Source organism: Mobula birostris, chromosome 3 (assembly GCF_030028105.1).
Source record: "Mobula birostris isolate sMobBir1 chromosome 3, sMobBir1.hap1, whole genome shotgun sequence".
Taxonomy (NCBI): Eukaryota; Metazoa; Chordata; class Chondrichthyes; order Myliobatiformes; family Myliobatidae; genus Mobula; species Mobula birostris.
In genome coordinates, this window is record NC_092372.1 from 159,261,879 (window position 1) to 159,333,967 (window position 72,089).

Sequence of the window (72,089 nt, forward strand, 5' to 3'; positions counted from 1 at the left end):
CTTTAGGAAATTCTGGGCCAAGTACTGTGGTTATAAATTATTAATTGGCAATATGAAATGTCTGAAATCTAACTAAGATAAGCTCACTGCTTTTACCTTTGTTTCTCTACACAGTCCAACTCTACGTTTTGAATTACGGTAATAAAACCCATATTTTCTGTGTTTTTATATAAATTTAAATTTGACCATTGCTCAGATGTTTCTTGAAACCATTAGCTATTTAAACATAAATTACTTCCAAAGAAATTAAAGAGGGAAAAAAACTGGTTTGTTCAGTTGCAAGCTGAAATTTCAGCCACTTTGGTAATTAACTGCATTTTTCAAATAAGGACATTAAATATCAATCTAAGCAATAAACAACTGCTCTGACCAAAAAGCACAATAAAATTCTCTGTATTTACAATGTTTATTTTGAAATAAACGTTAGGAGTTGAGTTATGCTTTTGCTGAGGACTGCTGGAATTTGAGTCACTAGAGGTCATAGAGATGGGTTAAAGTTTTCTTTTCTGATAGCTACCAGGGCACCAGTAGAAACTAAATATTCCATGTATAAAAAGTGAAGTGATGATGATAATAAACATAGTGAAACAGTGCTAAGTGTGCATAAAGGCTATATTAGACATTGCTCATTGAACTGACTCTGGTCTTAGTACTGCTTTCCACAATGGTGAAAATGTAAACAAAGTTGACAAGAAGATGAACAACACTGAGAGCATGCAACTTTCAGGAAGGATCGAGCAGTCTGGAGTTTTTTTTATCCTTTGGAAAGAAGACTGAAAGGGAGCAAGGTTGAGGACACTAAAATTATTACTATATGTGGTAGAATGGATTTAGGTTGGAGTGGGTTTGCTTCCAATATTAGATGAGTCTGCATCAAGAGTCCATAAATATGAGAGTCATATTAAATCAAATGAAGATGTCAAAGCTATTTCTCTAGGCAAGGAGTGGTGACAAATTGGGACTTAGTGCCATATGGGGAAGATGAAGCAAACAGTTGCATTACTATAAAAGGAGGGTTGATTCATGCCTACATGAAGGAGAGGAATTACAGAGAAACTGCAACGTAATTGAAAGTGGTAATTTGAATAGAAGGAGACTCATGTCACATATAAACCCTAGTTGTTCCATAAAACCTAGTATGGAAAACTTTGGACAATTTGGTTGCATTCGAAGCTATTAACTTAGCCAGGAAACTATGTAAACAATTCATAATTGCTGGAGAATGATGCTAATACTCTCAAATGCAGAGAACATGACGTTAAAGGAAAAATGTAGGTCAAGAAGGGAAATGTGATACAGTGACACAAGATGTCTCTACAATACACTTCAATCTTTGAAATAAAGGTCAAGATATTTGGATGTACTCTGTCATTTCATTTCAGTGCTATACACCTTAAAACACTTTTTTCACAAACTGAAACAACAGGAATTCTGCAGATGCTGGAAATTCAAGCAACACACATCAAAGTTGCTGGTGAACGCAGCAGGCCAGGCAGCATCTCTAGGAAGAGGTGCAGTCGATGTTTCAGGCTGAGACCCTTCGTCAGGACTAACTGAAGGAAGACTGAGTAAGGGATTTGAAAGTTGGAGGGGGAGGGGGAGATCCAAAATGATAGGAGAAGACAGGAGGGGGAGGGATGGAGCCAAGAGCTGGACAGGTGATTGGCAAAAGGGATATGAGAGGATCATGGGACAGGAGGTCCGGGAAGAAAGACAAGGAGTTGGGGGGGGACCCAGAGAATGGAGAAGGGGTATATTCAGAGGGACAGAGGGAGAAAAAGGAGAGTGAGAAAGTATGTGTGTATAAAAATAAGTAACAGATGGGGTACGAGGGGGAGGTGGGGCATTAGCGGAAGTTAGAGAAGTCGATGTTCATGCCATCAGGTTGGAGGCTACCCAGACGGAATATAAGGTGTTGTTCCTCCAACCTGAGTGTGGCTTCATCTTTACAGTAGAGGAGGCCGTGGATAGACATGTCAGAATGGGAATGGGATGTGGAATGAAAATGTGTGGCCACTGGGAGATCCTGCTTTCTCTGGCGGACAGAGTGTAGATGTTCAGCAAAGCGGTCTCCCAGTCTGCGTCAGGTCTCGCCAATGTATAAAAGCCCACATCGGGAGCACCGGACGCAGTATATCACCCCAGCCGACTCACAGGTGAAGTGTTGCCTCACCTGGAAGGACTGTTTGGGGCCCTGAATGGTGGTAAGGGAGAAAGTGTAAGGGCATGTGTAGCACTTGTTCTGCTTACACGGATAAGTGCCAGGAGGGAGATCAGTGGGGAGGGATGGGGGGATGAATGGACAAGGGAGTTGCGTAGGGAGCGATCCCTGCGGAATGCGGGGGCGGGGGGGAGGGAAAGATGTGCTTAGTGGTGGGATCCCGTTGGAGGTGGCGGAAGTTATGGAGAATAATATGTTGGACCCGGAGGCTGGTGGGGTGGTAGGTGAGGACCAGGGGAACCCTATTCCTAGTGGGATGGCGGGAGGATGGAGTGAGAGCAGATGTATGTGAAATGGGGGAGATGCATTTAAGAGCAGAGTTGATAGTGGAGGAAGGGAAGCCCCTTTCTTTAAAAAAGGAAGACATCTCCCTCGTCCTAGAATGAAAGACCTCATCCTGAGAGCAGATGCGGCAGAGACGGAGGAATTGCGAGAAGGAGATGGCGTTTTTTCAAGAGACAGGGTGAGAAGAGGAATAGTCCAGATAGCTGTGAGAGTCAGTAGGCTCATAGTAGACATCAGTGGATAAGCTGTCTCCAGAGACAGAGACAGAAAGATCAAGAAGAGGGAGGGAGGTGTTGGAAATGGACCAGGTAAACTTGAGGGCAGGGTGAAAGTTGGAGGCAAAGTTAATAAAGTCAACGAGCTCTGCATGCGTGCAGGAAGCAGCGCCAATGCAGTCGTCGATGTAGCCAAGGAAAAGTGGGGGACAGATACCAGAATAGGAACGGAACATAGATTGTTCCACAAAGCCAACAAATAGGCAGGCATAGCTAGGACCCATACGGGTGCCCATATCTACACCTTTAGTTTGGAGGAAGTGGGAGGAGCCAAAGGAGAAATTATTAAGAGTAAGGACTAATTCCGCTAGATGGAGCAGAGTGGTGGTAGAGGGGAACTGATTAGGTCTGGAATCCAAAAAGAAGCGTAGAGCTTTGAGACCTTCCTGATGGGGGATGGAAGTATATAGGGACTGGACATCCATGGTGAAAATAAAGCGGTGGGGGCCAGGGAACTTAAAATCATCGAAAAATTTAAGAGCGTGAGAAGTGTCACGAACATAGGTCGGAAGGAATTGAACAAGGGGTGATACAACCGTGTCGAGGTTTGCAGAAACGAGTTCGGTGGGGCAGGAGCAAGCTGAGACAATAAGTCGGCCAGGACAGGCAGGTTTGTAGATCTTGGGTAGGAGGTAGAAACGGGAAGTGCGGGGTGTGGGAACTATAAGGTTGGTAGCAGTGGATGGGGGATCCCCTGAGCGGGTAAAGTCGGTGATGGTGTGGGAGACAATGGCCTGGTGCTCCTTAGTGGGGTCACGATCGAGGGGTAAATAAGAAGAGGTATCCGCGAGTTGTCGCTGTGCCTCGGCAAGGTAGAGGTCAGTACGCCAGACTACAACAGCACCCCCCTTATCGGCGGGGTTAATAATATTAGGATTAGTGCGGAGGAAGTGGAGAGCAGAGCGTTCCGAAGGAGTGAGGTTGGAATGGGGACAAGGTGCGGTGAAGTCAAGACGGTTGATGTCCCGTCGGCAGTTAGCGATAAAGAGGTCCAGAGCAGGCAGAAGACCAGAGCGGGGTGTCCATGAAGAAGAGGAGGGTTGAAGACGGGAGAAGGGGTCATCGGTGGGGGTGGAAGAGTCCTTGCCGAAGAAGTAGGCTCGGAGATGGAGATGGCGGAAGAAAAGTTCCGCATCATGGCGAACACGGAACTCGCTGAGGTGTGGGCGAAGGAGGACAAAGGTGAGGCCCTTACTGAGGACAGAGCATTCTGCCTCCGACAGTTGAAGGTCGGAGGGGATGGTAAAGACCTGGCATGGATGAGAGCTGGGATCAGAGGGGGGAGGGGGGAGGCTGGGGGTGTCAATGGAGAGGGGAGGGTGGGGGTGAGAGGAAGATGGAGCCTCTGAGGGCCCAGGAGCTGACGGTGGGATCTGATGACGGGATTGCAGAGTATTGGTGGGGGAAGGGGAGACGGGAGTCACAATGGCAGCGCATAAAGACCCGGCCCGGAATTCAAGGCTGGAATCTTGAGAGCTGGGATCAGAGACGGGAGGCGGGAGGCTGGGGCTGTCAGTGGAGAGGGGAGGGTTGGGGTGAGAGGAAGATGGAGCCTCTGAGGGCCCAGGAGTTGACGGTGGGATCTGAGGGAGATGGAGTTGCAGAGTGGTGGTGGAGGAAGGGGAGACGGGAGTCACAATAGCAGCACATAAAGACCCGGCCTGGAGTTTCACAAACTGAACTTGTTTTCGACAATTTCCACAATGAATCCTGCCTTCCCAAAAAATTATCCAGGAATTTATCAGATGTGACCATTTTTGCAGAAGGCCTGGATAAACACGTTTTCACACAGCTATCCCACTCAGTTAAGTCCCATTACTTCTATCCTCTTATTTGGGGCAAACAAGATACAGCACTTTCATCCAGTGATCTCATTTCCGTTAGACCTAGTCCCTCCAACCCTTGCTGTCAACTTCTCAATCTGAAATAAAAGTGAAAATGCTGAATCTTTCTTTTGCAAGACGTCAAGTCACTTTTTATTGTCATTTCGACCATAACTGCTGATACAGTACACAGTAAAAATGAGACAATGTTTTTAGGACCATAGTGCTACATGAAACAATACAAAAACTACACGGAACTACGTAAAACAACACAAGAACTATACTAGTCTACAGACCTACCCAGGACTGCATAAAGTGCCCAAAACAGTGCAAGCATTACAATAAATAATAAACAAGACAATAGGCACAGTAGAGGGCAGTAGGTTGGTGCCAGTCCAGTCTCTGGGTATTGAGGAGACTGATGGCTTGGGGGAAGAAACTGTTACATAGTCTGGTAGTGAGAGTCCAAATGCTTCGGTGCCTTTTTCCAGATGGCAGGAGGGAGAAGAGTTTGTATGAGAGGTGCGTGGGGTCCTTCATAATGCTGTTTGCTTTACCGATGCAACGTGTTGTGTAAAATGTCTGTGATGGCGGGAAGAGAGACCCCGATGATCTTCTCAGCTGACCTCACTATCCGCTGAAGGGTCTTGCGAACCGAGATGGTGCAATTTCCGAACCAGGCAGTGATGCAGCTGCTCAGGATGCTCTCCTCACGTAAATCACAGGATAACGTTACAGTTCCAACATGAAAACACAGAACAACACGCTATTAGCCTGTTTTGTAGCCATTTACTTTCCTTTGCACCCCCCTCCACTGCCTGCCATGTTAGAAAACAAGGTAAATTTCATCAGGTCCCTTTCATCTGCTTTGAGATTCAGCAACATCATCAGGGCTTTCCAAGGAAGGTGGAACAGAATTTCACCTTTCTCCAATGTGGGCATTAAGATTAAATTAATCTACGTGTGAGATAAAGGTGCAGGCTCTTCACCCAAACAGCCCATGCTCTCAGCATTCTAAATAGCTTTGGGGGTTTTAAACAAAGAGAATATTGTTAGAAGTGTGACTTCAGGACCACTCCTTATGTTGCAGGGTCTGCAGAGACCCCCAGAAACATAGAAACATGCCAAACTTTCCTGGCAACAGTAAATGGTTTAAGTTTTCTTCCTCGGGGTTTCTTTGAGTCAGTCAAGTCTTTCACCACCTGTTCCCTGTCAGAAAACTCTCATCAAGCCTGGTGCATAGCCACAGCCTTCTTAGAATTGGAGCTCAGCCTTTGCTTGCCATCTGATTTATTGAAAGAAGAGCCCATGTGGGAGCAGGCCTGTGTTTGAGTCATCAGAGAACATAAAATAGAAGTCTGGACTGGGTAGTTCTGCTTTGTGCATTGCTTATGTTTATTATTGGGTCAATTTGTTAATATTTTCATTGTTTGCTCACTGTAAGGCTTTATTCCAGTTTTTTCTTTGAAAAGGCTATGTTAAAAAAAAACACAATAGGTTGGTTTAACAGATTTTCTGGAAATCCTGTTAACAGATTATTTACAAACTGTTGAGTTAAGTCATGGAGTCATATAACACACAAACAGGCCCATCAGCCCAACGACTCCATGCCAAGCAAGAGGTACTCCAATTTGCTTGTATTTGACCCATTATCCTCTGAACATTTTCCATCCATCTTTTTGTTTTCCTTTTTTTTTGTTTTCTTCTACTTTTCCAGAGGTCTCAGTCATTAAAATCCAGGCATTGTAACCACTTTCATTCTGGTCTATATAACTGGCACCAAGTATGCTACAAGTGGCCCAACTAGAGCTTTATAAAAGTTCAACATAAGTGTTAAATTTGTGCCTCTTGTCATAGTTGCTGCCAGGCCTAATGCATTTTTTCCTGCATTTTTCTGTTTTTATTTCAGATCTCAGCATCTGCAGAATTTTTTTTATTCAGAATAAGTTTCCTCTATTTGTCGAGCCCAAGATTCCACACTTAAGAGAGCCAACCACTCTTAACTCTGTTCATTGACATCTCCATGAACCTCTCCCAAACTCCCGCCAAGTTTCTCTGTCCATGAACACCCCACTTAGAACTAAGCTATTAAGTCTGTATGACCTCTCTCCATTCTTTTTATAAAAATGCATTACCTCTCTATTAAGTGTCTCACTGCTCTGTTGCAGTTGAATGGCATCATCTGCTCTTTTTAATGGAGTCAGAACCAGAGATGCATACAGCGAGGAAACAGACTCTTCACCTCATCGTCACCACGCTGCCTCTTGTGCTACCAATACTAATCATAATTAGCCACATCATTTCTGTTTCATCCTGTTGGCTCTGCTCCCTCTTCACATCCTATTTACCAGATGCACGTCGTCATTGGCCTACATGGTTCACATTTGCCTCATTTTGCCTTCTCAACCTATTCATGTTTCACCTTACCTAGTGTGCTGGCTCAACATGGCCACCTCTTTACATTGCCTGGCTCACTTTTAGTTGCCCCCTCCTCACGGACCATCTCTGCTCCTCATTGACTCTATGCATTCCGCTAGGCCACTATACCCTTTCAGGTGGACATGGGCTCCAGTCACTACTTCCTTTCAGGTTTACTCAAGCTCACCATGCCCAGCTTGGCAGATGCACCCCGAGTCTTTCTGCCATCTGTGTCTTTCTCTCCACAGATAAAGTGTCAATCCTTCCTAAATTCTACGATGTGGTACCTAATATGTGGGTGGTAAGCTAAGTTTTCATCACACCTGGCCTTCAGTGTGTGGAACTCGGTCCTTCCTTTACAAGCCAAGGGGTTTGAACTTTTGGCAAAGGGATTCCCTGTACACTGGTTCCACCCCGTGAGTGGTGGATGCCTCCTGAGTGCAGTCATTGCACTACAAATAGCTTCTGGTTCCTTTGTAAATTTAACACCACCTTTATGAGAAGCTTGTTGCAGGTGAGAAAGATCAATAAAAATTTTGGGCCAATGACATAGCCATGCTTAACTCCCGTCTTCACTGACTGAAATTCTGTTTTAGAGTCATGGGTTTACACAGCGTAGAAACAAGCCCTTTGCCCTAGCTTGCCCATACTGATTAGATTGTCTACTTGAACTAATCCCATTTCCATGTGTTTGACCCGTATCCCTTTAATCATTTCATGTACCTGTCTAAGTGCCTTTAAACACTTTGATTGTATTTGTTTCTACCATTTTTCAAGTAACTGGTTCCACATACTCAGCGTCATTTGTGTGAAAAAGTTGCTCCTCAGATCCCTTTTAAATCTCTTGCCTCTCACCTCATATTTATGCCTTCTAGTTTTAGACTTCCTACCCTGGGAAGGAGGCTAACCATTTTCATCTATACCCCTCATGATTTTATGTACTGTAATGTTGTGGGCTTTGACCTATCCCTATGTACTTCAAGTGCTCGTCTAGACACGTCTTGAATGATGCCAGTGATTGTACTTCTACCATTCCCTCAGGCAGTACATTCCAGATATTCATCACTCTCTGGATGAAAATAGTCCCACCCCACCCCAATAGATTCCCACTAAATCTCTTATCTTCTACTCAATTTCTGATCTCTTGTATTATCTACCTCTAGTATGGGAAAAGGTTTCTGAAGTCTATCTACACGTTTGTATCAAAGCTACTCACAATTTTAAACATCTCAATTATGTTTCTTCTTAACCTTCACTTCTTCAGGGAATATGAACCCAGCCTCTCCAGTCTCTCTTCACTATCTGCAATGTTTTGTTCCAGGCAAAATCCTGGTGAAACTCCTTTGATTCCTTTCCAGTACTATCACATTTTTCACATAGTGTGGTGAACAGAGCTACATGCAGTACTCCAGCGAGATCTGACCAATGTGCTGACCGAGGAGAGGCTCTAAGTTTGGCTTAGGTAGATCATGGAGCTAATTCTATTGGATTTTAAGTTAGTAGTGTGATCACTTGGATCGAGTATGGTGCTCTCCTAATTGGCTGTCTATACGTGGGTCTTCAGGTGGCTGTAGAGGGCGATCCAGGATCTACATTTCTGGTGATGGGCTTCCAGACTGCCCCCTTTGCCACTTGCTGATCAGCATGGGACTTAATCCGGGATGTTAGAGTGGATTCCCTTAATAGAGAAGGCATGTGACTGACTTTGTTTAACGAGGGGAGGCTGGTGCACAAGCAGTCACTACTCGGTCCTTGACAGATTGAGGTCAAGATCAGGTGGTGTGGAGTTTCATAGTAGCCTACAGTGTGAACAATGTCTGGGGCCACACTCCAAAACCAAGCTCATTCTAAGTCGGTCGTCAAGCTGCAGTAAGCAGATCTTGGTTGTGTTTACTTGTGAGGTTAACTTCCAAGCCATTGTTGACTCATTTGCGAAAACAAATGAGGATGGGCCTCACAATTTACACCCGCAAGATTATCAATCTCTACCTATGCACAACCCTATCCTCCGATAATAAAGGTTGATGGCAATGCCCGGGAAAGTGTGGATGAACTCCCTTTTCTCTTCATAAAGGCAGGCATTAATGATGAAATTCATCATTACTTTCAATGCCAAACAAGAGAAAATCTGCAGATGCTGGAAATCCAGGCAACACATAAAAGTACTGGGGGAACTCAGCTGGCCAGCAGCATCTATGGAAAAGAGTAAACAGTCAACGTTTTGGGCTGAGACCCTTCATCAGAACTGGAGGAAAAAGATGAGAAATCAGAGTAAGAAGGTGGGGGGAGGGGAGGAAGAAATACAAGGTAGTAGGTGAGAGGTGAAACTGGAGGGGGAAGGGTGAAGTAAAGAGCTGGGAAATCAATTGGCAAAAGAGAGAAAGAGCAGGAGAAGGGGGAATCTGATAGGAGAGGACAGAAGGCCATGGAACAAAGAGGAGGAGGAGGAGCACTGAGGGAGGTGATCAGCAGGTAAGGAGATAAGGTGAGAGAGGGAAATGGGAATGGGGAATGATGAGGGAGAGAAGGAGCCATTACTGGTGTGGTGATATCACGTGCGAAGATGTGCCAGTACATGATTGGAGAGCGCACTGAGCACGCGCGGGATTGACAGAACGTTCCAGCACGTGGCTGGGTTAAGACGTAAATACATTATTACTGTAAATAAAAGTTCTCTAATTCTTCTAGAATATGATTCTTTACTGTTAACCCATGGTAAGTTTAAACAGAAGGAACATAACATGGTGTCAGAAGTGATTCTGGAAGAATAATATGGGAGAATTGAGAATCAAAGATAATAGAAAAAAAAGAGAAGGAGAAAAATGGTTTAAATGTAAACAGTAAAATGGAAGGTTTACAACTCCCACCAGAATTTCAGCTGACGGGCAATGTAGCTGAGAATTGGAGGATATTCAAGGAACAGTTTGGATTATACTTATCAGCGATCGATTATGAAGAAAAATCGGAAAAAACCAAAGCTGCGCTTTTGCTCCATGTAATCGGGAATAACGCAGTAGAGGTATATAATAATTTTGTCTTTGAAGATGGAGATAATTTCAATTTAATGTTGATAATGGACAGATTTGAAGTATTTTGTATACCTAAGCATAATTTAACGTATGAGCGATATAAATTCTTCACATGTGTGCAGACAGCCGCTGAAACAATTGATCAGTATGTTACTGAGTTAAGAAAGCATAGTAGAACATGCGAGCTTGGATTGCTCATGGACTCCCTCATTAAAGATAGACTTGTTTGTGGCATTCGAGATCATGCTCTGAGAGATAGGCTGTTGAGAGAACAAGATTTAAATTTTGAAAAGGCTTTGGTGCTTTGCAAAGCTTCTGAGACCGTGACATTGCAGGCTGAAGAGCTTTTTGTCAAAATCTGCAATGTAATACAATGTCCCACACATATAAAATGCTGGTGGAATGCAGCAGGCCAGGCCGCATCTATAGGAAGAGGTACAGTCGACGTTTCGGGCCGGGACCCTTCGTTAGGACGTCCTGACGAAGGGTCCCGGCCCAAAACGTCGACTGTACCTCTTCCTATAGATGCGGCCTGTCCTGCTGCGTTCCACCAGCATTTTTTGTGTGTGTTGCTTGAATTTCCAGCATCTTCAGATTTCCTCATGTCGATGTAATACAATGTAATAACTGCAACGTAATGCACGAATACATCAAGAAATATAACAATACGTCGATGAAACCGGCAGAGAGCAAAACGGCATTGGAAAAAAAAAGTCATGGCTCCATCGCTTTCAACGTGTTGTTACAACCTACATTGATGGAGGAAAAGGTCATTTGAGGATCAAAGCTTCTGGTTCACAGGGCATCTGTGATCCTTATCCTTCTGCATGCTTCTGTGATCTGGACAATTTACAGAAGGCATGTCATGGCACAGGAAAGATACTGCCATGTCTGCCTGATCAAAATCCATTCAATTTACTGAAAGGGTAAATGAACTAACTAACTAATTGATTAAGGCCATAAGACATAGGAGCAGAATTAGGCCATCTGGCTCATCGATTCTGCTCCGCCATTCAATCATGGCTGATCCTTTTTTTTTATCTCCTCCTCAACCCCAGTTCCCAGCCGTCTTCCTGTAACCTTTGATGCCATGTCCAGTCAAGAACCTATCAATCTCTGCCTTAAGTATACCCAGTAACCTGGCCTCCACAGTTGCATGTAGTAACAAATTCCACAAATTCACCACCCTTTGGCAAAAGAAATTTCTCTGCATTGCTGTTTTGAAAGGGCACCCTTCTATCCTGAGGCTGTGCCCTCTTGTCCTAGACCCTCCCACCATGGGAAACATCCTTTCCACATCTACTCTGGCTAGGCCTTTCAACATTTGAAAGGTTTCAATGAGATCCCCTCATCTTTCTGAATTCCAGTGAATACAGACCCAGAGCCATCGTATGATAGCCCTCTTATTCCTGGAATCATCCTTGTGAACCTCCTCTGGACCCTCTCAAACTCCGGCACGTCTTTTCTAAAATGAGGAGCCCAAAAGTGTTCACAATACTCAAGGTGAGGCCTCAATAGTGTCTTATAAAGCCTCAGCATCATATGTTTGCTCTTGTATTCTAGACCTCTTGAAACGAATGCTAACATAGCATTTGCCTTCCTCACCACTGACACAACCTGCAAGTTAACCTTCAGGGTTTTCTGCACAAGGACTCCAAGTTCCTCTGCATCTCAGATTTATAGATTTTCTCCCCATTTAGAAAATAGTCCGCACTTTTATTTCTACTACCAAAGTGCATGACCATGCATTTTCCAACATTGTATTTCATTTGTCACTTTCTTGCCCATTCTCCTAATCTGTCTATGTCTTTCTGCATCCTACCTGTTTCCTCAACACTACCTGCCCCTCCACCATTCTTCATATCATCTGCAAACTTGGCAACAGAGCCTTCTGTTCCATCATCTAAATCATTTACATACAGCATAAAAAGAAGTGGTCCCAAGACCAACCCCTGGGGAGCACCACTAGTCACTGGCAGCAAACCAGAAAAGAATCCTTTTGTTCCAATTCACTGCCTCCTACCAATCAGCCAATGCTCTAACCATGTTAGTAACTTTCCTGTAGTACCATGGGCTCTTAACTTAGTAAGAGGCCTTATATGCGGCACTTGTCAAAGGCCTTCTGGAAGTCCAGATATACAACATCCACTGCATCCCCTTTATCTACTCTACTTGTAATCTCTTCCAAGAATTCCAACGCGTTTGTCAGGCAGGATTTTCCCTGAAGGAAACCATGCTGACTTTATACTTTAACTAGCTGGCTAACATCAGTGTTCTCTTCAGGCCCAACATTCCCAACACAGAGGCTCCAATTATATAAAGGTAGGTTACCACTTTCCCATGCATGAACCCAAACTCTCAAAACAGACTTTGTTAAGTACACCTGACACCTGCTCAGCTGTGGAATGATGGTGCCAGATGGGGTGGTCTGAGTACCTCAGAAACTGCTGATCTCCTAGGAGTTTCACTCACAATAATCTCTGGAGTTTACAGAGAATAGTGCGAAAAACAAAAAAAACATCCTGTGAGTGGCAATTCGGTGGACAAAAATGGCTGGTTAATGAGAGGTGTTAGAGGAGAATGGCCATGCTGGTTCAAGCTGGCAGGTAGGTGAAAGCAATTCAAATAACCACACATTACAAGAGTGATATGCAAAACAGCATCTCTGAATGCACGACATGTTGAACCTAGAAGTCGATAGGCTATAGCAGCAGAAGACCATGAACATAAACTCAGAGGCCACCTTATTAGACACAGGAGGTAATAATACTCTCTCATGGGAATTAATACCAGATGGACAGAGGGAAACAGTCAAGAGGTGCTTAAATCATCCTTAACTATGCATATTGTCCCCCAAGATTGCAGGGTATCACCAGTCCATAAGTGCTCAGAGTGAAGGACATTTTGGAATGGTATTGAGAACCTCATGTCCAAGAATCAGGAGCACAGATGACCAATGAATAGAAGCCATAAAAGATTGTAAATGGAGTAGTTGGAAACCCACAGTCACACTCTAACCTCAAACCTTACTCTACTTTCAAGACTTCAGCCATTTCATTTGCATGCATTGCAACAGACTTCTCTCTTTGCAATGTCAGTTTGGAAACAGTAAGCTCATATATAATCCACTTTCACTTGACCCATTCATTCTACAATCTTGTCCACATTATAATATCCAGATTACTCACACACACTGCTTTATCTGATGTGTTCCCAATAATCCAATCACAGAAACATCCCAAACCCTCCAATGGAGGCCTTGATCCTCTAATGACCAAACTGACATCCCATCCCAAACAATTGCGGATCCAGGAATAACCAAACCAACCCACTTCTCGCAATGTCTTGATTAGGCTACCAACCACAACAATCCCTTCCAATTTTCTCCATCCCAGACGGGGCTTTGGCCCCAATGATGCTTAGCTGTTTGTGCACTCCTCAACGTGTTGTGTGCCTATTGTGGTACACTCTAATTTGCAACTCCTTGTTCTTTGGGAGGTAAGAATTATTTTAGATTTTGACACAAATCAATTATAGGATTTTCCTTTAAATATCTGTTTATGAACTTACAGAAAAGCCTATTATATCACAATTGCTCCCTAATGGTCACTCTGACTAAACAGGAAAACTGTGGTTTTAAACTAAACCACACATTCTTTGCAAAGAGCATGCCAGCAGAGAAAGTAGATAGGTCACTATCTCTTGATCAGATATACTTGGCCCATGAAATCCTTGATATGGTTTCAAAAATTCTGTATTACTATACTAATATTTTGTTAATGCAGCTCAATTCCTGTGCTTGTTGATGGTAATCACATTCAAACAGTCAGTCAGATTCTATCTGGGATACATCCAAGTGAGTTAGAATAGAATTTAAACAGACTGGGATTTTCAATGAAGTCTTTCTGGCTCTAACTATTGAACAGATAGATATATGAGACTGTCTTCCATCAGTATTGCTGGAACGACAAATAAATATCTCAAAAAGCCTTTAATTTCCTGTCAGATATCTGCAGCAGTATCTGGATTAAAGGCAAATATGTGGGATACCAACAACAAAAAAAATTTCCAGCCAGTTTTGTCAGGTTGGTATGTCCATCCACCCTATTGCAGACTGTTTTGTTGCGCTGAAAGAAATTGGGCGACTGTACTGAAGCCATGCTCTACTAAATATGATGTTGGAAAGGCAATAAAGAACAACTTGACCTTTTTCCACAATGCAGGATAGCTTTCAGAAATTTCTTTCTGCAACCAAATGTCTTGATATGAATTTGTAGCATGATCAGTTCTTTCTCCATCCTTCCTATTGGATTTATTACCCAATACGTAATTTGGATCGAGAGAAGATCCTGAAATATCTCTGGCATGTCTTTATGCAATTCATCCACAGTATACTTGAAGATCATCAGCTGGCATTCTTTCTATCTCTTCCAACTCAGAGAGGCTTGGAAATTGAAGAAGATCTCGATGGACAATGATGTACTTAAATAAGGCTAACTTATTGAGACATGTGGGGATTTGACTTTGATAAGATCCACATAATTTCCTTGCTATTGAAGACTGATTTAATTAAACTTTACAAATTATTCTGACAAGTAAGTCCTGTCCTGTCCAATATTCTTGAGTTGATTATTAAATGAAGCATTCAAGTCTTCAAAGAATTTTATCACAGTATCAAAAAGCACATAGAATTGTCTCAGGCAATTTCCTTTTGAGAGTCATCTGACTTCTATGTGAAACAGCAAATGTTCAAATTGTTCATCATTCTCAATACAAAGCTCTCAAAAAAGTCGAGAATTGAGAACATGGGACTTTATTTTACTTACTACCGTAATAACAGTACTTAATGATTTGTTCAGCCAATCATTTAGATTTTTTTGCAACAGGATGCTGTTTGTGAATTACACAGTGAAGAGTAAATATGATAGGTACAACTATTTACAAGAAAGTAATAACCCCATGGTGGCATTCTGTTATTGATGGTGCCCCATTGTTTGCACAAACAAGAATGTTGGTGAGTGGAATGTCTTTCTCTTTGAAAAATTGCTGAACAGCCTGAAATATTGCCTTACCCTTCATATCTGGTTTTAGTTTGCTTGCAACAACTCTTGAACCATGTTTTCAACTTTTATGAAGTAACCATAACCACGAAGCAAAGATTTGTTGCCTGCAAAGGTTGACTCATCCAACTGCAGAGGAAATGCTGTTGTCCATAAGACCAAAACAACATAAGATATAGGAGCAGAAGTAGGCCATTCAGCCCATCAAGTCTACTCCACCATTCAATCATGGCTGATCCAATTCTTTCAGTCATCCCCACTCCCATGCCTTCTCCCCATTCCCTTTGATGCTCTGGCTAATCAAGAACCTATCTATCGCTGCCTTAAATGCATCCAATGACTTGGCCTCCACAGCCGCTCGTGGCAACAAATTCCACAGATTTACCAGACTCTGACAAAAGTAATTTCTCCACGTCTCTGTTCTAAATGGACGTCCTTCAATCCTGAAATTGTACCCTCTTGTCCTGGACTCCCCTACCATGGGAAATAACTAAGTACATCCTATTGGCAACATACTTGTCCTAAACATGTTTCCAATGTGACTTTTACATTCTCGAATATTTCATCTATTCCTCTTTGAACAGAGATGTTGGAGCAGAATCACTTCAATTATTTGGTCTGGTGATTTATCCAAGACCATATTCAGAACATCCCATACCGCTAGCAGAATCAGTTCCTCTCTAATTGTATAGGGCTTTCTAGATTTAGCAATGACTAATGAAATGTTGTACAAAGCATGCAAATCAACACTGTTTTGTTGTGAAGTGCTGGCAAACATGTTTTGAAGTGTTTCTGATTCTGGAATTGTACTAGCTACAGCCCATATTTCTCATGATATGCAAAATACAGAAGTGTCACATTGCTTTTCAACAACCACAACACACTTTGAGCAAAGTCTAAGTCTTAGCTGCAAAGTGTTGTAAGTGGACAGATTTGAATTTGTAAAGGACTTCCAAAACTCTGGTTGTTCCAAAGCATATCCCTTGCAATACCGCCTCTTCATTTAACACTGGAGTTCTCACCATATTCATTGCAAACCATTACTTGCAACAGATCCCGAATCTGGTTAAAAGCAAAGTCACAATCATACTTTCCAAGGGGCAACCTGATTATATTCTCAAATAATTTATCAGACTTTAAAGTAGCGCTAAATCAAGAGGATGTCCTGTAACTCCTTACCAGCTCAAGTCAGCAGTGATGACTGGAGTGCTTTCTCCTCCTGTCCAACCTGAAAAGCCCCCGGATGAATTCCCAGTGTGCAGCCTGAAATTATGTCCAGGATCATAGTGAACACTCAGTGTTCAAAGAGAACAGTGGGTTAACAAGAGATGAACATAGAACATAGAACATAGAATAGAACAGCACAGTACAGGCCCTGTGGCCCACAATGTTGTGCCGACCCTCAAACCCTGCCTCCCATATAAGCCCCCACCTTAGATTCCTCCATATACCTGTCTAGTAGTCTCTTAAACTTCACTAGTGTATCTGCCTCCACCACTGACTCAGGCAGTGCATTCCACGCACCAACCACTCTCTGAGTAAAAAAACCTTCCTCTAATATCCCCCTTGAACTTCCCACCCCTTACCTTAAAGATGAGGTGATTACATGATCATTGTAATTAAACATGAGGCACTGAGGATCAAATGCTTATCGTAAATAATGTATTTCTTAAACTAAGGCTGTAATCTGTCAGCTAACCCCTTTGCTACCAAGCGCCCCTCCCCACCCCCTTTATCTTTATCCTTAGAAGCTCCCACCATCCCAGGGAGGCAATATTGCCCACTTTGGGAACTACTACTCTAGACTCTTGTGGCACACTTTCAATAAACCACACCATTTCGTTACCATTTCAGGCCATGATTCTTCTTAATCCCAATTATATGTACTGCCTCTCCAAGCCATTTCTCTTTTTCCCTTTTACCCTTGTCTCCCACCTCTCAATCTCATTTGAGATCTTATCTAAGAACCTTTGTAGGTATAATAGTGTTTTGATCTTTAATCTCTCTTTTTCAGAAAGTTGCCTGGTGTCATCCATTGCTTGCTCATGGCATGCAGGTTTGATGCGTCCGAAATCTTTGACCCATTACTAGATGTACAGACTTAGGCATGTGTGCTCAAATATCTGGATCACTATACAATTTAAGTACTTACTTGTGGCACACTTCAGAAGTTTTTTTTACTTTTCTCAATAGGTGGATAAAATCTCAGTGATTATGAAGTTGTTTACATTAAAATGTCACAAAGTTGTGGATTCAGATATGTATTTCCCTGCCAGACTCGACCTCACTGACACTTGTACATGGCAGATCTGGAAAGCCTAACATGAGAACAAGCTGAATATGGTTAATTTTTCTTTGATGTGGTTGGCAGCAAAAGATTCTGCCTGTGGTCAACATGGTTTTGCAATGCATACCTGCCGACATTTCAACACAATTTCTCAGAAACATTTCTCCTTGCAGACTTTTGTTAATAATCCTTAAGAAACTACTGACTGGAAAGTGTAATAACCAATTTTATGGACTTCCCGTCATGAAGAGCAAAGCACAAGCCTGAGGCACAAGAAACGTCAGGTTTGTTAGCAGCTTCCAGCTGTTAAAAGATGACTTGATAATCAAGGGAAGCAAAAATAATTCAGAGGATTGGGGGAAGGGAAAGTGCAATGAAAGAAGAAAGGAGAAAGCAAGATTGAGACTACTGTGGAAGAGTTTTTATGGGTGATCCATTCATGCCAGAACTGTAATCTTTGAGTGGAATGGGATGATGGAACTGCGGGTATGTTTTAGTGGGTTGAGGGAGGATAAAGTCATACACTGGGATGGAGAGAAAAAGTGGATGAAATAATAAAGAAAGTGGGGAATGGGGAAAAATGAGATGTGACAAAGGGGTGGGGATAAAGACAGGGTTAGGGTAACAAAGAGAAAGAAAGCAGCAAGAAGTAGAACAGGAGAGGAAGAGAAGATATGGGACTAGGTGAAAATAGGAGAAGAAGGTGTAATCTCTAGAACACTTATGTGATGTAATGTCTTTCTGAGGCCGTTCAACTTCACATGAACTCATGTTGACGGCCACGATTTTTCTTCTTTTTTCTTTGTTCTTCCTTGGCATCTTCTTCTGTGTTTTTTTCTCCCTCTTGTTTGATATCTTATTGTATCAACTTGTATTTTTCCTCATCTGAGTAATTTGTCCCCCTTACTAATATCCAGTCTTAATCCACATTTACTGATTGACATCTTTTCACATCCTCTACCGTGCCAAACTTAAATCCTCGTTTGATAAGACTGTTCTTAGAAATTTTTAGCAGACCACTAAGGAATTCAATATTACTTTTTTATCTATATGAACTGCATTGAAAGGGAACAAATTAATTTTTGCAGCTTCATTTATTTTCTCTCCTTACTTAATCTCCCAACAATCAGTTGGACTTCGCCAACAGAACAATATATTTTGGTCTAGAAATAGAACAACATATTTTGGTCTGTGCTCAAAATACTTGACATCTTTGTTTTACTATGGTTGATTTCATTGGTATTAATTTATTGACTGTTACCTGGTTCTTAGGTGAAAACCATTGAATTGAAACCTTTTGGCCTGGCTATGTGTTACTCCACTTGTCCTGCTCAAGCAAATTTTCCTCCTTCCATGTTCAAGTTTATGTTTATTGACATTTAACTGTATACATGTATACTGTCAAACCAAACAACATTCCTCCAGACCAAGGTGTAAAACATTGAGCATATAACTCATACACAATACAAAAAGTAATGTCATTGCAAATAAATTAAAAAATAACAAGGTGCATTAATGATACAATTCAAAAAGGAAGCCTTATAACACGACTGGCACTTCATATCAGATGAGACCTGGGTTATGGCAGGGAATTCAGTAGCCTCGCAGCCTGAAGAAAGGAGCTGCCTTCCATCCTAGCAATCACTGTCCTAATGCTACAGTGCCTCTTGCCTGATGGTAAGGTGTGAAAGAGATTGTTGGATGAACGGGAGGGATCATTGGCAATGCTAAGGCCCCGCATATGCAACGTTTTGGATAAATATCTCTCATGGGTGGAAGCGAGACCCCGATGATCCTGCCAGCAACCCTCACAATCCTCCGCAGGGATTTATGGTCAGACGTCTTGCAATTCCTGGACCAGTCAGTGATGCAGCCGGTCAGGCCACTCTCAAAGGTGCTCCCATATAAATTAGTTAGAATCGGGGCTCGGGATGAGGGAGTCTTGCTTGCCTCAATCCCTCTGGGAAGTGGAGATGTTGCTGTGTTTTTTGACCTTGAGGTGGTGTTGAGGGACCAGGTAAGATTGCCTGTTACGTACACTCTCAGAAACTTGGTGCTCCTAACTCTCTCCATGGAGAAGCCATTTATGTTCAGTGAGGAGTGGTCAGCCTGCACCTCCCTAAAGTCCACAATCAGCTATTTAGTCTTGTCCACATTGAGACTCAAGTTGTTGTGCTCACACCATTCTACCAGCTGCCCTACCTCCTTTCTGTACACATCTCGTTGTTGTTGTGGATGAGGCAAACCACTGATGTATCATCAGTGAACTTGTTGATTCAAATTTAATTGGATCTAGCCGTGCAGTCATGCATCGGGAAGGTGAACAGCAGTAGGCTGAGCATGCAACCCTGATGTTGCTGCCAACACGGACTGACTATCATTTTTCTGTCAGGAAATCCAAGATCCAATTACAGAGAGAAGTGTTCAGACCCAAAGAGGATACCAGCTTCAAAGGGATAATCATATTAAATGCTGATTTAAATTTGACATACAGCCTCCTGGCATATTAGGGACCATTTTCCAGGTGTGGCACGTTGGAGCAGAATACAGAGGCTACGGCCTCATCGCCAAATGGCTGACTTGAACGATAAGCAAGTTGGTGATGGTCCAATGTAGCGGGAATATGGGATTTAATGCTGGTCAAAGCAATTCATTATTGTTGAGGCCCTCGCCACTGGATGGTAGTCGTTAAGGCAGGTTATTTGGGCACTGGGACTGCCTTGAGGCTTGATGGGACTGTGTTCTGGACAGATGTTGAAGATGTCCGTTAGAACCTGTTAGCCGGCTTCACAGTACTTCAGCACCCAACCAGTTACGTTATCAGGCCCCGCAGCTTTACATGGGTTGATCCTGGCCAGGGTCTTTCTCACATCAGCTGTGGCCAGACAGAGTGCCTGCTCCTCGGGGGAAGGGGGCCTTCCTCTTTGGCACGTTATTCTGTGCGTCAAACCGTGCATAAAGGGCAATCAGGAAGAGTGGTGCCACAATCACTGTGCAGGGTAGACTTGTAGTCTGTCATGGCCTGAACGACCTGCCACACGGGCATCATGTCTCTGGTGTCACAGAAATGGCTGTATATTCTCTGTGAATAATTCTATTTTGTCTTCCTGGTGGCATGGGAAAGTGCAACACAGCTCTTGCTGACAATTACGTTTCATTCCCTACAACCAATTTCTGAAAATGTACTCTGGCCTTACCTTAAATGTCTCCCCTTTCTTTTAATGTTTGTGCTACTTCTTGATGCTTTTAATTTCTATTTCAAATCTCATTATGTCTCTCTTCTAATTCACTGTTCACATGCTCTCTTGAAAAGTTCAGTTCTGTGTAAACACCAGGCGGATCTCATAATCCCATCTTTCCTTGGCCTCAGTTACTGATGATGTTCTGTGTACTACCCCATAAAGCATTTTATCATATTCCATTTACATATTTTCTGTGTTAAGCCCTGGAATAAACTCTTCTTCAAGTCACTTACAATTGCACTTTCAATTTCTAACTGCCTTGTCCTTGTTTCTCAATTTAACATGAGCCTTTTGCGACCATCACTTTACTCAGCCAGATCTTTCCTCCACCCGTAGTCACAGAATTACATCTTTCATCCTGTTTGTTACCCTAACTGTTGACTACCCTCGTTCCCCCAAGTCCAAGACACACACACACACACACACACAGAGCTATCTTGTTGAGTGGGGTTAACCTCCAGTTGAGACCTGCGCAAACTAGACAATTCATAAATATGGTCTGTATGACAGACTTCTGCTTGATATTGTTGGCTGCTTGATACTTGTGTCAAGCTGGTGGACTCCTCCTGGGGAAAGCATTGAGTCAACATACACATCTAGAGTTTTCAGACCCCTTAGGCTGAACTCATAAATTATTAATCTGATGCAGTTTGGCTACCAGAATAAAGGTAAGGAAAACATTCAACTTGTTTTAGTTGTATTAATTTAAATGTTTTAATTAAGTAAGTATATTCATGGGTGTGTGCATGCTTGCATGTGCACGTGTGCGTGTGTGCATACGATCCTGAAGTGTGGGATCTCACCAACTATTTTGTCGGTGCTGCTGATAGGCCATGTGGTGGTCTTGGCTCTATGGAGGACTGCACTAAAGACCATGGTAGAAGAAACAATGTAGTCTCAGGGCAGCTGAAAGTCTGCATATTGTTTCATTATCTCTGTACCCTTGACACTCAACAGCATTGCCATTGTGGAGTTCCTCACCCTCAACATCTGAAAGACCTGTGATTCGGCTGCAATTTTTTTTGTAAGATTTTTCTTTTAAAATGAATTCCAGTTCTTAAGCTGCCATGTTGAGATATGAACTGCTCTGCACAGGATTATTAGACTAGTCATCTGGAGTGCATATCTAGTATCATAAGCATAGCTTGCCCTTATCCATTTCTGGAATTTTTACCATTTTTCCATTGAAATAATCTAAATATACAGTTATCGTGCAGCTTTCTCTAAAGTGTTTACATTTGCAAGACAGTCAGGCTGGATGGAATGACTGAGCTTGACAAACTGGAAGAAATGAAGAGCGTTGTGACATTCCAGTAACCACTTATGTTCATTGCAGCAGTGACAATTATGCATTACTTTATTTGTTAGGGTTTCAAGATCCCCAGCAGTGCTGGCAAAGTCAACATTTATTTTTCCTTTCTTCCTCTCTTACTTCCTTTGAACTGAGTAGTTGGACTGACGGCCTCCACATGTGCATGAAAGATCACCAGCTGCAATGGCTTAAACTCTAGGTCAAGGAGTTAGAGTGGCAAACTGGGATAAATGTGGTGCTTCATAAGGTGGTATACAATGTCTTGAGCACCAAGGCAACCCTGAGCCCACCTTAACAGAGATCCCTCCACTTTCTCAGCAACTTAAAACTAACTTTTTTCTGGTTTTGATAAGAAACCCAGCAAAAACCGTGGTTGAGACACATCACTTCCCAAACTACCCGCTTGCCAGTTCCATCAAGCACCACCTGTCAACTTGTGGAAGATTCTGCAGTTCTCAGACTGGCCTCTTCAATCACCACAGAGTGAATGAAACAAATGGAATTAAGTTATCCTCAATCCCAGGAATTTGTGGGAAGAAGAAAAACTCAAATTATTTATGGTGTTATAGTTACAATCAAAAAGGTGATCAAGAAAGTATCTGTACTAGAAGAGAACATGCACATCGTATGTAATATTGTATGAACTTTTACAGATGTTATAATATAGATAGATAGATAAATAGGTACTTTATTGATCCCAAAGGAAACAAATTTGCATATGGAAAGTGAGAGGTAGGGGGGTGGAGAGAGAGAGCTCTAAGAATGAGCTCTCTCTCTCTCTCTCTCTCTCCCCCCCCCCCACCTCTCTCTTTCAACCAAGTCTTTCTAGTTAATTGTGAACTTGTAGCATTTACCTTCTTGAAAATCATGAGTTTTGGAAGTAGCCTTGTTTCTTGACTGTTGGGGATGTACTTATTCAGGCAATTGAAAGCATTCCATCCCAGTCCTGACCTATGTATTGTGGATTGGGAACAGAGAGTCAAGTAGTTACTCTCTGGAGGATAACCAGCCTTTGACCTGCTCCTTTAGCCAGAGAATGTATAAGGCTGGTTTACTTGAATTATTAACAGTGATGATTGACAGGATGTTTAATACCTATGCCAGATATTTAGACCTCTTGTTAAAGGTGAAAAGTTTTAGAATCAGACTGGCAAAATACTTCTGAAAGAGGTCTTTAAAGGCTTCGCAAGCCTGGACTTCCAGGTAACCCTTCAGTAACAAATCTATCTGCTTTCAATAGATATTCCTGTTGCTCCTGATCTCCATGTAGAGTGAGGAAATATCTGTTTTGTTGGTCCCTTTGCCCTAATGGCTCTCATAAAGAGGAGATGCAAGAGATTGGAGATGCTGGAATCTGGAGCAGCACACAAAACGCTGCAAGACCTCAATGTGTCCGGCACCATCTATAGAGGGAAATGGTTCAGGACAAAATCCTTCATCTGGAGTGGAAAGTCTCTGTCGCTCCCCTGTAAGCATACTTATTTGGAGCTTTTGACCAGGTGAACCAAGTTTTGTTTGAACTACTGGCTGCTCTGAGTCAGTTGGATAAGCATCTGTTATCAGTGAGGCAGGATTAACATGAAGCTAAAATTATAGTGCTGATCCAGCACTCAATAAATTGTGTGTGGAGCAGATGCTAATTACCACAGGGATCTGTAGCTCCAACCCTTAATATCTGTTGTTCTAGATTTTCAGTATTCTCTGTGATTTATTAAAAATTTCTATAATCTCAACGCTGAAAATTGCCTTGTCTTCCTGGCTTTTGGATAGTTTAGATATGAAGATTTTCTTAGGTAGAGATACAGAGATCAACAATTGAGATATTAAAAAGAATATGCATATAATATTTACAAAGGATGGTTTCAGCCTTGTTTTGGAATTATTTAGTTTTGTTTTTGAGTGGTATTTTGACAGAGGTGAACCTCTCATAGCTTGTCCTTTTAAAGCAGGAAGAAACAGTAAAAGATGTTGGGAGCTCACTGAATATATTTTGAACCAGCTTTCTTTTTGTCCTGTGACATTAGACTCACTCAAGTTTACCTGTAGTTTTAAACACTAATAATAATATAAAATCCCATCATAAAACTACAGGGGGCCCTGGAGCACCATAATAGAGTTCTTCACTGGGAGGTAGCCCTGCAAGTTTTGCTTCAGGTAATTCAGAGAGCTGTGAACTATCAATATTAGGCAGCATCATGTTTATAATCAAAACCTCAGACTGCAGTTATGTTTGATTTCAGAATTTCTGTTGTTGGAGTGCTTCTCAGGATCCAGAAGAACTTCTTCAGTGCTTGGGCCAACTGAAATAGAATCAGTAAAGAAGAAACATAAAATCACAAAATATTGCAATGCTACTTTTCAAAGTTGAAAGTAAATTTACTATCAAAGTATGTATATGTTACCATATACTACCCTGAGATTTATGTTTTTGCAAGTGTTCACAAAAGAACAAAGGAATGCAACAAAACCAATAAAAAACACATATCGACAAAGACTGACAGAGAAAGTGCAAAAGAAGACAGTCTGTGAAGTTACAAATATAACAGCACTACTATCAGACCATAAGACGTAGGAGCAGAATCAAGCCTCTCGCTATTCCACATTGGCTGATTTATTATCCCTCTCAATCTTAATCTCCAGCCTTCTCCCTGCAACCTTTGACAACCTGAATAATCAAGAACCTATCAAACTCCACTTTAAATATACTTTTTGTCTTGGCCTCTATTAGTTTTGTATCTTCAAAACATTAAACTAATTGAGAGGAAGACACGAGAGTCCAATATGTGGGTCTAACTTCAAGTTCACTATAGCAGTAGCATGATGACATTTGCAATTCAAGTATTTATACATATAACCTGTTATGAATTACTGAAATGAACAAGAATGCTTAATCAAACAATGTATTTACAAGATTACTCAAATATTACTGAAATACTAAATGCACTACTGCCTGTACAGCTGTCCATGGGAATGGTTTCGCAGATCCACCACCTTCTGGTTAAAGAAATTCCTTCTCATCTCTGTTCTAAATGGGCATCCCTCTACTCTGACGCTATGCCCTCTCCTCCTAGACTCACCCACTATAGGAAACATCCTCTCCACATAAATAAATAAGTAAATAAATAATACTGAGAACCTAAGTTGTAGATGCCTTGAAACTGCGTTGATACATTGTGGAGCCAGTTCAGTGTTCAAGTGAGTGAAATTATCCTCAATGATTCAAGAGGCTGGTGGTTGAAAGGTAATAACTGTTTATAAACCTGGTGGTGTGGGACTTTAAGGTGAACTGCTCTTGTTTTTATGGCATTCACATCCCTTGCTTAATGTTGATGCTACAGTTCTGTAAGAATACGTAATGAAGAATCAAGTGACCTGTTGCAATAAAGTTAAAGAAAAGATGAAAGAAAGAACATGAGAAGAGATGTACAAAAGAAAGAATGATGGATTTAGGTGGTTCAGATGCTGGAGAAGGGAATGTGAAATGGGCTTGCCTAGGGAAAGGACAAAAAGGGAAGTAGAAATGAAGTGAAACATGGAGAGGAATATTGAAGAAGAGTGGAAACAAATGAGAGAGAGAGGAGCTGACATAACCTTATCTACTTTCTACTTTCTATAGCCCTAAATTTTGAAGTATTTCCTTTTCTACTTCATGAAATTATTTGGAGTATCTGCACTGTTGTGTTATTGCTGACATAGGCAAATAACAGAGATAAAACTATCAACAGAACATTCTTTATTGAAGTCAGTAACTCGCAGCTAACTAACTGCAGTACAACATATCAAGATAATACCACCTAATATATCCAGTTCTCAAAAGTACCTTCACACTGACATACACTTGAAGATTGCATCACTTTCTCAGCTTCTTAGGATCATAAGACATTGGATCAGAATTAGGCCATTCAGCCTATTGTGCCTGATTTATTATCCCATTTTCAACCCCATTTTTCTGCCTTCTCACATATCTTTTGAAGCACTAATTAATCAAGAACTTAGCAACTTCCCCTTTATATATACACAATAACTTGGCCTGCATAGCCATCTGTGGCAATGAAGTCTACAGACTCACCACCCTCCGGCTAAAGAAATTTCTCCTCATCTCTATTCTAAATGATGTACCTCTAATTTGTGGCTTTGCTCTAGGATTCTAGAAACCTCAACCATAGGAAACATCCTCTTCTCATCCAGTCTATCTGGGCCTTTCAATATTCAGAAGGTTTCAATGAGACCCCCTCGTTCTTCTAAACTCCAGTAAGTACAGGCCCAGTGTCATCAAATGCTCCTTATATGTTAACCCTTTCATTCCTGAGAATATTCACATGAACCTCCACTGTATCCTCTCCAACACCAGCACATACTTTCTTAAATAAGGGGCCCAAAACTGCTTACAATACTCCAAGTGCTGTCTGACCAATGCCTTATAAGGCCTCAGCATCACAACCTTGCTTCTCCATTTCTGTCCTCTCAAAATGAATGCTAAAATTGCATTTGCCTTCATTACCATCGACTCAGTCTGCAAGTTAACCTTTAGGGAATCCTGCATGAGGACTCCCAAGTCCTTCTGCAAATCTGAGTTTTGAATTTTCTCCCCATTTGGAAAATAGTCTATGCCTTTATTATTTCTACCAAAGTGCATGACCATACACTTTCCTACAATAAATTCCATCTGCTACTTCCTGCCCTTTCTCCCAATTTTTTTTTTCAGCAGACAACCTGTTTCTTCAACACTACCTGCTCCTCCACCTATCTTCATATTGTCCACAAACTTGGCCACAAAGCAATCAATTCCTTCATCCAAATCATTGACATATAAAGTGAAAAGAAACGGATCCAATATCAAACCCTGCTGCATACCACTAGTCGCTGGCAGCCTACCATAAACGGCTCCATTTATTCTCAATATTTGGCTCCTGCCAGTTAGCTAGTCTTCTATCCATGCTAGTCTCTTCCCTGTAAGACTTCGGACTCTTATCAGCTTCATGTTTATCACTTTATCAAAGGACTTCTGAAAATCCAAATAAATAACATCCATTGACTCTCATCCTTTGTCTATCCTGCCTGCTATTTTCTGAAAGGATTCCAACAGGTTTGTCAGGGAAGATTTCCCCTTATGGACAACAAAGTTCATAGTTCAAAGTAAATTTATTATCAAAGTACATATATGTTGCCATATACAAACCTGAGATTCATTTTCCTGCAGGCATACTCAGTGAATCCAATAGCCATAATAAAATCAATAAAGATTGCTGCCTGCAGGGTGAAAAAGAAACAACCGATGTGCAAAGTACAACAAACAGTGCAAATACAAAAGAGAAAATTGTTAATAATAATAATAAATAAATAACTAAGCAAACAATAAATATTGAGAACATCAGACGAAGAGTTCTTAAAAGTGAGTCGATAGGGTGTGGGAACAGTTCAGAGACGGGGCGAGTGAGGTTGAACGAAGTTATCCCCACTGGTTCTAGATCCTGATGGTTGAGGGGTAATAACTGTTCCTGAACCTAGTGTGAGTCCTGAAGCTCCTGTACCTTCTTCCTGATAGAAGCAGTGAGAAGAGAACATGACCTGGATGGTGGCGGTCCCTGATGATGGATGCTATTTTCCTGTGACGGTACTCCATGTAGATGTGCACAATGGTGGGGAGGGCTTTCCCCATGATGGACTGGGACATATCCACTATATTTTGTAGGATTTTCCATTCAAGGGCATTTGTGTTCTCATACCAGGCTGTGATGCAGCCAGTCAATATATACTCCTCACCATATATCTATAGAAGTTTGCCGACGTATTAGATGTCATGCTGAATCTTTGCAAACTTCTAAAGAAGTAGAGGCACTGCCGTGCTTTCTTCATAATTGCACTTCATAAATGCTGAGCCCAGGACTGGTTCTCTGAAATGATAACATTGAGGAATTTCAAGCTGCTGATCCTCTCCACCTTTGATCCCCTGATGAGGACTGGCTCATGGAGCTCTGGTTTCCTCCTCCTGAAGCAATAATCAGCTCCTTGGCCTTGTTGGCATTGAGTAAGAGGATGCTGTTGTGGCACCACTCAGGCAGATTTTCAATCTCCCTCCTGTATGCTGATTTGTCACCACCTTTGATTTGGCCATGACAGTAGTGTCATCAAAAAACCTGAAATGGCATTGGGGCTATACTTAGCCACATGTTCATAAGTGAAAAGTGAGTTGAGCAGGGGGCTAAGCACAAAGCCTCTTGCTGCACCTGGGCCGATGGAGATTATGGAGAAAATGTGGTTGCCAATCTGAACTGACTGCGTTCTGAAAGTGAGGAAATCAAGGATCCAATTTCACAAGGAGGTATTGAAGCCAAGGTCTTGCAGCTTATTGATTAGTTTTGAGGGGAGGATAGTATTGAATGCTGAGCTGACGTATGCACCTTTGCTGTCCGGATGGTCCAGGGTTGAGTGGAAAGCCAATGAGATATCATCCGTTGTGGATCTGTTGTGCCGATACGCATCCAAGTCACTTCTCAGGTAGGAAATGATGTGTTTCATCACCAGCCTCTGAAATCACTTCATCACGGTGGATGTAAGTACTACTGGATTATAGTCATTGAGGTAGGTTACCAAGTTCCTACTGCTGACCTTGGCCTATTTTGTCATGTGCCTCCAAGTAGCACAAAACGCCATCAAGGTCTTGGGTTCAGGTGTAAGATATCCTTTTTGTACACTTCATATCTTCCCCAGAAGAGATCCCAATGATCCAGAAACCTAAAACCCTGTCCCCTGCACCAATTCTTCAGACACACATTCACCTGCCAAATCATCCTGTTCTTATCCTCACTGGCATGTGGCGTGGCAGCAATCCAGAGATTACTAGCCTAGAAGTGTTGCTTTTCAGTTTTCTATCTAACTCCCTTTATTCTCTCTTCAGAACCTCCTTCCTTTTCCTAACTATCTCATTGATACCAATACTCCATGTACCACAGCTTCGGACTACTCACTCTCCCCCTTTAGAATGCTGTGGACCAGATCTGAGACATCAGTGACCCCGGCATCTGTGAAGCAGCATACTGTCTTAGTGTCTCTTTCACATCCACAGAGTCTGCAGCCAGCTCCTCTAATTATGGAATCCCCTATCACTACCGCTCTCTTTTTCTCCCCTTTCCCTTCTGAGTCACAGAGACAGACTCAATGCCAGATTTCATGTTGCTGCAGCTTCTCCCTGGTAGGTAGTCCGCCCTTCCCCAACCGTATCCCGAGCGGTATACATATTATTGGAGACAAGGGCACAAATTCAGACTTTCTCTGTTTACATTAGAAATTACATTGGGAATTGAAGGATCTTGCAATTTAACCTTTGTACAGTTCCTTTCAGTGAGCAGTAAACAGCCTGGTCCCTGCAGCATGGAAATCATAGTCAAAATGCCTTATACAAATTCTTTTCATCCATAGCCTGTAGACATAACAAATAAGTGACATTATATCATAGCCACAATCATAAAGCACTTAATATAAAATTGACAAATTAGTATTCTCTTCTTTTGTGACAAACATGTATATTTTTGCACAATTAAAACACATTTAATTTAGGTGATCTGATATGAACTTATACATTTATCGTAGGGCTGATGCACTTAATGTATTGACAGCACATTTTACTTTGCTTTTCAAATTAGGTTGTAATAAGGTGAAGGGATTTTGCAGGTAGAGCACATTGTGCTGATGTGTTTACAGAGCACTTTTGGCACTATCAGTTAGGGATAAATGTCAATGCAAATATCTTCTAAATAAGCTACATTTAAAGAGGATTAGCTCTGCATTCAACATAGCAGGCAGCTTCTTTTTTCAGAAATGAGAGACGCACTAATTTTTAGACAATTATGTCCAGTTTTCAACATACACGCTCTAAGTATGTTACTTAGTATTTGCCATTGATGCATATTGAATGAAACAGAATAAATTCATTTTTGTTTGACAACTTAGAGTTATCAGGGGTACAGCGAGCTGTTGCGGTGTCAGTAAATGTGACGGCCTTTTTCACTCTCTGCACTTGGCTGAGACTTCAGGCTCCAAAAATTCTCCTCATGTGAGAAAATCTGTATCTGCCACAGACAGAATGCAAGTAGGAGTTGGCACAATGTTGACTTGTAATAGAATAAGCTGTGAAGAAGATAACAGGAGTAGCTGCCTTTTACTGAAACAGCTGAACCTTTATAATGTCTTGCACTGAGACTTCTTATAAAACTGGTAGGTTTATCTCAGGTTTTATAGAGAGCAAGGATATGAACTCTCCTCACAAGTAACACTCAGCAAGGTCTTTTATATTCTCTAATACAGAACTCTTAAATGGCCAGAATTTGTTTGTCTATTTCTGTGATGATTTCATATTTATGAAACGGAATACTAATCAAGCAAGTTACTCCAAGTTTCATTTAGCAAATATTTTCTAGAGCTCTTCATATGGGTTTCTCTCTTATACTACCCTAGAGGTTTTCTGCAAGGCAGTTCAAATCTTTCATTAGCAGCTGAACTCAAATGCTTATTAACCCTTAACAGCTCAAAATGAGTGCTTGCAGTCATAAATTACAGTGTACTTACTGTCATACTGAATAATGGGAATACATTTTACTCCTTTCAAAATAAATTGCTTGACATTTGTGTAGTATCCATTGAAAAAGATTAATAAATGGGAAGGAATGTAAAATTCTTTGCACTCAACCCAGCAATGCAGCATATATGGGGAAACATGGAGAGACACTACAAGCTGAATTTAATATGTGTAACTGGTCATAGAGACAGAGAGTTGTACAACACAGTGTTAAGCCCTTTGGTTCAACACGGCTATGCAACCCTTTTTGTCCATCTGCACTGATTCCAATTGTCCACATTAGGTCTAAATCCATCTATGCTTGCCTATTTAAGTGCCTGTCTAAATGTCACTTAGACAAAGCAATTCAAGCATCGAAGGATTCATACCCAATATATTGATAGCTTATGATGCTGCCACATCCAAATACCAACCAGAAGCCGCATGAAAAAAAAATCCCGCAAACCCCCTTTATAACTTACTCCTCTCACTTTAAAATTATGCCCTTTTGTCTTTGATACCCCTGTGTTGGGAAAAAGTTTCTATCTGTGCCTCTCGTAATTAATTTTATAGACTATCCTATTAACCCATAGTTAAGAAACTCTTAAGAAACTGGCCCAAACTACTCTTCTCTTACCCCATAACTGCGGAAGACTCTGTTGGCCAGGGTTGATCATGGATGTTGTGTTGTAGCTGTCTACGTTCAGTCAACATGAAAGTCAGTATATAAACAGAGAAATATGATATGGAGAGCAAGCTGTTGCCTATGCAGCATGCTTCCCCTCTCCACGTAGCTCATGAATCCAAAGAGACTGATACATAACTAAGCATCTTCAATCCATGCAACATTTGGTAAATCTTCCCTTTATTCTCTCCAGCACAAACAATTCCTTTCTATAGTGGAGCCAACAGAATGGCACACAATGCTCCAAGTGTGACCTAACTAGTGTTCCATAAGGTTGCAACATTACCTCCCAACTTTTGTATTCTATGTCCAAAATATGAAGGGAAATGTACCATTTGCTTTCTTTGCCACTCTATCTAGTATGTTGCCACTTTTTGTGAATCAGGCACTTGTGCCCAAATGTTCATGAGCATTACTTAGTGCAAGAAACACAGACAAAATGCCGGATGAGCTCAGCAGGCCAGGCAACATCTATGGAAAAAAGCCCAGTCGATGTTTTGGGCCAATACCCTTTGGCAGGACTCGGTGCTTTACTTAGTACTTTATCATTTATTGCATACGTCCCATCTTTCACTTATCAAGATAAAATTCCATGTGCCAATGCCCTGCCCAAATTTCCATCTGATTAATACCCTAACAACCTTAGACAATCTCCTTCACTGGTCAAACACTACCAATTTTCATGCCAGCCACAGACTTACTTACCATATCCCCTCATATCCCCTACATTCAAATTCATGCCGTGTGTGTATATATATATATATTCTAAACAGCAAAGGTCCCAGCATTGATCCCTGCTGTGCACTGCAGACTTCCACTCAGAAAAGCATCCTTTTCACCTCCATCATCTGCCTCTTATCTATACTCTAATTTATGCATGTGTGTATGTGCAATATATACATATCATACAATTACATTTCCCAATTTTGAAAAGACAAATAATTGATAAATACACACTACTTACAGATTTAACTCAATCACAAGTTTTCAAGTCTATTTGATCTTCCAAAGATTTTATGTAGTTAGCATTTGTATCCACTGCTTGACATAAGGAAGGTATCACCCATTGACTTGACTATGATTGTATCGGGCTCACTGTTTGCAAAGCTCTAACTCAAAAGGAGATTTTAACCCCTATCCGATATAGGTATTTATGGGTACCCTCACTATAGGGTGGTTACACTGTATCAACCTGCTTTTTAAAGACTACTTTACTTCCCTGTCTTGTCTCTGCAGCAAGGCCTAGCTAACAATACCCAGTGTTTGACTAGTGGGTTCCACCACCCTACTTCCAGCTAACAAAGTAATTTAAATACAGACAACAGGAATTCTGCAGATGCTGGAAATTCAAGCAACACACATCAAAGTTGCTGGTGAACGCAGCAGGCCAAGCAGCATCTGTAGAAAGAGTCCTGACGAAGGGTCAGGAGTCCTGACGAAGGGTCTCGGCCTGAAACATCGACTGCACCTCTTTCTACAGATGCTGCTTGGCCTGCTGCGTTCACCAGCTAATTTAAATACAGCTTATTTTATTTTTAATCATATACATTTAATTAGGAACAAATATATTTTAACACACATTTAACACTCATAAAGGATTTCCGATTTATAAAAGATTTCTGAATTACAAAAGATTTAGCAACTACGAAGGATTTGCTACCACAAGTACAAGTCTTATGAACTATAAGAACGTACCAATGAGCTGCTGACGAATGAATTGTCTGTTATAGAATCCGAACATTAAGGAATGAATTCTATTTGTTCTTTGTGTCACCTTGTCTTTCAGTCATTATCCTTGTCATTCCTATCAAACTCCAACACTTTGTAAAAGTTATACTGTTTTGCTACTAGTTGACATTATCTGCATGTGATGTTTATCAAATATCATTGCTGGGACAAAGTAATTCACATATATGGTCTGAAATCTTCTAGGGACAGAGATGCCATGCCCCCACGTTGTGTGAACTGACTCTGAGTACACAAAAATCACAACTAGAGATGAACAACTATGTGACCATGTCTGATGTGCTAAGTGACAAAATCAGTCTGGTCTGCAAGCTTCTTTGAACTCAGTCACAAAGGTGCAAATAACTTTACCAGTGTTGATCAGTTTGATAACCCTATTGTGTTACTTTGATTGAACATGGGTCTGCAAAACCTCACCGTTTACTTGTTTGCATCAAGAAGTTGAGCAAGGAATATTGGTTAGAAGTTTAACCGTCAAAAACAACCCTGACCCTTTGGAAAGGTTATGCGGCTGTGTAAGAAAGCTGAGGTTGGCAATAAGCCTCTTGTGCCCTATATAGTGAATATCCATCACACAGTAATGAAGATTCTTCACAAAAGTTCAAATTTCATAATCGTTCAATGATACATAAATATAGTCAAACAAAACAGAGTTCCTCCAGAGCCAAAGTGCAAACATATTGGCAGCAACACACAGCACATTGCATAAATAACACATATGGTTATGATTGCCGCAAAACATACAGTCACAAAGAAAAAATTACATAGCCCAAGTCCTTGGGTGGCATAGCCTGCAGATTGTTGTTCTGGTCCAGCTTGTCCTTCCATCTAGCCAACACTGGAGAGCAACGCCGACTGAACACTGGAGGGCAGCACTGGTGGGAGGGGCCAGACCCCAGCCCAGCACAGGCGTCTTTGATCTCTCTCACACCGCCTCTGGCATCTCCTCTCCAGGATGGCTGCAGCAGACAACCCCACAGCATGAATGCCTAGTCTTTGCTACAACCAAGGCAATGCAGCTCCCTCACCATCAATTTCTTTCCAATGAACGAGTGAATCAGACTTGTTTGACCTCACTAATGTCCAACAGGGACTTGCAATCACAATAAAAACTTCCAAGATAATTACTTGCGCTGCATGCTACCTTGGCACAATGGTGTGCAACAAGTTCGGGCAACAACGCAACAGTGGTACGCTCCATCACTATTGAGCAACTCACCGATGGGATAATCCTGCCGTACTTGATGTTCTAGGCAACCAGCAATCCAACGGTGTCTTGTTATTGTAAAAATGATATAAAGTTCGAACAATTACACCTTTGATTGGACCTGGAGTAGCCGCTGTGTCCAAGTGTGCTGCCATCCTACCCAAAGCAAGGCAGGAATCCCATTGAACCCTGATGTGCATGACAGCAAACTCATTTGAATCTGATCTTCTAGTTATGCTGCTTCGATGTTCTTCACTGGAACAATTTCTGGAATTCAATAACCACATAGCTCTTTGATATTCCCTTTTATATTTGTTGCAGGAATTCTAGTTATAGCTCATCACTTTGTGCCATATACTTCAAATGTCACTCCATCACCTATTCTGCACTTTACATCTTTGCCAGCTATTGCTAATGCACAAACAGTGTATCACATAAAGTAGCATCTACGGAAAGAGAAATCAAGTTAATGTTTCAGGTTGAAATATCGTAGTCAGAACTGGGATGTTAACATTTTTGATGAAGAGTCTGTGATCACGAACATTAACACAGTAAATGACCAATGCTAATACTGTACTAAGTGAAAAACAGCAAACAACAGATCACCTTCCATCTTCCCTTTAAATGAAGAACTTAGAGTCGGGGTGTAAAGTACTGAATGGCAAAAACATTATATAATACAACCAAGTGTAAAACAACTTGGTTTTCAGTCCTTGAATAAATTTTAGGATATATTAAACAACTATTGAGTAAAGATAGTAAAGCTATAGGGCAAGAGCACACCTTCTATGCATGTGTCAGAAACCAACAGTCTCATATTTTCCTGCAAAGTCTGCTCCTTCAAATAACATTCTTACACTCTCTATAAAGTAGGACTCCATGCAATTTCTGGCTAGAGAATGAATATTTAATAAGCTCCTTTTTTGGCTTTCAGGAGAGCTGACTCATGCGTAACAGTGGCGTAGTGGCTAGTACAACACTTTACCAGTTTCATTTCCTGCTGCTACATGTGAGGAGTTTATACATTCTTCCCATGACCGTGTGGGTTTCCTCCCACAGTCCAAAAACCTACTGGTTGGTAAGTTAGTTGGTCATTGTAAATTGTCCCATGATTAGGCTAGAATTAAATTGGGGGATTGCTCAGAGATGTCAGTCGAAGGGCCAGAAAGACCTATTCCCATGCTGTATCTCAGTAAGTAAATAAACTTATTCAATGATTTGCAAGAACTAATGAGTATATGAAGCAATGGGGGCAACCATGGTAAAAAGACAAGGGTTTCACATACATAAGGAAACCTGCAGGTAATTCTGCAAGGGATGCATCAAAGGAAATCTGCCATCTTTGGTTCAAAGAGCAATTCCTCAGAACATTAAATTAAAGCATTTAGCTAAGGATTCTCTAAGAATTTTGACATTTAAAAAAAAACTGGCACATAGCTAAAACTAGTTACAATATCTTGGATGTTGCAAAAAAACAATTCATCTCCAAGCACCTTGGCTTTCATAGAATACATTCTTTCAACATTTTGGAAAAATGTTGTTTAAAGTTTGATTATGAATGTATTAATAATCTTACATCTTTCATTAAAAATTAGTCATGTTTATTTAGATCATCCAAACAAATGAACTAAATCTAACCAAGCACTTTACAAAAATAGCCACAGCTCCTGAAAAATACCTGATAGCTCATTGCCTGATCTGATATTAGGAGGAAGCCATTTAAAAACAAAGAACTAGTAAGTTGTCCTGATCAAATCTATAGACATACCAAGCATTCCATCCCTTTTACTGTGGAACATAAATGGACGATCACCCAAAGAGGCAATTTAGAAGTCACTGAAGACTGCTCATCCTGCTTAAATACCAAAGTACAAACCCTGTTACAGCAATGTCTTGGTGATGACAAATCTCATTAACAAAGCAAAGGTCCAGATGCCTGATCCAAACCTGAGATGCTCTGCAACATAATTGGTGAAGCACTATTTTAAAGCCACAATAGATTGCAGATGTTTGAGGTAAGGCTTTCCACTCCAGGACATCTGAGATGTCCTTCTTTCCCAGAATTATTTTATTTGCTTCATTTTATACCTTCAATCTTACGTGCCTATCTTGGCCATTATCCTACTGCTCAACGTGACCAACATGCTTTTTTTTTTAAACCAGGGTAGCCTCTGAGTAGCAGCACTGCTATTGTATCTTCCAAGGAGGAAACACTTCACAGACCATTTTACTTGGTTACATGGTTAACCTAAGGATCTCCATCATTTCATAATCAAGGCCAAGCTAGAGATCAGAGAATCAACCAAGAAAGAAATTACAGCTCAAAGGTGGGGAAAGGAAGTGAAGGCTTTGAGTTGGGAGGAGCAAAAAAAGAGTTGGTATTTCCCAATTTAACAAGATATTCAACTGGAATTGTTCCACTTCAAGTGGACCTGTTCCACTTGCGCACCACCAATGTAAATTAGGTCGTGCGGTCCGCTACTCCTTCTGAAGTCAACAACCAATTCCTTCGTCTTGCTGACGTTGAGCGTAAAGGAGTTGGGGGCTTGCTGTTCTGGTAAACAACAGATGGTGCAATCCTGGTCATATTACGATCAAGGAACGTGTTTGTAGCCCGGATATTGAACTTTTTGCTGTTGGACTCTGGCCATATTATTTGCCAAGGGAAATCTCGCATGCAATTGTGGTTGTTGTGTACATCCCTCCCTCTGCCAACCCGACGTCAGCGTGTAACATCATTTACACCGTCATAGCCAGACTACAAACCCAGTGCCCGAGTGCCCTCATTACCATCTCGGGTGACTTCAACAATGTTACCATGGCTTGAACACTGCCTAACTTCACGCAGTATGTGAGCTGTACAACCAGAGGGGAGAGGACTCTGGATTTGATGTACGCTAACGTTAAGGATGCATACAGCTCCTCTCCCCTCCCCCCATTGGGAAGGTCAGATCACAACCTGGTGCATCTAAAACCCTGCTACGTGCCTCTGGTGAAGAGTAAACCTGCAACCTCGAGGACAGTGAGGAAATAGTCGGAGGAGGCTTATGAGGCGCTCCAGGGTTGTTTTGAGGTGACAGACTGGCAGGCACTCTGTGAGCCACATGGAGAGGATATTGATGGGCTCACAGAATGCATCACTGATTATATCAACTTCCGTGTGGACTGCAATGTTCCGACAAGAACTGTCCTTTGTTATTCAAATAACAAGCCATGGGTAACAAAGGACATTAAGGACATCCTGAACGCTAAAAAGAGGGAGTTTAGAGATGGAAATAGGGAGGAACTGAGGGCAATACAGAGGGACCTGAAAGCCAGGATCAGGGAGGCTAAAGACAGGTACAGGAGGAAGCTTGAGTGGAAACTCCAGCAGAACAACATGAGAGAGGTCTGGAGGGGGATGAGGACCATCACTGGGTTTCGGCAAACTAGCAACAGAGCAGCTGAAGGCAGTGTGGACAGGGCCAACGAACTTAACCTGTTCTTTAACATAATTGACATTGTGGCCCCTGCCCATCCCCCACATGAGTCATCTGTTGTCGGCCCCCAACCAACACATATTCCACTCTCCCCTCCTACCCCTCCCTGCTCTCATGACTATACCCCTTTCCCACATGAAACCACCATGGTGGGCTTCACAGCTGAACAGGTGAGAAGACAGCTGAAACGTCTCAATCCAAGCAAGGCTGCAGGACCGGATGGTGTCAGTACCAGGGTACTCAAAGCCTGTGCCCCTCAGCTATGTGGAGTACTTTGCTTTGACTTCAACCTGAGCCTGGGGCTCCGGAGGGTTCCTGTGCTGTGGAGGACGTCCTGCCTTGTCCCTGTACCGAAGACGCCACGCCCCAGCGGCCTCAATGACTACAGACCGGTGGCATTGACCTCCCACATCATGAAGACCCTGGAGAGACTTGTTCTGGAACTGCTCCGGCCTATGGTCAGGCTACACGTAGATCCCCTCCAGTTCGCCTACCAGCCCCGACTAGGAGTTGAGGATGCCATCGTCTACCTGCTGAACCGTGTCTACGCCCACCTGGACAAGCCAGTGAGCACTGTGAGGGTCATGTTTTTTGACTTCTCCAGTACATTCAACCCATCCGCCCTGCTCTGCTGGAGGAGAAGCTGACAGCAATGCAGGTGTATGCTTTCCCGGTGTCATGGATTCTTGATTACCTGACTGGCAGACCACAGTACGTGTGCTTGCAACACAGTGTGTCCGATAGAGTGATCAGCAGCACTGGGGCTCCACAGGGAACTATCTTGTCTCCCTTTCTCTTCACCATTTACACCTCGGACTTCAACTACTGCACAGAGTTTTGCCATCTTCCTGATGACTCTGCCATAGTTGGATGCATCAGCAAGGGAGATGAGGCTGAGTACAGGGCTACGGTAGGAATCTTTGTCACATGGTGTGAGCAGAATTATCTGTAGCTTAATGTGAAAAAGACTAAGGAGCTGGTGGTAGACCTGAGGAGAGCTAAGGTACCAGTGACCCCTGTTTCCATCCAGGGGGTCAGTGTGAACATGGTGGAGGATTACAAACACCTGGGGATACGAATTGACAATAAACTGGACTGATCAAAGAAGGCTGAGGCTGTCTACAAGAAGGGTCAGAGCTGTCTCTATTTCCTGAGGAAGCTGAGGTCCTTTAACATCTGCCAGACGATGCTGAGGATGTTCTATGAGTCTGTGGTGGCCAGTGCTATCATGTTTGCTGTTGTGTGCTGGGGTAGCAGGCTGAGCGTAGCAGACACCAACAGATTCACCAAACTCATTTGTAAGGCCAGTGATGTTGTGGGGATGGAACTGGACTCTCTCATGGTGGTGTCTGAAAAGAGGATGCTGTCCAAGTTGCATGCCATCTTGGACAATGTCTCCCATCCACTACATAATGTACTGGTTGGACACAGGAGTACATTCAACCAGAGACTCATTCCACCGAGATGCAACACAGAGCGTCATAGGAAGTCATTCTTGCCTGTGGCCATCAAACTTTACAACTCCCTCCTTGGAGGGTCAGACACCCTGAGCCAATATGCTGGTCCTGGACTTTTTTCCTGGCATAATTTACTTATTACTATTTAATTATTTATGGTGCAACTGTAGCGAAAACCAATTTCCCCCGGGATCAATAAGGTATGACTATGACTATGACTAATTGCTCAAGCATATTCTTTAAGCTTATTAATAGATACAACTAAATTGACAAAGTAAGGGAATTAGAGAAAAACTAGAGAGCTAGCGTGAGGTTGCTGGACACAAAGGACAGAGAATGAAGAAGTGACACAGAAAATGAAGGAACTAAGAAAAGGTAAAACAGAAATATGCAGGGAGAGAGGATGATATAAAGAATTAATGAAGGTGTAGACACTGGTAAAAAAAAATCAAGAAAGAACATTCCAACAAAGCATCTCAATATGCACAGTGACATGATCAGCTCTGGCTTCTTTCAAGAAATGCTTGGGTTTGCCATCACAATTTCATTAGGATTCAAATTTTCTGTTGGAGCTAATTTTTTTTACTTGTGCAAGATTTTTTTTGCAGCTATTAAAGTTAGCTACCTGCGCATAGAGACAATTTCACCCACCCACCTTCCTTCTCACCTGGTTTCATCTATTACCTGCCGGCATGTACTCCTCCCCCTCCCCCCACATGCTTATTCTGGCTTCTTCCCACATCCTTTCCAGCCCTGATGAAGGGTCTCAGTCCAAAATGTCAACTGTTTATTGCTCTTTATTGATGCTGCTTGACCTGCTGAATTCCTCCAGCATTGTGTGTGCTATTCTGGACTTCCAGTCTCTTGTGTTTATGAAAAGGAAAGGAAAGCCAACCTTGGTGATTAATTGAAATATGATCATCGGGTTGTTAAACATGAGCTGCAAATCACCTTTTAGACTTCAAGAATGTGAAAGGTGGTCACGTATCTTTTAATTATTATACCAAAAAAACAGTATTAACTCCCTTGAGAATGACACAGTAATCTGTTATGCACTTGAACTTATGCTTCATTTTGTGGTTTGCAGTCCTGATCCAGAAGAATGTGGAATTGTTTCATGGTAAGCACTGCTCTTCTTCAAATGACTCACAGTTAGACGCATCTAAGTAGGTATTCATCGTGGCAGCTATTCAAAATTGACATCTCTCCAGAAATACTGTGTAAATATTTGTTCGGAGATTTGCACTGTATTGTTTGCAAGAAGATAAGAGAATCAAAGGCTTGAAAGTTCTAGTGAAGATATTGGCACATTGACACCCTTTGCAGATGTAGTGTTAGAGGTGCCTCTGCCAAGGTTTAGCAAGAGAGGCTCATTGTGCTTGGATCTCCAGCAAATCCCATCCATTGATGAAGTGCACTCTGCCATCAATATCCAAAGCATTGTATATGGTAAATCTAGTACAAACTATGATTTGAATTCATTCTTTATCTATATTTAGAAGTGGGTGATTAGAGTCCACCAAAATAAGAGGCCCAGGGATAAATAATTTTTCCAAAGATCCCGGCTCCACCCGCTTTCTTGGATGAACTGTCTAGATACAGGCCATCCAACAACGGATGGAATTGGGATGATAAAACACGGAACTGAAGAAGCACGTGGCTGAGAAGGTGAAGCAGGAAGTCGGTTGATGATGTAGCCCAAGGCAAGCCTAGTGCTTCCAGAAGGGACTTTTTTTTAAAGAATTCCTCATCCACACTTTTAGGTGTGGGATAAATTATCTTGTGGAGACTCCTAAACTAATTTTCACCAAAAAAATATTAGTGGAGATTATATATTTTCCAGAACCACACGAAAGGAAAAGAGAAGTTGGTGAACCATCTCACTGTTAAGTGTGTAAAACAAGATGCTGTCCTAGACAATCACAAGCTGAGTCAAGTTTCTTCCTTGGGCAGGTCATCCACCTTGGTTCAGACATGCTCAGCACTAGCAGGATGATCCTTGATAGCCTCTTGCCTCTCAAAATTATGATTGCTACATGTGGGACAGGAGTTGTAAACTCCAGGAGAAGAGTATTGCACATGTGCACTCTTAAATGGACTTCAGTGAGGGAATCTGTAATAGAATAAGTCTAGCTCTGTGGCTCAGAAGGGAAAGGAGTGAGAAGAGGTGAGCTGTAGTGATAGGGGATTCATTGGTTAGGGAAACAAACATGAGGTTCTGTGGATGGGAATGAGATTCCCAGATGGTATGCTGCCTCCCAGGAGCCAGGATCATGGACATCTGAGTGTGAGCAGCCAAAGGTTATGGTCCACATCAGAATCAGTGGCATAAGTAGGAAGGGCGATGAAGTACTGCAAAGTGAGTTCTGGGAGTTAGGTGCTAAGTTGAAAGACAGGACAGGATTGTGATCTCAGGATTTCTACCCATGTCACCTGCTAGTGAAGCCAGAAGTGGGAAGATAATATAGTTTAACATGTGGCTAAGAAGAAGGTATAGGAGGGAGGGGTTTAGATTGTTAGATCATTGAGCTCTTCTTCAGGGAAGTTAGCACCTCTATAAATGGGATAGTTTGCACCTGAACTGGAACTGTGGAGGACTATTGTCATTGCAGGACGGTTTGCTAGTGCTGCACTTGGGGGGGGGGGGGGGGAAGAGTTATACTAGAGTTACAGGGGGAGTGGAACCAGAGCACTGGAGTAGATAGCAGAGTCGTAGCGGGGAAAGATGCTGTTAGGGCTACATACAAAGATAAGAATTGAAAGGTTGAACATGGTGAGAATAATGCTCTGAGTTGCATATTTCAATGGAAAGAGCTTTGTAGGAAAGGTGGATGAGCTTAGAGCATGGATAAGCATGTGGAATTATGATATTGTAGATATTACTGAGATTTGGTTGTAGGAGGAGTAGAACTGACAGCTCAGTGTTCTAGTGTTCCGTTGTTTTAGACATAATAGAGCTGGAGGGATTAAAGGGGAATAGATGGTATTACTCGTTAAAGGAAATGTCACAGCAGTGCTCAGACAGGACACACTGAAGTATCGCCTACTAGGCTATGTGGGTGGAACTGAGGAATGAGGAAACAATGTCCACATTAATGGGATTATATTATAGACCACCCAATAAATTAATGTGATTTAAAGGAGCAAATTTGCAGAGAGATCGCAGACAATTGCAATAAATATAAAATAGTGATAGTAGGTGATTTTAACTTTCCACATATTGACTAGGAGTCCCATACTGTACAAAGGCTGATTGGGAAAGAGTTTGTCAGGTGTGTTCAGGAAAGCTTCCTTAATCTTAGTTTCTTAAAGCTTCCTTAATAGAGGTCCCAGCTAGTGAGAGGGCAATGATAGATCACCTATTAAATAATGAGACAGGGCAGAAGACAGAATTAGGAGATCTAGTGATTATAATTCCATTTGTTTCAAGATAATTATGGACAAAAATAGGTCTGGTCATTGGGTTGAGATAAGAAACTGGAGAAAGGCCATATGTTATGGTATAAGAAAGGATCTGGCAAGCGTGGATTGGGGCAGGTTGTTCTCTGGCAAAGGTGTGCTTGGTAAGTGGGAGGCCTTCAAAAGTGAAATTTTATGAGTACAGAGCTTGTATGTTCCTATCAGATGAAAAGGCAAAGATAACAGGTTTAGGGAACCTTGGTTCTCAAGAGATATTGACAGCCAGATTAAGAAGAAGAAGGGGGTGCACAACAGATATAGACAGCAAGGAACAAATGAGGTACTTGGGGAGTATAAGAAATGCAAGAGAACACTTCAGAAGGAAATTAGGAGGACTAAAAGAGGTCAGGGTTTAAGGGTGAAGGGTGGAATGTTTAAGGGGAACTTGAGGGGGATCTTCTTTGCTCAGAGTCTGGTGAATACGGAACGAGCTGCCAGTGGAGGCAGTAGATTCAATTTAAACTTTTAAGAAAAGTTTGGATAAGTACATGGATGGAAGGGTGATGGATAGCTATGATCCAGATGTAGGCAGCATTATAGTTCAGCATGGACTAGATGGGCCAAATGGCCTGTTTCTGTACTGTAATGCTCTATGACTCAATCACTCTCCAAATACTACAAATACTATTGCTTTAAGATCTATAGAGCGGTCTAAATTAATGACAAGTCTGGAGTCAGTGAAGGATACCCTCTGTACTTTGTCTTGCTTGTGTGTTGTTTTGAGCATTTTTTCATATTCCTCATATAGCACACATGCATGAGAAGCAAAAACCCAGGCACTCAGATCAAACTCTCTTTACATATGGAAGATGGTTCCATCTTTTGCACAGGCCCAGCATCAGTACATCGATTGAGCAGTACTTGCGAAGTATGGAATTGGCATCAGATCCAAAGCCAATCACTGTAGAAGCAGGACAGTATTATTTGGTGAATGGACTGATCAATCATTTGTATCCTTCATAATCAGGTCTGATTACCTAAAGGTGCTGAGAATCTGATTCAGACGAGCCAGGCATGTAGCAAAAAACTGGTTAGAATGAATAGCCAGGATGAAGTAGAATCTGGGATTGTGAGTGCTGATCCCCCTCTTGATGGTGGGAAGAACCTGGTCATCAGGTAGATGCTACCAGGTATTGAGCCAAGGTAGTCCTTTTTCATTTCATCTGGATAACCAAAAGAGTCATTTCAATAGGTTTAATAGGCTCAATAGATACATTTTATATCAGAGAAATGTATACAAAATTCTTTTTCTTCACAAACATCCATGAAAACAGAGAATGCCCCAAAGAATGAATGACAGTTAAATGTTAGATTCCCAAGGCTCTCCCAACTCCCCCCTCCCACACATAAGCAGCAGCAAAGCATCGACCCCCTCCCACCAGCAAAAAAGCATCAGCACCTCCCACTGAGCACTCAAGCGTGCAGCAAAGCATCAATAAAAACACAGACTTGCAATATCTCAAAGACTACTCATTCACCCAGTAACTCGACATTCCACAGGCTCTCCCTCTCTCCCTAATAAGGAAAAAAGAGGTGTCCCCATATCACAGCGAGAGGGGAAACATAACAAAGCAACTCGCTGATTTATGGTGTTAAAAGTCTGTTGCGTCGTTTTCTCTGAGCTCTGTGCCCAAAGAACTCGGGTCTCTGGCACACAGCCAGCAGCCAGCTCGCTGCTTACGATCTTCCAACTCCCACGATGCATCAGGTGGCCGCACCTGCCTCAAATCTGCCCGCATCCAGAGCCTTGAAAATCCGGCACCCTGAAGGTGCGCTAGTCTTCCAGGCCGCATCCTTGGCATATTGAAAAGCGGACAGTCATGAGGACCACAAGAGCGGACCCCATTTCCGCAAAGAACTGAAGTCAGAGTGTAACTCCAGGTCAGGGTCTTCAAAAGAACCCTGAAAGTCAAAAAAGAGATATCGAAGATAGAAATAGAGCTGTTTCCGAAGATGCAAGCAAAGGATTCGCCGTTAGGTGCCATCATCCTCCTAAGCTCTGCCTCCAATTCAGGAACTTTATGCAAAGCTTACCGGCAAAAGCTGAAAGGGTGGGAGAATGAAGGTAGTTGCAACTTATCCCTCATTCAGATCGTCACATTTGTGTAAGGCTGTGTAAGCCTTTTGTACAGCGTAGGCATACAAACCCCAGGAATACCTCTTGCTGATGTTAATGTCTGCACTGTTATGAAGGATAGAACATTCCACTCAGTAGGACTCTGCTCACTGGAAAAGCTGAATTTGAATTAATCAGCTCGGTGGTCGGCAAGAATGTAAGATAAGCAAATTAACACTGGTACAGTGAATAAAGGTGATGCTAAAGCCTGGTTGGGTAACTGTATACTCTATGAACATAGAACATTTTTGGAAAATGCTTCTGGCAGCTAACACTTGCTTTTGTGGTCAGCCCAAGATATCTAAGAAAATCAGTTCCAAAAGTTTGGCAGTGAAAGCATCATCTACGAAGATGGGCTTATCCATCCATTTCTGATGAAAGTTCTTTGACCTGGAACATCAACCAATGTCAGCTGACCTGTTTACTTTCTCCAGTACATTTTGTTTTTATTCCCCATTGCTAAATGTATCCATGTTCTGCCTGTTTCATGGCCATAAAATGAATGAAGCATACCAATTTTCAAACATGTGTGTGGATCTTGCGGTTAAATGAACTGACTGGGTGTAATGCATAGAAGGAAGGCAGATGACTATTTGCCTCTCAAAGCTCTGGTGCTTACTGATTGTTCTGGCATGTCTCCCATTATTTTGAGCTTTTTTTAAGCATGAAATACTTGTACCACTTTAAAAGAAACCCCAATCATACATTTTAACTTACGTTTCTGTATTTTGCAATCAAATGCTTTGTAGCTCTCCAGATATTTCTCCTGCAAGCAACCCTGGAATTGCCCTTGATTTGAAACTCTTTCTGGTCTGCTGAAGCATAATGAAACACTTTGATAACAGTTACTTCCCAGTGATTTTGTGCAGACATTTTGGTCTTTATAGATCATGAAAATAGCTCCCATATGGTTTGAAGCAAAAGGACACAACTGATTTGAACGAGAACTCATTGAAATAAGGCGGAATAATGAAAGTCCACTGTAAGCTGAGTGTAGAGCTCTGTTGCCTAACTATGTGAAAAAAGCATAGAACATGATTGCACCCATAAATTATTTGTCTAAAACTTAGCCAAAAGGTTTGAGAGCACAGAATGAGAAATAAAACTTGCAAATAATCAAGCCTGTAACAAATATCAGCTGACCTGTATCTCAAGTCTATCTTTGTAGCATATCCTTGACATCTTTTCCCAATAAAAATCCACCCTATTCAAGTCTGAAAGTTCCAATTTCCCAGCTTCCAGCTCTCCTATGAGAAACCAGTCCCTTCTTGACTTCTGCTGCTCTCGCTGGCGAAGAAGTCTTTACTGACCTCATTCCTAATGGCCTGGTTCAGATGTTAAGTTTACGTCTTCTTGTTTCGATTCACACAGTGGTTTTCAGAAATCCCCAGTGGAACTTTTGGTAAGGCTTAACAGCTTGATTCGGTCACCTTGTGAAACTTCTATCAGAAAATCCTCTCAGCAATTATTTCCAGGAACATGTGGGATCTTTCCTACTAGGCAGATCAAGCCGTGCCCAAAAATAGAAGCCGTAGACATGGCAGTAGGCCACTACCATTTCAACAAGACCTGACCATAATATATCCTTTATGTTTGAAGCAGACCAGCACCAGATTGAGCAGTAACTAATTCTGACACCACCTGGGAGGTCCATTGTATTAAAAAATAAACATTCACCAGCCGACTTGCTAACTAATGAGACAATGAAGTTGAGAAACACACATTTGGGTAAAATTTGCGGCAAATGACAGACATATCTGATGAATCCACTGAAATAAACTTTCTTTGGGGGCAAAGGAAATTAAGTGTCTTCATCCCATCTAGCTGTGTTCACACCAGGAAGGTTAAGAAGAATTTAATGATTAGAGACTTGGATTTAGAGTTAAACAGCACAGACCCTTTGTCCTCACCTACCAACCCACGAGCATCCGGGTCCAACATATTATTCTCTGTAACTTCTGCCACCTCCAACGGGATCTCACCACTAAGCACATCTTTCCCTTCCCTCCCCGCCCCGATTTCCACAGGGATCATTCCCTATGCGACTCCCTTGTCCATTCAACACCCCCAATCCCTTCCCACTGATCTCCCTCCCGGCACTTATCCTTGAAAGTGGAACAAGTGCTACACATGCTCTTACACTTCCTCCCTCACCACAATTCAGGGCCCCAGACAGCCCTTCCAGGTGAGGCGACACTTCACCTGTGAGCCGGCTGGGGTGATATACTGCGTCCGGTGCTCCCGATGCGGCCTTCTATATATTGGTGAGACCCAACGCAGGCTGGGAGACCATTTCACTGAACACCTACGCTCTGTCCGCCAGAGAAAGCAGGATCTCCCAGTGGCCACACATTTTAATTCCATGTCCCATTCCCATTCTGATATGTCTATCCACGGCCTCCTCTACTGTCAAGATGAAGCCACACTCAGGTTGGAGGAACAACACCTTATATTCCGTCTGGGTAGCCTCCAACCTGACGGCATGAACATTGACTTTTCTAACTTCCGTTAACGGCCCACCTCCCCTTCATACCCGATCTGTTATTTATTTATAATTTTTTATTATTATTAACTTTTTTTTTCTCTCTCTCCTTTTTCTCCCTCTGTCCCTCTCACTATACTCCTTGCCCATCCTCTTTCTTTCTCCCTGGGCTTCCCATCCCATGATCCTCTCATATCCCTTTTGCCAATCAACTTTCCAGCTCTTAGCTCCATCCCTTCTCCCTCCTGTCTTCTCCTGTCATTTCGGATCTCCCCCACCCTCTCCCACTTTCAAATCTCTTACTATCTCTTCTTTCAGATAGTCCTGATGAAGGGTCTCGGCCCGAAACATCAACTGTACCTCTTCCTAGAGATGCTGTCTGGCCTGCTGTGTTCACCAGCAATTTTTATGTGTGTTGCAGGCCCTTTGTCTAACTTGTTCATGCTGGCCAAGCTGCCACAATGTGAACCTCAGCCTCGGCTTCAAAGTAAACACTATGTTATGACTCGCATCAAGATTTGCCCATTCTGCCTACTCCCTATCTTTGTTAGGACTGATGGTAAGAGAAGTCTCTCTGATAACATGGCAGGCGGAATCAGCGGACAAAGTCTAGGGTCCTTGGTGAGTAAGTGAAGGGAAGTTAATTGCAAAACTGATGGTGATTCGTTGTCACTAAAAAGACCTTAAAGTATCCGTGTACCAAAGGGGCACTTCTCTCTTGAAGTGCGAGTGCAATCTAATAGGGAACATGAACTGAGGTTAGACTGTCAAATTAAGTCACGTACACAAGCATGATGAGGTACAGATGCAATGGAAAACTTGCTTGTACCAGCATCACAGGCATATGAGGTATTGAAAACATAGAATATGAGGGTTGAAAGTTCAAAGTGAATTTATTATCGAAGTACGTATATGTTGCCATATACTACCTTGAGATTCGTTTTCTTGCAGGCATTTACAGGGAAAAAGAAAATTTATACATAAACAGACAAATATTGACAAACAACCAATGTGGAAAAAAAATAATTTGTGCAAATGAAAGTAACACTGAGGGCATAAGTTGTAAAGAATCTTTGAAAGTGAGCTCGTGGGTTGTAGAATCACTTCAGACAAATTAGTTTTACCCTGATGATGATGTGTTGTTGTAAGGTCATGCTCAGCATGAGAAGAAACATAGCTTTAGACATTGGGTGCGTACATATGGTTGTGGAGCCAGTGGTCCAAAGACATATGACTGAATGCCTCGAAATCAGAATCCCACCTCATGATTATTAGCTTGATTTAACTTGCAAAGATAATAATTGGTACAATTCTGTAAGCAAAATACTCTTATGCCAGAGATTCCCAGAGCAATGTTCTGAAGCATTTTGTGTTATGTTTAATTCAGAAAATACACACAAAGAACTTGGATGCTGGAAAAGGTAAAACAATTTATTTTTGCTACTGAAAAGCGTAGGCATGCAAAAGATGAAATGAAGTTACAAAGTTCTATTTTTAAAGGAGCTTGCAAATTGTTTCAGGTTCCTGTGCTCATATATTTTATACCTAATCTTTTATTGGTGGATTCCTCATTGGGAGGCTTCTGCTTTTATGTCAAAAGAGAGCACACTATGTAAATCCAGATGTTTTCCAATTCAATTGATTCAGGCCAACAAACAGGAATTTGGGAGGGAAGGAAGGGGGTGGGGAGGGTGGTTACAAGTCTGTACAGCCATTTTAGAATTTTGTAATAATTATAGCAGACATAGTGGCTGCCAAGCTAATGTTTCTCCAAGCAAAACTATTATCTGTTGCCCAATAGTATACAGAAAACTGGTTTATGATACAATTTAGACTAATTGTGTTTCATTTAATTTGTGCTTACCAGACAGATGAGTCAATTTTTCCAATCTGAAATTTTTAAAAACCAAATAGAATTAAATTATGTCTGGTGAAACTATTTGAAAATTAGACTCCTTATAAAACAATCAACAGATGAATATGTATGAATACATGAGATTTCACAACATGCTTAGTGAGTGATTCAATTGTGGCTGTGTTACCAATTGCCTGAGGGAGCTTACGGTGACTAGTGTTCTTAAATAATGAGAGCAAAGTTTTAAAGACAAATGATTTTGACGGCTGTGGCTTCATTAATATAACTGATTGAGGGAAAGTGAATGTTAATCTGACAAAACACTGCATTTTTTTGTCTTGCCAATAATCTATCAATTTAAATCCAAGATTTTGGTACTTGAATGCTTACAAGATTTCAAAACACATTTTCCATTGTCTGTACATGTTTTAACATTTGATATTACAGATGAAACTTTCCATTTCTTGGTTGTTTTAATTTGTAATAATTAACTGTGTCACCAGCATTTGTGCCTGCATTCCACAGGCATGTGGGTATGTATATATGCGGTGTCTTTGCCCATATTTGTGTACATGCATGAGTGTGCGTGTGTGTGTGTGTGTGTGTGTGTGTGTGTGTGTGTGTGTGTGTGCACACGTGCATGTGTGTGCACGCGGTTATGTCCAGATATAAAAGTGTATGTGACCACGTGCGTTGAATGTGTCATCATGGTGGGTCTCATCAGTAAGAACGATGAGTCAGTATACAGAGAGGAGATGCAGCGGCTAATGGACTGGTGCAGAGCCAACAACTTGTCTCTCAATGAGAACAAAACAAAAGAGATGATTGTTGACTTCAGGAGGACACGGAGCGACCACTCTCCGCTGAACATCGAGGACTCCTCTGTAGAGATCGTTAAGAGCACCAAATTTCTTGGTGTTCATCTGGCAGAGAATCTCACCTGGTCCCTCAACACCAGCTCCATAGCAAAGAAAGCCCAGCAGCGACTTTATTTTCTGTGAAGGCTGAGAAAAGTCCATCTCCCACCCCCCATCCTCACCACATTCTACAGAGGTTGAATTGAGAGCATCCTGAGCAGCTGCATCACTGCCTGGTTCGGAAATTGCACCATCCTGGATTGCAAGACCCTGCAGCGGATAGTGAGGTCAGCTGAGAAGATCATTGGGGTCTCTCTTCCTGCCATTACAGACATTTACACCACACGCTGCATCCGTAAAGCAAACAGCATTATGGAGGACCCCATGCGCCCCTCATATAAACTCTTCTCACTCCTGCCATCTGGCAAAAGGCACTGAAGCACATGGGCTCGCATGACCAGACTATGTAACAGTTTCTTCCCCCAAGCCATCAGACTCCTCAATACCCAGAGCCTGGACTGACACCAACCTACTGCCCTCTACTGTGCCTATTGTCTTGTTTATTATTTATTGTAATGCCTGCACTGTTTTGCGCACTTTATGCCGTCTTGGTTAGGTCTGTAGTCTAGTGTAGTTTTTGTGTTGTTTTACGCAGTTCAGTGTAGTTTTTGTATTGTTTCATGTAGCACCATAATCCTGAAAAATATTGTCTCGTTTTTACTGTGTACTATACCAGCAGTTATGGTCAAAATGACAATAAAAAGTGACTTGACTTGATTGTATGTCTTAACACTTTCCCATATGTGTGTCCATACTTGCGTGTGTGTGTGTGTATACGCACGCGTGCGTGTGTGTGTTGTGAGAGGATGATGAAGACAAGCAAGTCCTGTTCATTTGAAATGAAAATTTAGTTACCCTGGGTAACTTCCTTCAAACCAAATACAATTTTTCCTTCAACTATGTAAGAATCAAATATATAAATAATGCAGAATAAAATAAATATGAATTGGATGCTATACTTGGAAAGAAAGAATTAGATAATTTGTAATGACTATTACTTTATTAAATAACTTATATGATGACTAGTAAGTGTTTTTAAGTCCACACTGCTTCACTGAAAGATGAGTTAAGCCCTTTGGTTTTTATCCATGAATCATGTAAGTCTGCCTCTTCAAGTATTTACAGGAGTCCCCTTTAATTATTCATTGGGATTGGTTCCAGCCTTGTTAGTTTAGGGTTTCAGATTCTTACAAAATTCTGTGTGAAAGGTGAAGAATAATTTTACACTATCAACTCATGAAAACTCTCATTATATTTGAAAGATACATTTAGTAGACATGTTTTTTTAAGACCATGTCATTATCAAGATTCATGAAAAGAAAACCTTCATATTGGCTCAGCTGGGAAATTAGAAAAGCACCAGGAGTCAGAGAATAAGGATAATAGGCAAATATACAAATTGGCAGAATTGGAGTCCTGCAAGAACCTGCTTTGGGGCTGTAATTATTCACTGAATTTCACTTAAATGATGGAATAGAAAACTTTGCATCCAAGTTTTTTGATGGTAAATGATGCTTGGCATTGAAAGCAGAGTGAATAGAAGCATTGAATTATAGAGAAATATTACTAGATTGAATGAATGGATAAAACTCTGGTAAATCCGTATTACCATGGGAGAATATTAGGTCATCTACTTTGGGACCTAAAAAGGACAGAACAGAATACATTTTTTTTGGCAAAATGGTAGAAGAGTGGAAGTCCAAATACACTTGGAGATGCTTGTATTTATATCATTGCAGAACCTAATCATCATCGTGAAGAAAATAGTACTCAAATTAATGGGACTAAAGACTAGCAAATCATTGGATGGTGTGTATCCTGAGTACATAAAGGTAGCAGACGCAGAGAATCTGAATGTATTGGTAATTCTTATAAAATTCAGTAGATTCTGGGAAATTTCTAGAAGGATTGGAACATCGTTGAAATAGCATTACGGGCAAAACAAAAGAGTTGGTCAATGACTTCAGGAAATCGGAAGGGATTGATGCTCATGTCTAAGTCAACAGTGTTGAAGTTGGGATCAATGTTCCCTCTAGTTTTTTTTTACAGTATGACTAACGGTTGCTCTGAGAAGGGAATTTTTACATAGCCTGAAAACTGCATGACACTTTAAATGTTCTTTTTTTGCAATATGCATACAATAAATATTTAGAATAAGAATTGAAAAATCACGTACTTTTGATTTTAGTTATTAACTGAAGGGTATAATGAAATTCAGTATAACATAGAAAATCTTCAACGTTTTGTAAACCTTTACCTTGTTCTAACAATTTTTTATTTTACAAATTCTTAATAGATTATGATTTCTTAAAGATTACTTACCAAAAAGTCAAAATATAGAAGTTTTCACATCAAACAAACACAATGGCAGAAGTAAAACATTTTGACTGGAATGCGTAGAAGCTCAGTGGGCCGATAGTTTAGCAATGAGCTACTGATTTCCATTCTGTATTTATTGTTACAAATTGTAAGAGTGCTGTAACTTGAAGCACTGACAATGTAAATATATTGAAGCTCTAAAATATTTCAAAGTAAATGTTGTAGTATATTTATTAATTAGAAAATTTATATATTATATTTATTAACACATAATTACAGGGTCTTTCACAATTATATTAACATGGATTTCAAAATTATATTAGCATAATTTCAAAATCAACATTATATAAAAGAAAATTCTAGCTTTGTGGCAACAAAGGCTATGTGTGCAGGAACGTTTACGTTACTGTGTGGCTGACACCCATGCAGCTTAGAGGGAACAGAGGCTGGGAGGGTTGAGATCTTCAGGTTCAGTAAAAGACTGTTCTAGTCCAACCACATTGGTGCCATGGCCAAGAAAGCTCACCAACATCTATACATCCTCTGGATTTGGCATGTCTCTGTTGACCCTTACCAGTTTTATCAATAGACCATAGAAAGCATCTTATCTGGACAAATGACAGCTTGGCATGGGAACTGTTCAGCATATGACCACAAGAAACTGCAGAAATTTGTGGACACATTCAGCACATCATGAAAACCAGCCTCCCCTCTAAGGAATCTGTCTATACAACTCGCTGCCTTAGTAAAGCACCAGCATAATCAAAGTCTCTGCACAAATCTGATGTACACTTCTCTCCCCTCTCTCATCGGCTAGAAGCAATGTCCCCTCTAATTTTTAATGACCAACATGTGCAAACATCTTGTGTCATGCAAATTTTTGCCCAGCGTCAGTAAGATGTGTACACTGAATTTTATATAGAGAACTATTAATTTTAACAGCATTGTCGACACCATCTGCATCAGAAACCAGAAAAAGAAATGTGACCCTTGTACAATCATGAAATATACTTAACATGCCAATGAGGTAGAGGATGACAACTTTTTGTGTGCGTTTTAGATTCCTTTGTGCACTAGTAGCAAAAGGCGTGTGTGCATGCACCTTAGAAGGAACATTGGCCAGAATATACCTGAAAACACATTCACCAAGCTTCTGGCCTGCTGTTACAAGTGTCCTAGTACACTAAGATTGACTCTTGACCTCACAGTCTAACTTGTTATGATCTTGCACCTTACTGTTTGCCTGTACTGCATGTTCACTGTAGCTCTTACACTTTATTCTGCACCTGTTATTGTTCTAGCTTATTCTTCCTCAATATACACTGTAATGATTTGATCTATATGAACAATGTGTAAGACAAACTTTTCACTGTGTCTTGGTTCACATGACAATAGTAACCAATTCCAATTAGTATTCTAAAAAGGAGAGAGACAAAAGAATGGGAACTTCTGTCCCCTGTCCCCTTCTCCTCCACATTCTTATTCTGGAGCCTTCCTCCTTCCTTTCCAGTTCCGATGAAGGATCTCGGCCCAGAATGTCGACTGTTTATTAATTTCCATAGGTGTTGCCTGACCTGCTGAGTTCCTTCAGCATTTTGGATGTGTGGCAATGAAAACTTTCAGCTAGTTACCCCAACACTGGAAAAAATAAAGGTATCAATTATTAAAGGAAATCACAATACAATGACTTCATGAAAAAAAAATATTTTTGACAAATTTACTGGAACTCTGAGAATGCAAAGAGCAGGTTGATGAATAGGGAAGCTAGTAGACATCGTACATTTGGATTTCTGAAAGACATTGGTTAACCAGCCATTCTGTATTAGTAGTAGTGCAATCACTCGAGTCGAGTATGATGTTCTCTCAAGGAGTTGTCTGTCTCTTTAGGTGGGTGCAGAGGCTGATCCAGGATCCACATATTCTGCCACTTGCTGATTGCCACAGAGATTAATCTGGGATGTTAGGGTGCAACCCCTTAACGGAGAATGCCAGTGCATGACTTTGTTTAACGTGGTGAGGCTGGTGCACAGGCAACCACCACATGGTCCTTAACGGTTTAGGGTCAAAGTTCAGTGGATTGCAACTTGATTGGGAAACCATTCATTGCAATAGCCTTCCTGTGCTTTCACTGCTGTTTTGATGTGTCATTATCTTTCATTAGACCCACTGCTGAGGTCTTGATTGGATCACTCTTTGCCTGTAGCCTCCCGCTTGATCATATTGCCATGGATGATCCTACTAGGAGCTAAGTGCCAAATGGCTAAAATCCAGATAGCATTCCTCTCAGAACCTGAGACCCTCACAAGCCTCCCTGACAAGGTGATGATCCTTGGAGAAGGATCAAACTGTACAGTTCGTTTGAAAAGGAAAGAAGACTGGCTAACCAACAGGAAACAGAGAATTGAAAAAATATCAAGAAAGCTGCAACTAGAGAAGTACCACATGGATCATTGATAGGGCCTCAATAATTTATATTTGCATTGATAAATGATGAAGATTCAAAGTGAATAATAGTCAAATTTTTAATGATTAAAAAGATGGGAAAGCAAACTGCAAGATGGACACGAATCAGCGAGTGGCGATAGAAAGATATCATGAATGACATATATTTGGCAGGTAAGGTATAATGAGGGAATGTTGAGGTTATTCACATTGATACATGGAATGAAAATTCAGAACTCTATTTAAATAGAGATAGACATTAAGTAAACACAATGATTGAAAGAGATTTAGGCACTCTGAAACATGAAATGGAAAAGATTGACACACAGATCCAGCATTTAATTAGAAAAGTAAATAGAATGTTGGCATTTTATTTTAAAGGGGGCGATGTTTAAAAGTTGAAATGTTTGTACACCCAAAGTATTACAAGCAAATTTGGTCTCCTTTTTTAAGGAGGTGAGCAAGACAAATACAGTGTTTGGAGAAAATTAGAAGTTGAACCTTTGAAACTATGTTTGATTTTGAGAAAAGATGGGGTTCATTTGCTCGTTACTATCATTTAAGTTAATTAATAGATTTCCTCCATGATCTAATTGTAAATTTTTGGTACATTTTTTTTTCTTGCTGACTGTTTGATATTTATCTTTAGAAGCTTTTTGTATGATGCATGGCTCTGGGATTGAACACCTAATGGGTTTTTTCCCCCCTCACTTTTTCTTGCTTAGTAGAGTTATTCTTTTCCTTTTTTTGTCACAAAAATTTTTCGATCTTTAAAATAATGTTTTTTTTCTTGAGACATTGTAAGTGTTGCTTACTTCGATGTACTCTTGTTAATTTTGGATAATAATAATAAAAAGATTTGAAAAGAAAAAAAGAAAGATAAATACGGTCGGGGGATACATTGGAGACAACTTAGAAAATGTTCTTTGTTTTGTTCCTGGTGAGTAAGTATAAGGCAAGGTTAAGCAGATTGGCCTACTCTCACTGGAACTTTAAAAAAATTAAATGGAAACTGATTAAAACATTGAAGATATACAAGAAGAGAAGAAAATAGGAAAAGTAGTGAGTCACCAGACCCCTCATGCCTGCTCCACCATTCAATATCAAGGCGGTTGGTCTTTGGTGGCCTCAACACCTCTTCTGTACCAGTTCCCCATAAACTTCAATCTTCCAAATACATCCTGATCTCCTGCTTAAATGAAGATCAGGGAATTGTATAAAAGTAGAGCATAGAAGCAAGTCTTATTGACGCATCTTGTCTGTATTGATCATGATGTTTACCTACACTAATTCCATTTGCCCTCAAAATTGCAAGACGTACCTGTCAGATTTCCATTATAGTTCGCCTTCTCTCACCTTAAACCTGTGCTCTTAAGTTCCAGATTCTCCTGTCCTCTGAGAAATGTTTTGACCATCTGTCCTATCTATGCTCCAAATAATTTAATAAACCTCTTTAAGGTACCGATCAGCCTTCAATTTTCCAGTGAGAATAAACCCAGCTAATTCAAACTCAACTTGTAACAACAACCCTCCAATCCAAGCAGCATCCTGGTGAATCTCTTCAGCACTCTCTTTTTTGCTACCACATCCTTTCTGCAATGTGCCAATCATAAATGTGCACACATATTATCTGTTAGATTCTATGTTGATTACCGGTGATACTGAGAGGATGTTTCCTCCCATGACAGAATCTAGAAGAACTGAGCATGTTTCATATTAAGGGGTTACAGATTTAATATACAAATGATATTCAACTTGAAATATTATCTGTTTCCCTTTCCACAGATGTTGTTTGACTTGCTAATGTTTCTGACATTTAGTTTTGCTCTGTTTCAGATTCCTGGTGTACAGTATGTAGTTTTCTTTTTATTTTGCTAGATCCCTTACTATGGGGAAATATTGTCCTTGCAGTAAACTTATCAAGTTATTTAAGACTGAGCTGAGGAGGAATTTCTTCTCTCAGAAGGTTATACTGTATACCTTTGGAATTTTCTACTCTCAGAGAGCTATGGAGGCTAAGTAAATAAACATATTTAAAGCTGGAATAAATCTTTGGACTATAATGGATCCATGGTTGTGAGAAACAGACAGGAAAGTGGAGCCATGATACTGAAAGGCAGAACAGGCTCATATGTTTAAATTATTTATTCTCCTTTGTTTCTATGATTTATGTTGGTAGCATTCAATAAGTGATTACTATTTTGGAGAGTCACAAACTCTAAGATCTGCTCTTCTTAATTTGAAGTCCCATCAGAGTACCCTTGGAAAAAAATGTATCCTTCTACCAACAACAGAAAATCTGTAGATGCTGGAAATCCAAGCAACACACACAAAATCCTGGATGAACTTAGCAGGCCAGGCAGTATCAATAGAAGAAGAGCACAGCCAATGTTTTGGGTGGACTGTATTTTTCCCATAAATGCTGCCTGGCCTGCTGAATTCCTCCAGCGTTTTGTGCGTGTTGCCTATATTTTCACCATATCCATTCTTAATAGCAGTGAATTGTGCCCATAAAGATAAGGTAACATACATCGTAAATATTTAGAATATTATTACTTATTCTATCAATATATACGTCTCTGAGCTTGCATTTCCTCAGTGGACTATTTCATCATAACACAGTTGAAAAACTCATGGAACTAGCTATAGCAAATAGAATTGTGCCTGTTTTCTGCTGTTTAAGTAAGGAATCATAAAATCTTAGAAATGTACAACACAGAATAAGAGCACTAAAGGCCATAATGTTTATGCCAGCTTTGTGGAACTGACATCCACTTATTCCCACATGGCTTTCTTTCAACCAAAGCACTCTGTTAAGTTTTTCCTCATCTGACACTGAAACAAATATTGACTGACATGACTAACTCAATACCAATTAACCTTAAAACAAGGGAAAATCAAAACAAAGATTACTGGAGGAGTGAAGACAAGTTAGTGCTTCTGGCAGTTGCTATCTTTTCCCCATTTTTTTCTTTTAGCTTTGTCATTGGATTGGTTTATAATAGAGTAATCATCATCAATAAGTGCATGTCTGGGAGAGATCTGCATTACAGTGGCATTACAACAATTTCTTGTGAAACAGTAATGAGACATCTACTTGATCAAGCATGCAGCGAATATGATGAAACAGCAAAAGAAGATATATGGTTCATGTTAGGCGAATTCTTTAAGGAAAGCGGTGCTAAATATAATCATTTAAGGGATGAAGAGGAGAAAAGAAAGGATGTAAAATTAGAAAGGCAGCTAACATAAGAGAGGATTCCAACATTTTGTTTCACAGATATATTAACGATAGAGGAGCGGGAGTTGAACAGATCAAGCAGGTGATATATGTTCAGAGAAGAACAAGTTTTGAACAATTAATGAGGACTTTATATTTGTGTTTCATAAGGAAGATAATGGTAATAAAATATCAGTAAACACAGAGCTTCTGAAGTAAGGATGGAGTGAAAATTGACAGCAGGAGGTACTGGAAATACTGGCCATTTTTAAAGTGGATATTGCCTAGACCATTGGTCCCCAACCTCTAGGCCACGGACCGATACTGGCCCGCGAAGCATGAAGGGGTGCAGCGGTAGCCGGAATGCACCCAGCACATCTTTAAGAAAAAAGCTGAAATAAACAAACTAATTAATTACGTGCTGGGTGGCACCTAATTAATTAGCTTGTTTATTTCTGCTTTTTTCTTAAAGATGTGCTGGGTGCACTCCGGCTACCGCTGCACCCCTGCATGCTTCACGCGCCGGTATCGGTCCGCGGCCCGTAGGTTGGGGACCACTGGCTTAAACCCAATGATGGCACTTGATGAATGCTTTGGAATATTTGGGTGAAGATAGCAGGTACACCTGCCAAAATCTTTAGGAAAATAAACTTACTGGACTATGGGAACCGTGGCAAGGGAATAGGACTCACTGACAATGGCTGAATGGCCTCCTCCTATATTGAAATGGCTCTATGATTCCATGATGACTATGGAACATGTTAGAGCTGGAAGGTGAACTTTAAGGGTTAAATTTAACACTTGATTTCAAATCCATATCATTCAATGAGCCTCTAATGATGAAGGCGAGGAAGTGGATGTTGTCTATGTGGACTTTTACAAGGTCTTTGACAAAGTCCCACATGGGAGGTTGGTCCAGAAGGTTCAGTCACTCAGCATTCAATGTGAGGTAGTAAATCGGATTAGACATTGGGTTCATGGGAGAAACCAGAAAGTAGTAAAAGATAGGTGCCTCTCTGACTGGAGACCTGTGACTAGTGGTGTATTGCAAGGTCTATTGTTGATTGTTATCTATAGCAATGATTTGGATGATAATGTGATTAACTGGATCAGCACACTTATAGATGACATCAAGATTGAGGGTGCAGTGGACAGCTAGGAAGCTTGCAGTAGGATCTGGACCAAATGGAAAAATGGACTGAAAATTAAAAATGGAATTTTATTCAGACCAGTGTGAGGTGTTGTACTTTGGTAGAACAAGCCAGGTTAGGACTTACATGCTAAGTGTTAGGACACTGAAGACTGCAGTAGAACAGAAGGATCCGGGAGTACAGATCCATAATCCCTTGAAAGTGATGCCGCAGGTAGAAAGGATCATAAAGAAAGCTTTTGACACATTGGACACCATAAATCAAAGTATTGAGTACAAGAGTTGGGATGTTATGTTGAAGTTGTACAAAGTGATAGTGAGGCCTAATTTGGAGAATTGTGTGCAGTTTTGGTAATCTACCTACTGGAAAAATGCTAATAAGTTTGAAGCAATGCAGAGAAGATTTACAAGGATATTGCCAGGACTTGAGGACCTGAGTCACAGGGTAAGGTTGAATAGGCTAGGATTTTATTTCCCAGAGAGCTGTGAGTGAGGAGAGTGTTTATGAAGTATACAGAATTTTGAGGTGTATAGGTAGGGTAAATGGAAGCAGGCTTTTTCCACAGAGGTTGGAACAGACTAGAACTAGAGCTTATGGGTTACCGGTGAAATATTTAAAGGGAATATAAGGGGAAATTTCTTCACTCAATGGCTGGTAAGAGTGTGAAATGAGAAGTGGTAGATGTGAGTATGATTTCAACATTGAAGAGAAATTGGATAGGACGGGCATGGAGGGCTATGAAGTGGGTGCAGGTTGATAGGACTCCGCAGATTAATAGTTTGTCATGGACTAGAATGGCCAAAGGGCCTTGTGCTGTAGTGTCCTATGAGTCTCTGACTCTAGTTCAAGCTGCCATCTTACCTGCTGATTTCCTCCTGCATTTTGTGATTTCCATAATATAGCATAATGAAAACTTTAACACCAATGAATAAATTCTTGTAGATATGCCGACATCTAAGACAAAAATTTGCGCCGCACATAGAATATGGGTGTTGCCAGTATTCATTTGCCATTGCTGGTTCCCCTTGATTGAATGGTCAGTTCAGAGGCAATTTTTGAGTCAGCTACATTTCTGTGCAGTCTTAAGTTTTTGATTAGAACATAGGATGCTTTTCTCTGAGGGACATAAATAAACCAGTTAGTTTTTACAGCAATCTGATTGCTTCATGTTTATTTTTACTGATTTGGCATTTTATTCTAGATTTCCTCTATTAATTGAATTTAAATTATTCTGCTGTTAAACCAGAATCCATTTCTTGAGATCCTATATCCAGGTTCCTGAATTACTCACTTCATATTGTAACTAATAATTCTGTTGCAGCAGCTTTTAACAGAGTCAGATTTGTGTGAAACATCAAATATGAAAAAGGAAACAATGGTTGAAGGAAACTTAGTCGGGGCTGCAAATGCAAAAAGAATATTTGAGGATAAAATAGTATTAAAGGGAAAAATAAGCTCCCATTTGGTTAGTCGGTGCACATTTTATATTAAATTGTTTAATTACAATGAAGGCTTGTTACCCAAGAAAGTTCAGAGGGTATTTAAACGATTGCATTATTACCCACATGGTTTTAATTTCTGAACAGTATGGGAGTTCAACAGTGAGGGGGTTCAGTGAGATAGCTTGAAAATAGCACAGTCAATGTTGTACAATACACAGTGGAAATGAAACTAAGCACAATCAGTAAATCAATGTCTATGTTTAGGGCACAAAAGTCCAAACAGAACTTTTTACAATAGAAGTGCAGCAAATAGAGTAAAGTAATCAATGACTATATGGAGGTTTTGAGGGCAAAGTGCTGTTTCACAAAATGAGATGATTAAATGTTTATATCTGATTTTCTATTCAGTTCACATTGCAGTGGGAGAATTTTTACTTAAGAGCTGCAAAATAGGAATTATTGGGTTTCGTGTAAGGGAATTCCTCTGTGAAGGCCTATTGTGCTGTCTTCACAGCTGCTGAGCTTGGAGAAATATAACAAGCCTTTTCACTGGAGCAATTAAAGACTGACTGTCACCAGAATGACATCATCTTTCTTACAGGCCCCAGGAGGCAAGTTTGCAAGCATTATGGAGCCAATGCTTTATATCACTGACAGATAAAATCTCAGCATTTTAAAGTGATTGGGGGTGTACACTTGCCAGGACCTGCACACAGGTACATTATCACATTTCATTGAAGAATCACTCTTGTGTTTAATTTGTACTTTCTCATAGGGGAATTCTGGCTGAAATTCAGCCTGTGAGCTGACTCCTGCTTTGAGCTCTGGCTGAACTTCTGCACACCAGTGTTTCTGTACCTCAGGGATTTAAAGCTCAGTGACAAGAAGCGCATGACTTTGGCTGTATCTCAAACCATGAACAAAAGGCTCTATAGATGGCCTAATCTTATACCTATTAGCTAAGTGTAAAATAGAAGGTTTGTTAACTGAGTACTGTAGCTGTAAAGGATTATTGTGTACATAATGCTTAATCCATCACTGATTAAATTAAGGTACTTTTGTTCCCCTTCTATTTTTAAAGGTATCACCATTTCTTTTTTTCTATTTTGATAAGGTAATAGAGATTGTGAAGAAAAACTGTGTGAACCTATTTTATGCAGCAAGCTAGTATGTTCAGGGTTATTTTAAAGCCCCACCTGGCAGAAACAGTGCAGCTAAGGATTAAAGGGCCAGGAGGTTATGCTTGGGAGATTCCTGATACTATTTCATCCCTGCACCCTCTCAATTTACCTGAAAGCATGCATGAAGAGGCCACTTGTTCAAGAGGAACAAAAGCTTAAATAGAAAAGTCACATCCCTGTGATTTTCTAATGGGCTATACAGTTCACATTAGCTTTAGGCCAATGAAGCTTCCACTGTAGGTATTAGGAACGCTCCTTCTCAATCCACAGGATACCTCATGTCTCTCTTTCTCCAGCTCCAGGCTTTCCCCAACAACAACCTCTACCAACTACCACAAATAAAAAAAAGGATGATTCCTTGCCACCTTCCATTAATAACAATTCAATAACAATTTCTGTGGAATACAGCCAGCAGTTTGACCACTCTGCTAAGCTCGACCCATTCTCTTGACAGTGTGTTTGTCAGTGGCTTTGGACAGCAGTCAGCAGTGGAACAGGAAATTGTCAAATCCCCATAATTTAAGGAAAATGGATTGATTGGCACATGCTTTGACACTCACTCCACATCTAACTCCTAGCATGAATTCAGATAAAGGCAGGAGATTAACTTTAAAATATCATTGTGTCCATTAATTTGGTGTTAACAGCAAGAAAGATAAAAAATAGAAAAACAATTTTTTGAAGTCTTATGTGCCACTATAACTTCCACCTACACTATTGTTTACCATACTTCAGTAGACACAAATAGTATTGCAATCTAATCATCTAGTTCACTCAACAGAACAACTTGCCTGAATCACATTTCATGAGCTTGCGATGCAAGTTTAGACTTGCTATTAAAATAGAATGTGAATCCAGAGCCAGAAGTATATCTGATGCAGAAGAAACACCTTCTTGGAGAGAGATGTTTCATCATACCACTTGAATGTAAATTCAGTTGAAAACTTGTCTTTCTAAATTTAACTTTAATTTGCTTTTGGAGATCAGAACAATTTTCTTACATGTCCTGTCTATAGAAAATAAGAGGAATACAATTCTCACATGAATTCCCACCTTCAGGTTATAATTTGAATGTCTTCTGCTATGAAAGTTTTGCCGTAGTTTTATTCATGGAGTTGAGGATTTAGGTAGGGTAGCTGTTTGGTTGGGAAGAGAGAGAAAAGAAAAAAATGGTAGCTGTTGTGTATTTAATAGTTCAGTAATATTTGAATAATATTGCAAATATATTGTTTGATTAAACACTGTTGTTTGTTTAATTCATTATGGGTTATATGTAAAAATACATGAATGGCGTGCCTTATTACATCACTATGTAATAGGTTGGCACCTTGTTAAAGTAAAACAAAGTTAAACATACACAAGCTATCTTCGACTCCCACATTTTTTTCAATTAGCTTTGGAGTTACAAAACATAACATAATATGAACTCAAGACAGCTAATTACCTGTTGAACTCAGTGAGACACTCAAGTTAAATAAAAGTGCAGCCCACTTTTTTCTTCGCAAAGGGTCGGAGAATATCAAGTTAAAAAAAAGACAGAAAACGGATGAAATTCACGGGTGCATAAACAGTGACTACTGGGTGATTGTTTGTGGAATTTTACAAGAAAACCATCAAAAACAGCTCCTAATTGAAGCACAATTCACATTTAAAACAGCAGTTGCAATCACTGTAAAACAGCAGTTGAAATAGCAGAAAGAGATGTAATTTAGGCGCAGTCAGGAATGAAACTGAGTGTGAACAAAATGGCAATGTCTAAACGGAAACCTGCCCAGCCAAGCAAATTGTGTTACTGTTCTGGCAGGCACTCATATATACCACGACAATATAGGTTTAAATGCAACAAAATAGGAGACATACCAAGGGCATATCGGGCAGACAAAAATAAATGGAATGAACAGGGAAGAGAAAAAGTCAAGTTGCAGTTTCAAAAAGAGCACTAAACTGCATGCATTTGATGAAAACTGTGATAATGAATGGAGTGACACAGGATTGGGCAGCCTTGAGATCTACTATGTGAAAACTAACAAGAGAAAAGCAAGAAGTGAACAGCATTTTAATTAAAATGGAATTGGACACTGGCTTGGCTATTTCAGTCATTCCACAAAATAAGCTTGAATGGCATTTCAAAGATACAGAGCTGAAGGCTGCAGATAGCCAACGAACAATTTATGTTGGAGAATGGATAACTCACGTGGGAATGTCATTTGTAATAGTGAAATACAACAAACAACAAGCCACACTGGGCTTGTATGTGGTAAAAATCAGAGGGCCAGTATTGTGGAGGTGTGATTAGCTGAAGCAACTACAACTTGATTGGAGATCCATCCACCATTTGCATATCGCATCCCCGCAACAGAGTCAACTGAAAGCAAATTAAGAAGGGTACTGGATGATGCCACAGTAGTGTTCAAGGATTGGATTGGAAAACTCAAGCATATCAAGGGTAAGATGGTGTTAAATGAAAATGCCACACCCAAGTTTCACAAAGTTTGTCTAGTCTATTATACCATCTGTGACAAAATGGTCAGTGAACTAGATTGCACGTAGGCTGAATCAATTCTTTCCAAGGTTGAGTAGAGTCCATGGGCAACACCAGTGGTCCCAGTAGCCAAGGAGAATGAGTTTGTCAGGCTCTGTGGTGATTCTAATGTCATCATCAACCCAGTACTGTAAGTAGACCAATATCCTCTGCCTAGAGAGAAACACTTCAGCAAAATGGATTACTTACAGATGAAGATGGAGAAGAGTCCAAAGTGTTTTTCACCATAAACACTCACAAAGGGCTTTATTGCTATAATAGGCTTATTGTTGTAGTAGCATCTACACCGGCACTCGGGCAAAACGCTGTGGACCAGCAAGGCTTCCCAGGCACTCAGTGTTACCTACATGACGTCACTGTTACCTGTAAGAATAACAAGGAACATCACCAAAATCTCAAGAGAGTGGTAGAAAAATTTAAAAGATTATAGGCTTAAATCAAGCATCACTTACTATGATCTCACCATTGATGTACAAAGAATACACAAGTGTGCTGAGAAAATTAATGCAGTGATGGATGCCCCAAGGCAAAGGATGTGTCACAGTTGTGGTCCTTCTCAGGATTTGTCAATTACTATAACAAGTTCCTGCCACACTTGGCTACTGTGCTCCACCACTTGAACTCATTACTACAGATCTGGAAGAATTGTCAATGGGCAAAGCATTGTGACTGGCTTTCATGTCACACTTCATGATCCACATCGTCCAGTGAGGCTTGCCTATGACACCTCACCTTACACTATAGGTTTAGTCATGTCACATGTAATGAGCGCTGGATGTGATCGCCTGAATTTTGGAGTATTAATTTAGTAGAGAGTTTATTCCCATTTCTGATCATCAACCACTGGTGTCCATTTTTAATCCATGGAAGGATGTTGCACTAAGAGCAGCGGGATGAATGCAGAGATGGGATCTGTTCGTCGAAGGACAGAATTAGAAGGTTGAATTTAAAAGGACAAATAATCATAGAAATGCTGATAGATTGTCCCATTTACCCTTGGAAAGCAAATACCTGAAAAATTCACATTGTCTCAGGTTTACATGGCAACCCAGCATGGCTGGAGAAGGCAGCAGAAATTCCAGTTCCCCTATTTTTAACCAGCGCTGGGACAAACTTGTCCTTGACAGGGTTTACCTTATGAGGGGATTGAGAGTTGTTGTACCATCCAAGCTGAGAGTTAAATTCTTGGAAGAGCTATATGCCAGTCATCTAGGTATTGTCACAATGTAAGTGTTGGCTCAAAGCTTTGTCTGGAGTTTTGGGATAAATCAGCAGATTTCCAGATACTGTTTGGGATCCCCAACATGCACAGAAGATCCCAAGAACAGTGTCTCTCCATCCTTGGGAATGGGCTGCATAGCCCTGGCAGAGGATTCACGTGGATTTTGCCAGACCATTCATGGCCAGAAAATTCTTGCTAGTAGTGGGTGCAGCTACAAAGTGGCCAGAAGTGTTCCCAATAGCCTCCACTACTGCCTTGCACACTGCTGATGTGTTGAGAAACCTCCTCTCAAGGACTAGTGTTCCAGATCACTTAGTCAGTGATAATGATAATGAACCACAGTTTGTCGCAGAACAGTTTTAGTCATTCCAGAATAAGACATATTACATCTGCACCTGACCACCCAGCTACAAATGGCTCTGTGGAAAAGTTTGTTTAGAGTCTAATGAACTCACTGCCAGTAATGTCAGCAGGACACACTATACTGAATCAGAAGCTCGCCAATTTCCTCCTTGCTTATCACAATACAGCACACTCCACATCCAAAAAGTCACCAGCTATACTGTTCCTGCATCATTCCTTGCACTCATGCTTGGATCTCCTGAAAGTTAGTCTTAGGAGTACTTCGGACAAACAGCTGAAACAGACTGAGGGCTTCTCAAACAAGGAGGTTTGATGTTTCACGCCTGGACAAGCAGTCCTGGTGAGGGACTACAGAGATTATGAAAAGTGATACTTGGAAAGATTAAGGACAGAATTGGACCACCCTCCTACATAATGGAGATTGCATCTGATGTCACCTGGAGATGACACACCAATCAGTTGAGGAGAGCAGAGCCAATTGTGCGAGATGAAAGGTGTCCTGAGCTGTCAGGATCACTTCCTGCAGTTCCAGAGTCAACTCCTACAACCACCATGGAGGAGCCCCCAGAGCCTGAGATTGTTTCATAGCACAGGAATAAGAAATCCTCCACAGCAATTAAATCTTTAGTCCCAAATGGGACAATTTAAGGTTTACTATGCTGTGGATGTTTATATTTTTCAATAATAGTTGAGTAACATTGGAAATATATGTTGGACTAAACATTGTTTTTTTTTAAATAATTCATTAAGAATTCTATTTGGAAGTATGAGAATGGCATATGTTATTAAGCCACCACGTTATATGTGCATACCTCACTAAAGAAAAATGAAACTAAACACACATGAATTATCTCTGGCTCTCCTGTGTTTATTTTTTGATTAGTTTTGGAGTTACAAACCGTAACAGTGGCCTTCAACTGCTCACCCTCGTTTATCTTGTTTCAGCATATGCGGCTGATTCTAGTAACGCATCCAGAGTCCCTTGGGATTCCTACAGACATCTGTGAGTGAACCATCAGAATGAAAGTGTGCTGATCATCATACTTGATGTTTCCAGTACACATGCAAGCAGTTTCTGACTAATCTTTCCTATTCCCAGAAAATCAGACGGAAAGAAGCTGCACCTCCCCCCCATTGCTTTTAATTTATTGCTGGCTCAGGTTCCCTAGATCAGAGCACCAGGCTGCCAGTCCATGAACTACTATCTTGGGTGTACAAAGAGTACAATATTGTGTGTTCTGGCTAGCTAGAAAATTTGCAAAATCAAGATATATCTGTTAGGTTAGCAACTAACCTAAAGCATCTGCACTTCAGTAATAATACTCTGAAGTAGCGATTAATTTGCTGTTTTTTTTAAAAGAACAAGTTGTGTGATTCTGATCATCTTAGTCAAGACACTTTTCTTGAGGCAGATCTTTGTTTCAAACATGCAATGAATAGGGTTTAGATTTTTACCATTGAAAAATTGGTTAAAGAATGATTCTTCTGTTCTGTTAGCCAATGCTTAACCACATCTCCAGTAAAACGGCTGCACAGAGGTATCAGAGCAGACCCAGGATAAAGCACAATGCTAAGGGTGAAGAGGAAGGAAGGAGACATATATACAAGATAAAGCAAGTTCCAGTAAAGCAAATGACCAGTTCCAGTTCAAGGCACTCCACTGGAAGAGTTCTAATTAACTCTTATTATTCTGTCTTCATTTGTGAAAAAAAACACTATTTCCAGACACTGCATTTATTTTCCTCCTATACTGAGAAGGTACTTTTCGCAACATGCTAGCAAATTGATTTAATTCACAAGGAATCTTGGTGCAGCTCATTAGACAACAATGACAATTGCTCTGGTGCTCTTTCACTAGAGTTTTGGTGTTGCGGGGGAATACTTTTGTGCACCCAATCACTTTTGCATTGAATGGCTCATAAACCAGAGATAATTTTAATCCTCTGAGGTAACCAGAAATATGTAGCAATTTGAGTCTCATTATTTGGTAGACAGTGCATCCCTCCATTTAACTATTTCCTGGCACCACGGCAGAAAGGTCACTTCAGAGCCTGTTGTGGGAACCATCTGAGTCATTATTCAAGACATCAGATACGCACAGGCATTCAAACAACTGAAATAAGTGGGGAGGCCAAGGCTCCAGTGCACTGGACAATACAAGCAAAGTAGTAAGTATTGTTGCAAGGAATGAGGCAGGAGAACGTTAAGGTGCGATTTAACAGAGTTGCTCAAAATTAGGTACAGTAAGGCAAGATAAGGCTAATGACTGGAAATCTGAATAAGAAACAAATGGGAAAAAAAGCCAATTAGGGTAGAACGGAGGGATTTTCTTTATAAGCTGAATTGCATCCATTTCAAATGTACAGTACTATGTGAGCATGCATTTAAAGTAACCTTCAAAACACCATAGTGAAAAATGTCATGCAGTTTGCTTACTTGAATAGTGATTTAAAAGAAACAGTATACACTCAATAGGATGAATGGTCTCTTGTGTTTTCAGCTGCCTGGTCCCTAATCGTTGGAATTGTTTCCTGATGAATCATCACTGACCCCCTTATCCTAAGTAATGTCATTACAATATAAAGCTGGCAAGGTACCAGACTGAAAATAAATTCTTCCATATGATAATTAGTTGCCCAAGTTCAATTACAAGAAAGTTTTCGCTGATAACAGCTTGTTACTTGGATCCTATCCATTGTAATTTAATTGTTTAAAAGGAGGAGGAAATAGTGATAACTACAGGTTCCACATAGTTAAACAGTTCGTGATTCAGACCTTGCAAGATTTATCTTCTGCTCTGCCAAATATATGAAATGTTGATTTAGGATCCTGATAACACCCATGCAGATCTAGGACTGTGTTTCAGATTCTTGTCAGTGAAATGGATATTTGACCTTTTAATGCCTCACACACAGGTTGCTCTATTCTGCAATACGAGGACTTCTTTCATTAGAGCATAGGAGTGATCTTATTGAGGTGTGCATGATTATGAGGGGCATGGATAGGGTGAATGTACACAGTCTTTTCCCCAGGGTTGGGGAAATTAAAGACTACAGGTCATAACTTAAGGTGAGAAGGGAGAGATTTAATAAGAACTTCAGGGGCAATTTTTACACCCTGCAGATAGTCTGTAAGTGGAATAAGATGTCAGAGGAAGTGGTTGAGGCACGTACGTTAACATTTAAAAGACATTTAGACAGGTGCATGGATAGATAAGCCTTAGAGAGATATGCTTCAAATGGGAAGTTTATATGGCCATATTGGAGAGCATGGACCGGTTTGGTTGAACGATGTCAGGACGCTGGAGCAGTGATCCAATTGCAGACCCAGTACTGTGCACACAGTAATATTAATTGAGTAACAAATCCTGAGGTGCAAACAAAGTTGCTGTCAAAATTGAGGCAGAGATCAAAACATCCAGAGAAATACAAAAACCAGAATCAGGAAACAGGCAGAGTCGATATTCAGACAGAGAGAGTACAGATACGGATGCTGGAAAGGCTCAGGAAAATTCACTGGCCGAATCTGGCAACAAACACGTGAAAACACAGGACTAGAGTACACTGAGCAATAAACAGAGGCAGATGATAGGTGGAGCACAATGAGACAGGTGGCAGCAAGACAGGTAATAATGAAAAACAGATGAGAGACAGAGTACTCAGTAATACAAGGGCTGGAGTAGAGTAAGAGCAGGGACAGGAGCACATGGCAATACAAAACCACAGACTGACAGCTGGGGGAAAAACACAACAAGACAGAATTCAACTAAAGGTACTGATAGTATTGCCCCCTTCTACAGACATCTCCTGGCATCATGGCAGGTAGAGCTGGGTGCTGGCAATGAAAGTCCCTGATGAGAGAGGGGTCCAGGATGTTACCGGCTGGGACTCAGCACCTCCCCTCAGGACCGTAGCCCATCCAGTTCACAAGGTACTGGAGGCCACAACCCCGGTGACAAATGTCCAGCAGTCAACACACCGTGAAGGCCTCTGACCAATCAGTGAGCTGTGGGGGGGGGGTGGGAGTGGTGAAGACAGCATACAAGGGGTGCTAAGGGGTGGATCACGAAGGGCTTGAAGCGGGACACATGGAAGGTGACGGAGAGTGGCGGAGAGCTTCAGACAGACAGCGGCAGGGCTGATGACTTTAGCAATGAGAAAGGGGCCGATGAAACGGGGCGAGCTTGCGGGAATCCACCTTGAGGGGCATGTCTCAGGTTGAAAGCCACACACGTTGTCCCTAGCGGTAACGTGGGGCCTTGGAGCAATGCCGGTCAGCTTGTCGCTTGATTCTAGCAGAGGCACTGAGAAGGGCAGAGTGAGTGCATCTCCACATCCACTGACAACAGTAGATGAATGCTTTGGCAGATGGAACACCAACATCCTCCTCCTGGGTAGGAAAAAGTGGAGGTAGGTAGCTGTGGTTTTAAAGCATGGAAAGGTCTCTGAGACCCGATAAGTTAGACCTCGACCCGCAAACACCTGAAGCTGGAAACGCTTTCGAACCCTGGCTGGCTTGCTTCGAATCAAACCTAGAGGCAATTGAAGTGACCGAGTCCACAGCGAAGCGCAGAGTTCTCCTTTCCAGGGTCAGTCCACGGGTCTACTCGATGATCAGAAACCAGCCGAGCTACGACGGCGTAATGAGCGCACTCAAAGGACAATACCTGCGGCTGGTAAACACTGTCTACGCGACACGGCACCAGCGGCCCAGGGAATCAGGTGCTGAGTTTGTCCGGGCACTACAGACGCTCGTGCGGACCTGTGGCTGCGAGGGGCTGATGGCAGAACAGCATGCGGAGCTTCTAGTGAGAGACGCCTTCGTCACGGGGACCAGGTCAGTGTATGTGCGCCAGCGGCTGCTGTAAAAACCTGATCTTACCTTACGTTCAGCGATTGAGCTGGCTGACATGCTGGAGGCTGCTCTGCACAACTCTGAGGCTCTCCAGGCACGCGATCCCCTGATGGCCCTGTGGGTGCCGCAGACCCCGCAACCCGCCGGCGAAGCGACCTCGGCTGCTGCCAGTTGTAAGTCCGCGAAGTGCTACTTCTGCAGACTCGAGAAGTACCCCCGGAAACGCTGCCTGGCCTGAGAAGCTACCTGCTCCAGCTGCGGAAAGAAGGGCCACTTTGCCAAGGTCTGTAAGTCCAAACCGTGAGCGGGATCGAGCAGCGCCGTGTGCGAGACATGGGCGTCGCCATCTTCCCTGCATGTCATTACCACGTGCGAGACATAGGGGTTGCCATTCTGCCTGCTGCCATCTTCCCTGCACGTCGCCACCACATGCGAGACATGGGGGCGGCCATCTTGGTCGGCGTCAACTCACACTGCTTATGACCAACGGGTGCTCACGGGGCACCCCACCACGCCGGACCAAGACAGCGACTCACCCCTGGCCTCTGTGACCCTCCACCAAAGTTCTCCCCACCAGCTCGCAAGGTCAATGATGGACATCCCGGTGGAGGGGCGCAGGACAAGCTGCCTGCTTGACATGGGCAGCACGGAGAGTTTTATCCACCCGGACACGGTGCAGCATTGCGGACTCGCGATACGGCCGGTAAGTCAGAGGGTTGCCATGGCTTCCGGGTCGCATACAACAGACATCCGGGGGGGGGGGGGGGTTGTGTAGCAACGCTAGTGGTTCAGGGCACAGAATATAGAGACTTTACGTTACTGGTCTTGCCTCAACTATGTGCCCCTGTGCTATTGGGGCTCGGCTTCCAGAGCCACCTGAAAAGCGTGACAATGAAGTATGATGGGCCCCTCCCACCAATCACTGTCATAAATCCCCAGTTTTGTAGGGATACGTCACATACCCTGCTACTCACTACCCACACACACCGACCTGCATATCCCACCCAACACCATGCCAACAGCCGCACTACTGACACCACTTGCGGCCTCTCCACCCTCAGGATCCCTCCCCCACCGCTGTTCGCCAACCTGACCCCCGACTGTAAACCTGTGGCAACTAAAAGCAGGAGGTACAGCGCGGGGGACAGAGCCTTCATTAAGTTGGAGGTGCAGCGGCTGCTCAGGGAGGGGGTCATTGAAGCAAGCACAAGTCCTTGGAGGACGCAGGTGGTCATTGTTCGGAACGGGGAGAAAAATAGGATGGTCGTGGACTATAGCCAGACCATCAATAGGTTCACGCAGCTCGATGCGTACCCTCTACCCCGCATCGCGGATATGGTCAATCAGATAGCACAGTACAAGGTGTACTCAACCATAGACCTAAAACCCGCTTACCATCAGCTCCCCATCCGCCGGGAGGTCCGCCCTTACACCGCCTTTGAGG

General features: G+C 41.5%; 1 long non-coding RNA gene across 1 annotated transcript; it reads right to left on the reverse strand.

The window, feature by feature from the left end:
* Positions 1–24,181: 24,181 nt before the first annotated feature.
* LOC140194746 (uncharacterized) lies at positions 24,182–28,962 on the reverse strand. Its single transcript, XR_011885285.1, has 3 exons — positions 28,921–28,962; positions 27,132–27,202; positions 24,182–24,252 (listed from the first exon to the last, which is right to left on the reverse strand). It is a non-coding gene; the product is annotated as an uncharacterized lncRNA (long non-coding RNA).
* Between the last annotated feature and the right edge of the window lie 43,127 nt (positions 28,963–72,089).